The sequence below is a fragment of the Octopus bimaculoides genome, chromosome 18 (assembly GCF_046866305.1).
Source record: "Octopus bimaculoides isolate indiv1 chromosome 18, ASM4686630v1, whole genome shotgun sequence".
In the NCBI taxonomy this organism is placed as follows: domain Eukaryota; kingdom Metazoa; phylum Mollusca; class Cephalopoda; order Octopoda; family Octopodidae; genus Octopus; species Octopus bimaculoides.
In genome coordinates, this window is record NC_142945.1 from 38,566,599 (window position 1) to 38,626,598 (window position 60,000).

A 60,000-nucleotide genomic window follows, 5' to 3' on the forward strand; every position below is an offset into this window, starting at 1 on the left:
CCAGTTTCAAAACATTGATGTTCAGGTCACAAAAGCAAAGTTTGAAGGGAAACACTTAATGTCCAAAGACCAAAAAAAATTTTTTAACTTTGTTACACAGTAGTGTGACTTGAAAAGAAAACTTGTTTAAAAAGGAACAACCTTCTGTACAATTGTAATTTTCAAATGATAATTTTACTTCTTTGTTTTAAAAAAGTATATATATATATATATATATATATATGACCAGTTGGTTCATTAATTGCATGTTAAAAAATACATATATATTCAGAAAAAAAAAATCTGTTAAAATTGTGTTTGAAATTTGTTTCAGGAATTATGAATGTATGAAATTTTATTTCTCTTTTAATTTCACATATTTTATGTATATTTTAAAACTTTCAACAGTTTTCTCGCTAGAATGTTTCAAATTTAAAATGAAACAAAAAAAATGAATAAAATGAAGAACTATAAAATGTATGACCCAAACCCCTAAAAAATGTAGCAAAAAAATATGAAAAAATGTGATAATAGAAGAAAAAATACAAAGCAAACATTTTAAAATTATGACTGTGGATGGTCAATGGAAACAGCTAGACACACCATCTGCATGGAACCTGAACAGTAAAGTAAGTGCTAGCATACTCGATGTAGATATAATTAATTAATTAAAATTGTAACCATCAGGGATAAGAACAATCATTTTTGGAATGATTAAATCTGGTCAGAAAAGGAAGGGGAGACAACCCTGAAATGAATTTTTAATTAATTGTGGTTAATTAAAAGAAGTATAACACCATGGCAGGGAGCAGGTGTGATTTTTAGTCGTATGGTGAAAATTCTGGAGGATTGGTGTTAAAAATGTTTCACTGATTCAGACTCAACTGTAATTATAATTTTGGAAATGTTCTTGTGTGACAAGTGATTTGATTTGCAATCGTGTTTTGAAATTAAAACAATAGCAGCATGGAAGGCAAATGTTAGCCATTCAAAGCAGACTGTTAACTTCACTTAAACATTTACTATTTATTTTTTAACAATAATTAAGTCTTTACCTGTCACTATGCTGCAGGAACAAATATTTGTTAATCATGCATGTACCTTCATAAATTGTTCAAAGAGGAAGTATCTTTTTAAAGTCAGTGTTGCATTGTCTATATGCTGAAAAACATACAGAAACATACACACACACAACCAAAAGAAATAATTATATGTATTATATATATATAAATATAGTCTTTTTTGAAGTCTGTGTTGTGTTGTGTTGACAGACTTGCACTTAAAATTCCCTCATTTTTTATCAAAATTTGTTAGTTAAAAAGGTGACAATACTACCTATGTATCTAACTTTCACGCATACACTCTCTCTCTCTCTCTCACTGTATTTCTCTCTCAACACAACTTTTCTCCTCCCCTTCTTCCCCCTCTCCACACAGATGATGTTATGGACAGACAGATGGAGATCAGCTTCTCTTTTTTAATATAAGATTATCAATGATTTCCTTCGATTAATAGGAAGGAGGAAAAAAATGATGCAATGTTCATGTCATTTTCAGGAGCATTGGTGAGGTAAGTGATGTAAAGAGGAAAAATCTATCTTCAGCCAGATATAAATACTAAACCTGTTACATGATCTCTTCACATGGTATTCAGCTATTAATTCTTAACTATTGTTTTATTTTCTGACTAGCTACAAGAGTCCAATGAAGGCGCATGACCTGGTGGCTAGAATATCGTAGCTTTGATCCCCAGATAGGGAAGAAAATTGTTGTGTGATAAGCTCTGGCATCAAGGTAGAATTTGAACCCAGATTTGTTAGCACACTGGGTGAAATGCTTAGCAGTATTACATCTGCCGCTATATTCTGAGTTCAAATTCCACCAAGATCGACTTTGCCTTTCATTTTTTTGGGGTCGATTAAATAAGTACCAGTCATGCACTGGGGTTAATATAATTGACTAAATCCCCTTCCCCAAGCTGCACTTGTGGCAAAAATTTGAAATTATCATTAAGGCACCAATCTTACAGAATTGTTAGCATGCAGGGTAAAATGCCTTAGCGAAGGTAGAGGTATTGTTTTCAGTTGTGTTTGTTTGTCCGTGGACAAGATATCTCAAGAACTGCTGGATAGAATTTAATGAAACTTTCAGGGATGTTTGGCCTCATAACTGGCAGAAACTGATTAGATTCTGGGATCGATCAAGTACTAGACAAAGATTCTGGATTATTTTTCCGCTGTTTTACTTAATTTTTGAAAGTGGTCAGGTTCAATTCTATTATTCTCGTTTTGTGAGAGCAGTTGAGTTTATTTCAGAAATTCACATTTTAAAAATCATCTCCAGCTAATCATTGAGAAGACGTTGATGTTGACTTGGCAGAGGTTTGTGCTCCCTGAGTGCTCTTATTATTATTATTATTATTATTATTATTATTATTATTATTATTATTAAAAATTATTTAAAAAAAAAACAGAATTAATTATTATTATTATTATTAAAGCAGCAAGCTGGCAGAACTATTAGCATGCCAGGCAAAATGCTTAGTCACATTTCAACAATCTTCAAGTTCCGAGTTCAAATTTCACCAAGGATGTAATCAACTAGTCCCATCCCCCAAATTTCAGGCCTTGTGCTTTAGTAGAAAGCATTATTATTACTATTTGATGAAAACTCTCAGCTTATTTTGCTGGGTATGGTGGAAAGCATCAGCTGTCCACAGCCAGCAGACTAAGGTGACACTTGTTTACTGGTTATGCTTCAAGAACCCGGCAAAGAATTTTTGCAGTTCCAAGCAATGTTGAGTTTTGTAGGTGTTCTACTTTTACATTTGGTAGTTGAGTGCTGATACTTCCAAGTGTATCAATTATTATTGGTATCACATCTACTCGCCTCATTGACCACAACCTTCATTATTATTATTATTATTATTATTTAAGACATCACACAGTATCCAATATTGTGATGTTGATTGAAGATATTGCATACCAGGTGTTTGTACTGTCTGCCAAGTCACAGCAAGGACCTTAGACAGACAGTACTTTACACAATATGCATGCAGTTCCAAATCATGCTGATTTTTGCAATACACATAGATTGTAGGGTACTTCTAAAGTTTCCAGATGTTTTTTTCAGGTTGGGTAGTATTGAACCCACTGCTCCAATGACAATAGGGACAACTTTTATACTTGACTCTCGTAGCTGCCACATCTTAGCAATCTCAATTCTCAGGTTTCCATATCTATCAATCTTTTCTCTTTCTTTCGTGATATGTTGATCTCCTGGCACTGCCACATCAATTATTAGGCACTCGTTTGTCCCTCCCAAAGGTTACTATATTTGGTCTTTGGTGCTCTAACACGTTGTCTGTCTGAAAGTCAAACTGCCAGAGGATTTTTGCCTTCTCCTTTTCGTCCATTGCTTTCCGGTGTATGTTGGTACAAAGTACCAATTAACTCGTGTCCATACATCTGGCACAGTAGCCAGTGAAGGTTTTGGGCTACCTTGTCGTGTCTGCACTTGTACTCTTTCTGCACAAGACTTTCACAAGCACTAACAATGTGAGTCATGCCTTGGACCCTCTTCCCACACATTCTGTAGAGGTTTGTTGCACTTGTGTGGTATATATATCCCTTTTCACTGAGTTGGTATTCAATGCCTGATCCTGAGCAGCGATGATTAGGCTTTCAATATTCTTTTTTAGGTCACCCTTACTGAACCACCTCCATGATTCTTCTTGGTCTTTTAATTTGTTAGCTTCGTGGTGGAACTGACCATGTAATTCCATGCAGAGTAGGGTTTCTTCTCTCTCATTGGCTATTTATGATCAGAATTCAGGAGTACTCTCAAGTCCATTTTTGGTAAATCCTTCTGCATTAGCAGCATACTGTAGCAGGTCTTGTTTGCTGTTAACCAAATATTCTGTCCTGTTTCTTCTTTCATTGTTGATGCACTCCCTTACGCTAATCAGCCCCTCTTCATGTGGAGCCTGTGTACATTCGCTTTAAGGTGGAGGGCACCATGCATTGTCATTGTCTTTCAGGTAGTACAACTGAGTTGGTTAATCTCCACTTGTGTCCATTTCAGGATGGGTGCACTATAGCAGACTAAAGCAACAGCCAATATGTTGATGGCAGTCACAAGGTTCCTTGAGTTGAGTTTTGATTTCAAGAGAAATTTGAGACGCTTGAATTATGCAGTGATGACCTTGTCTTTCATTTCTCTGTGTGAGATATAGTCCACCTCCTGGATCCCAAGGTACTTGTACCCATCATCATCTGGGTCTTCCATTCTCACTCTGTTTGGCAATTCTATGCTCCTACCTTCTGCTCTTTTCCCCCATTTCAAAGTAAGCACAGCACACTTTGAGATACCAAATTCCATCCCTAAATCCTCACTGCATATCTGCACAGTCTCAACCAGCCTCTTCATTTCAGGCTTTGTGGCACAAACAGTTTCAAATCATGCATGAAGAGGTGGTTGAGACGAGGTCCATTCTTTCTCAGCTCATAGTGCACATTGTCTTTACACAGGACTACAGAAAGTGGGATTAAGGCTATAAGAAATAACAAATTATTATTATTATTATTATTATTAAGGTGGTGGATTAGCAGACTCATTGAAGTCTTAGACAAAATATCCATCTCACATTATTTGTTCCAGCTCTTCACATTCTGAGACCAAATTCCACTAAGTTCAGCTTTGTCTTTCATCCTCTCAGAATCAATAAGATAAAATCTTAGTATAGTACTGGGGTTGATATAATTGATTACCCCTCATCGAAAGTTTTTGGCCTTGTACCTTTCTTAAAAACAATTATCACTATGAAAATTATTATCATAATTAAACATTCTGTTAAGAGATATTGTTGTTGTTCTTCTTTAGCCTCAGGTCAGCCTTCACCAAGCAGACCTGTGTTCAAAAGCATTTCATCTTTTTTCATATATCTTTTTTTATGCAGGCATAGTACAACTAGAATTACATGTCATTCTCTTTTTTAAGATGGTAGAGTGTGCTAAGAAGGAGATTTGGCTGCTACTTCTAGGAGGTTCAACAAGATCTTATTGTCCTATTAGCTTACATTGCAAGGAGTTCATAGAAATGGTAGAATTTTATAACAAACATTCTTCATATTTTTGGCTGTATGAGAACAGTGAGCAAGCAGAATTCTTAGCACACCAGGCAGAATGCTTGCTGTCCATCCTTATGTTCTGAAGTTGACTTTACCTTTCATTCTTTTATGGGTTTGATAAAATAAGTACCAGTTGAACACTGGAGTCGATTGTATCGACCCCAGTGTGATATAATCGACTTAATGCCTTCCCCAAAATTGCTGGCCTTGTGCCAAAATTTGAAATCAGTATTTAGAAACAGACAAGGCAGTGAGCTGGCAGAATGGTAGGTACACCAAGGAAAAGGCTTAGAGGCGTTTCATCCACCTTTATGTTCTGTGTTCAACTTTGCCTTTCATCCTTTTGGGGGGTTAATAAAATAAGTACTAGTTGAGCACTGGGGTCGATGTAATCGGTTTACCCCCTTCCCTCAAAGCTGCTGGCCTTGTGCCAAAATTTGAAATCAATCATATTGGCTGTATGTACACTTTGCATCTTTTAGCTTCTATCATTGCTTCAGTTATTGGACAGTGGCCATGCTGGGGCACCACTTTGTAGGGTTTAGTTGAACAAATCAATCCCAGTACTTAATTTTTTAAGTCTAGCACTTATTTTATCAGTCTCTTTTGCCAAACTGCTAAGTTACTGGATATAAACAAACACCGGCTGTCAAGTGATAGAGGAGAGACGCACACACACATATATATACATATATGTGCACATGCAACATACTTACAACACATGCACACACATATACATACACACAAACATACATGCATACACACATACATACATACACACATACATACATATACATACATGCATATACATACACACACATATATCATCATTATCATCATCAATATTTAACATCTGCTTTCCATGCTGGCATGGGTTGGATGGTTTGACAGGAGCTGGCAAGCCAGAGAGCTGTACCAGGTCCATTGTCTACTTTAGCATGGTTCTTATGGCTAGATGGCTTCCTAATGCCAACCACTTTACAGACTGGACTGCCTGCTTTTTATGTGGCACCAACATTGGTGCTTTTTACATGGCACTAACAAGAGAGGTCACCAAGGTGGCTGAGAGGTTAATTTTGACATGCTTCTACATAGTTTCTGTTTACCAAATTCACTCACAGAGCATTGAACGATCCAGAAGCTATTGTAGAAAACACTTGCCAAGGTGCTATGTAGTGGCATTGAACCTGAAAACATGGTTGCAAAGTGGGTTTCTTAATTACATGGCCATGCCTATTTATGAAAATTAGCAAAAAAAAAAAAAAAAAAAAAACTGAAATGAAAGATATTTAAAAATATATGAAAATCCAGTTTACCTGGTTTCATTAATCACTACTGTGGGCTCACAAGGTTATATAGGCTGAAACAACAGACCCCAAAGTGTCAGCCCCATAAAAGTGTTGCTTGGAGTAAACTGCCCCTCAGTCCTACAGTTATTTTTATTGATATTTAACAGAACAACAGAGTGACTCAAGGGCCAACACATGAAACCTTGAGTCACTCTGTTACTTCTGCTAAATATTAATAAAAACATGCATGTACTCATATTTTGAGTTCTATTTTTCCTGTTTGCCTCACAAATACTTAAATCCTAGAGTTGATAACAACTTGGGTAGCAAATGTTATTTCCTATTTGCTTATCCCTAGAAAGTATGAACAATGGCAGATATTTCCTTCAAACTTTGTTTTTCTTACATTTATTCAACCCCCAAAGAGTCTCTCTCAACACATTGCTATGATGCTTCCCCACAACTCCTGCTCATGATCAGAGATGCCCATATTGCTGCTATTAAGGGACATGCTCAAGTGATTAAGGTCAAGCAACTGACAAGCAAATCTGTGTTATTGAGCAGAATATTTGCTATAACGATATTTCTGCTTCAGCAACTCAGCATTGAATTAGTCTGAAATGTAATGGGAAATAGGTCAATTTCAAAACATTGATATCCAGGTCACAAAAGCAAAGTTTGAAGGGAATAGTAGTCATTTCCTTTGATTTCTAGATAAAAGCAAATAAGAAATAACACTTACTGACCAAAGACAAAAAAAATTCTAATTTTGTCGCACAGTGTTATCTAAATACACACAATTGACACTCTTCAGTTAATTTAAATATCTTCTCTTAACTACTTTTAATTACACAAATTACATTTAACCAAAAACATACCTAACTCTCTTTTGAGATGCTGATGAAAGGATGAAAGGCAAAGTTGAGCTTGGTGGAATTTGAAGTCAGAACAAAAAGACAGACGAAATACCTTATTTACATTATTTACAATTGACGGATATTTGTCCTCATCTTGTTTGTTGCTAACACAACGTTTTGGTTGATATACACTCCAGCCTTCATCAGGTGTCTTGGGGAAATTTCAAATCTGGGTCCTCATTCCTAAGGTATTTTTCGATGTTATTATTATTATTCAGGTTACTGCCTAGAATCGAACTCGGAATCTTAGGGTTAAGAGCACGGGCTATTAACCCCAAGATGCCGAGTTTGATTCCAGGCAGTGGCCTTAAAAATAATAATAATAATAATAATAATAATAACATCGAAAAATACCTTAGGAATGAAAACCCAGGTTCAAAATTTCCCCAAGACACCTGATGAAGGCTGGAGGATATATCAGCCGAAACATTGTGTTAACAACAAGATGAGGACAAATATCCGTCAATTGTAAATAATGTACATAATTCCTCATCTCTTAAATATAGAATTGTAAGGCGAAATACCACTAAGCATTTTGCTCGGCATGCTAACAATTCTGCCAGTACCCTGCCTTAACAACAACAATAATAATGAAGTAGAATATTACATTAAAAACATATCATTTCAGTTAATTAACACAAAGATTTAATTACAAAGGAAAATATAAAGTTTATTCAGTGAAATAATTTACATCTTTACAACTTCTTCCCACAGCCTAATACTTGATGTTGGTCAGACCCTGAAATTTCTTCTTCAGCATTTGATTGTCAGCCCATTCAGAATTTAAATAAGAATCTTCATCATCTGTTGCTAATTTCTGTTGAATGAGAAACAAAGAATGGTCAGTATTAAAAAATAGTTACATCAGAATAGCTTCTTGTACAGACATGACAGTTTCCAAATTTCTGGCAGAGTGAATTGTGTCATGGTGCTGATTTTCTCACAGGCGGTGCCCAACTGACTCTACTATACTGTGTAGTTGACAAAATCAAAAACAAACAATGCGCATGCGTGAAATAAAAAATATAAAACGGCGACAATTTACCCATCGCACCCTGTATATGCACATTTACATTTGTGCGTGTGTGTGTGTGCGTGCGTGTGTGTGCGGATAAGTATGCAGTCATGTGTGTGTGTGTGTGTGTGTGTGTGCATGTATGTGCACATTTGTTTTTTGTGTGTGCATATATATAAGCGCATTTGTTTGTGCATGTGTGTGTACATATATGTGTGCATTTATATTTGTGTGTGGATATATGTGCATATTTAAGTGTGCACGTACGTGTGTGTGTGTGTGTGTGTGTTGTCAAGAGGGAGGTAACTTATAAATTGTTATGTCAAAAAAAGGAACACGAATTATGTCCCTTGGTGCTTAAGAGTGTTTCTTTGGTAAAGACTCCTTCATTAATAGAAATATAAGAATATAAAGTTTTACTAGCTCCAGCTAAAGGGCTATGGATAGGTTGCTTGTTTGCCAACCATGTGATCTCAGGTTCAATCCCACTGTGTGGCACGTTAAGCAAATATTTTGTACTACAGCACTGAGCTGACCAAAGCCTTCTAAGAGGATTTGGTAGATAAAACCTAAAAGAAGCCTATTGCGTATACATACATATATATGTGTGTGTGTGTGTGTGTGCATGCCTGTATCTCTGTGTACTCGTGTCTTAATGCCACATGATGGATGTAAATGAACATCCCTGTCATACGAGCGGTGCTGTTCATTTCCAGTCTTTTGACCATGGGAAATATTGTCTTATTTGGAGACTGCTGAGTATGGGCAGCAGGAAGAGTATACAGGCATTGGAAACATTTGTCACACAAATTCTATCTGAGCCATGCAAGCATTGAAGATTCAATGTTAAACGACAATGACAACATATATGTATGTGTGTGTGTGTGTGTGTGTGTGTGTGTGTGTGTGTGTGTGTGTGTAATATATATATATTCTTTTATTCGATTGTCATTTGACTGTGGCCATGATGGAGCACTGCCTTTAGTTGAGCAAATCGACCCCAGGACTTATTCTTTGTAAGCCTAGTACTTATTCTATCAGTTTCTTTTGCCAAACCACTGTTACGGGGATGTAAACATACCAGCATCAGTTGTCAAGTGATGTTGGGGGGGACAAACACAGACACACAAACACACACACAAACACACACACACACACACATATATATACGACAGGCTTCATTCAGTTTCCATCTACCAAATCCACTCACAGGCTGTAGTAGTGGCTGTAGTAGAAGATACTTGTCCAAGGTGCCACACAGTGGAACTGAACCCGGAACCATGTGGTTGGTAAGTAATACACTTACCACGCAGCCACTCCTGCACCTGTATATATATATATATATATATATATAAACAATCATAACAGCCCCACAGAGGATGTCCAGAGCATCTTTCACTGTTTTCTGATCAACATAATGCCCTGGAGGAGGTAGTGCTGCTGGAAGACCCTCTGTCTGGCAACTAGACTCTGCACCATGCCACACAAGCAGGAGAACCCAATCATGGCTGTCAGACAATTTCTGCAATCACATCATCCCTAACATCTGGCCACCTAACTCCCCAGACTGCGGATCCCTTCATTATTATGTGTGGGGCGCAGTTGAGCAAGAAACCAACAAAACTCTTTTTAACACCAAAGATGAACTGAAGGCAAAGATTATGGCAGTATTCACCAACTTAAACAAGGAGACTGTCCAGAAGAGTCTGGAGGCCATAGTTGAAGGCAATGGTGATTTAATTGAATAAATTTACTCTTTAGTATTTCAAGGTATTTTAATTTAATTTTGGTAAATATATCTGTTAAAATAAGACGCCAGTGTTATTTTCATTTTTGCGAAATTTAGACGACAGTTTGTTCACCACAGCACCCTCTGTCTGCCCCTCTCTCTCTCTCTCTCTCTGATGTAGTGTAAAAGAAAGAAGACTGTGCTGGTTTGGTAATGGGATGTGTATGGATGTAGACAGATGCACACAGAAGTGCTGGTCACTTAAAATGGATGGAACTTGTGGGAGAGGGAGACCCAGCAAGACATGGAATGAAGCATTGAAGGTTGATCTCAAGACACTGAGCCTTATGAAGGAAATGACTAAAAACTGAGATATTGGTACCTTGCTGAACTCAAGAATCCTGTCTGTTACAGCAGAATTGGTACCAGTGCTGGTGCCACATTAAAAGCACTGGTTGGCATTACGAAAGGGCATCTAATCATGGAAGCTATGCCAGGACAGACACTGAATGGAACCTGGTACAGCCCCTGGTCTTACCAGCTCTAGTCAAACAATCCAATGCCAGCATGAAAAATGGACATATGATGATGATGATGATGATGATATATGAAGCTTGTGTGGATGGGTGGGTTGGACACAAAAATGAAAAGAAGAAATAAAACAATAAAGAAAAGTGTTTCTGGTTTAATTTACCTTTGCGGTTTCTTGCTTTCTGTAATAATAGGCCATCATCTCCTTTTGGTCCTGCTCACTGATCACAGGTTCACGACCTGGGGCACCTTGTCCAAGCTAGTGGGTTACAAGATGAAAGAAAGAAACCAACTTACAAATATTTTCAATATGGGACCAGTCGATTTCATGGACCCCAATGCTTAACTGATATTTAATTCATCAACTTTCAAAGGATGAAAGGCAAAACAGACCTCAGAAGAATTTGAACTTGGAACATGAAGATGAATAAGATGCCATTAAGCACTTTGTCAATGTGCTAAAGATTCTGCCGGCTCACTATAATAATAATAATAATCCTTTCTATAGTACTGGGGAACAAATCTCAATATTTTGTCTATTGAATAAGATTTGATAGTTCAAAGAAACATGGGGGTGCTGAGCACAAATCTTTACAGTTTTGCTCTATTAAGTCCTGATTTTGAAGTTCCAATGGTAATACAGTTCTATATTTAAGAGATGAGGAATTATGTGCATTATTTACATTTGACGGATATTTGTCCTCATCTTGTTTGTTGTTAACACAATGTTTCGGCTGATATACCCTCCAGCCTTCTTCAGGTATCTTGGGGAAATTTCGAACCTGGGTTCTCATTCCTAAGGTATTCTTCAATGTTATTATTATTATTATTATTATTATTATTATTATTGTTGTTGTTCAGGTCACTGCTTGGAATCGAACTCGGAATCTTGGGGTTAGTAGCCCACACTCTTAACCACTACGCCATAACTAACTATTGCAATACCACAACACAATGGCCCCTATCACACTGCAGCAAGTTCGAAATTTCCCCCAAGACACCTGAAGAAGGCTGGAGAGTATATCAGCCGAAATGACAAGTATCCATTGAATGTAAATAATGTAAATAATGTTCCAATGGTTTATGATTATAATAAGCAGAAGGCTCGATTTTGTAAGGAAGGAATAAGTTGATTACATTGACCCCAGTGTACCGCTGGTACTTATTTTATCAACCCCAAAAGGGATGAAAGGCAATGTCGCCCTCAGTAGAATATGAACTCGGCAACGGACAAAATACAGTCTGAACAGAAATTCCTTTTACATCTGAGTCACACCATTCAACAACCAACAAACTATTGCAAAACCACAATACAATGGGCTCTATCACACCACAGCAAGTACCAACACACCACCGCAGCAACCATCATCACCACTACAAAACAACAAGTCACCTCATCATTACAACCACCAACAAATTAGCAAAGTGATGAAAAACAAAACATTTACCTTTTGTAATTTGGCAATAATTTTCGTCTTCTCATTATTGCCGATATAATCCTTCAGCTTTTTACCACGTAGCAACTGTTTACCTGCCCACCAGAGGTCAGCATTATCAACTGGTATGACTTCCAGAGAAGCCTGAAACAGACAGTGGGAATGATACAGTAAACTATAATAAATAGAAACAAAACATGGAAAAACTTGTGGAAGTCTGTGCCAGCAAAAGTCTTTAGTAATGTTCACAATTACACTAGCGAATACTAGGAACCACAATTACACTAGGGAATACTAGGAACCACAATTACACTAGCGAATACTAGGAACCACAATTACACTAGCGAATACTAGGAACCACAATTACACTAGATACCATAATCAGGATAATGCCCTGCATTATTAGACACATTAACAAAATTAACTAAATTTAACAGATGGAAGAATCATCATCATCATCATCATCATCATCGTTTAATGTCCACTTTCCATGCTAGCATGGGTTGGATGATTTGACTGAGGACTGGCGAACCAGATGGCTGCACCAGGCTCCAATCTGATTTGGCAGAGTTTCTACAGCTGGATGCCCTTCCTAACGCCAACCACTCAGAGAGTGTAGTAGGTGCTTTTACGTGTCACCGGCACGAGGGCCAGTCAGGTGGTACTGGCAACGGCCACGCTCAAAATGGTGCTTTTTACGTGCTGCCTGCACAGGAGGTCAGTCCAGCAGCACTGGCAAATGACCTCGCTCGAATATTTTCTCACGTGCCACCAGCACAAGTGCCAGTAAGGCAACGCTGGTAACGATCACGCTCAAATGGTGCTATTTACATGCTACCGGCACGGAAACCAGACAGCTGGTCATGATCAGAAAATCTAACAAACAGAACATGCTAGCATAAACAACAAGATGGTGACGTAAGAGGACGACGACGTGACGACAAGGCAGCAAAGTTAACAAATGTATAAATTACACAGAAATATTGGTAAACCCATGTGATCCTACCTGGGTGCCTTCAAGTTGTTCTTTATTTTCCAGTTCCATTCTGATAGGGTCATGCGGTGGTAACCCCATAGGGTAGACAATCATAACAGCCCCACGGAGGATGTCCAGGGCATCTTTCACTGTTTTCTGATCAACACAAATGTCAGCCTGTATTTTTTTCTGTTCGAAGCCAAAAGAAGAAACAAAGAGAAATTAATTGAAACCTTGAAATGTCATGTTCAAGAATGAATATTTTTTATATATATATATATATATATATATATATAGGTGCAGGAGTGGCTATATGGTAAGCACCGCCGGCGTGTCCCGACACTCCGTTGGTGGGAATTGTGCCACCAACGGAGGAGAGCAGGTCGGCGGGAATTGTGCCGCCGACAGTAGAAGCTGTGGGCTCACCCTGTGAGGAAAAGGATCGGCTAATCCTATTCCGAAAGGGAGGAGCCCTGCACAAATTTGTGAATAAAAGGAAGCATCAGAGAGAGGGAGTCCTCACCTGTACTAAGGATCCGGACTGGCCTCCGCAGGTGTCTGCAGAGGTCGTGTCGAGTAGGCACATAAGTGCGTTGGTGAATTTCTTCCCCCTCGGCAAATTCAGTATTGAAAAGTGGCCCGACCCAGACCCATCGTTTTGCTTGAGAGAAGCGAAGGCTATATTGGGCGAAAAAATCTAAGAGGACGAGTGCCTCATATTGTGTAATGAAAAATCGTAAGAGGCAAATGCCTTAATTTATGACTTTTTATGTACGAGGTTCATAGCCTCAATATGAAAATTTAATTTTATAACGAACAGTGTTATAGAGAAGCAAAGTTCGGCGGGCGGCTTTTGCCTTCTCATTATACCATCATATTTATCATCCATTTCATCTCATTAATGTTTTTGTCCAGCCCGTAGCTACTCTCTGTGTACTGCCTTTATGGCAAATTGAAATGAAATAAAGTAGCTTGCTTACCAACCACATGGTTCCGGGTTCAGTCCCACTGCGTGGCACCTTGGGCAAGTGTCTTCTACTATAGCCTTGGGCTGACCAAAGCCTTGTGAGTGGATTAGGTAGACAGAAACTGAAAGAAGCCCGTCGTATATATGTGTGTGTATATATATATATATGTATATGTATATTTGTGTGTCTGTCCACCCAACATCGCTTGACAATTGATGTTGGTGTGTTTACGTCCCTGTAACTTAGCGGTTCAGCCAAAGAGACTGATAGAATAAGTAGTAGGCTTACAGAAAAGAGTAAAAGATATATATATATATATATATATATATATATATATATATATATATATATATATATAGGGGCAGGAGTGGTTGTGTGGTAAGAAGTTTGCTTCTCAACCACGTGGTTCTGGGTTCAGATATCACAGAAAGAGCACTATGGGATCAAAATAAATCAAAAGATGTTGTAATACCAACATGCCAATCTCTATTCTATAACAGCGTGGACTGTGGAAAAATAAGTGTGTGAATCTTATGATAGTTGTAAGCAGGTGTTATTGTCGTTCAAACAGTGGTCCTTTGTTTCTAATCTTTTGTGAAAAAATGTGTGGCCATGGAGAAATATTAACCTTGCTTGGATGCAGAAGAAGGTTGGTAACAGAAACAAAAGACACTGAATGACAATGACACCTGCTTACAACTATCACAAGCTATCAAGGCAAGAAGATACAAATACACACACACATGTATACATACACAACCGCCCAACCCATGCCAGCATGGACAACGGACGTTAAATGGTGTGTGTGTGTGTGTGTGTGTGTATATATATATATAGACTCATAGGGCCACACACTCATGTGTGTGTGTGTATATATATATATATATATATATATATATATATACACACACACACACAACAGGCTCTTTTCATTCTCCATCTACCAAATCCCTAAATCCAGTCATAAGGTTTTTGACACCCTTCAATCAGCTGTTGAATGTGTCATGCAGTGGGACTGAACCAAAAACCAAGAAGTTGGAAGCAAACTCCTTAACTACACAGCTATGCCTAATCACAAGTGAAAACAAAAAGTTACCCAACTTTAGTTTATGAGATTCCAGAGTGGATGCTCAAGTAAATAAAATGCAAACAAAACAAACATGACAACACGTGGAGGTGTGTGGCTTAGAGGTTAGGGGTGTTGAACTCATGATCATAAGATTGTGGTTTCCATTCCTGGACCAGGCAATGTGTTGTGTTCTTGAGCAAAACACTTCATTTCACATTGCTCTGTTCCACTAATCTGGCAGAAATGAGAAATTCTGTGACAGGCCAGCATCCCATGAAGTTGGGAAACTGGTCCTATGAGTCTATATGACTCGGGAAGGGCTCTTTATCTTTTATAAACAGTAGTGCCCCAGCATGGCCACAGCTCTCGAGCTGAAACTAGAAAAGATAAAAAAAAATAACTGTGACACCTAATATACCAGAGATCCAGCAACAGCAGTATCATTATCAACATTATCATATTTACATCTGCTTTTTCCAGGTCAGCATGAGTTAGAAGAGTCCTGAGGCAATATTCTATGACAGAATGCTCAATTCATTCACATCAACTGCCAAACTGTTAGATATTTTGTTTATTAGGGACATAAGTAGAATGAGGTCAATGTGAAAACAATCAGATATTTTCACACTCATACACTGGCACATACCACACACACACACACGCTCATGACAGGCTTCCATACAGTTTCCTTCAACCAGCTATCACTTACATTGGTCAGCTTGAAGTTACAGTAGCAAAACACTTGCCCAAGGTGCCACATACTGTATCGGAATCTGAAACTATGGTGTTTCAAAGTGAACTGCTTCTTAACCATACAGCCATGTTTGCATCTATATATATATTGGAAGCGGAAACAGAAAAATAGTAGAGGTAGACAGTAGTTTACAAAATGTAACTCACTTTGGAAATCATATCTTTTGCTTCTTTTGAACTTTTATTTAAAACTCCAGCCATATGTTCATTGGGAGCTGGAATGAAAAGTGAAAATAGAACAACTATTAGCGACAGATATGTGGCAGGTGGAAAACAGTGATAATCTATAATGCTGTGATTGAGATGAAGAGGTAGAGTTGAATGATGGTGGTCATTGTAACAGCATTTGAGCAATGATGTAGAGGTGGAAGTGAAGACTGTAGCAATAGAGAGGTAATATTTATCACCACTTACACATGAATGTTCTGTTGGAACAAACTATACTGCAGTACTTAACATGAGAGAATCTCTCATATTGGCTTTTGGTACAAAATACACTCTTGCTTTTTTTTTTCTCTTTCCTGCTGTTTTGCATTTTGCACCAAAAACCAATATGAGAGTTTCTCTCATGGTATCTACTGAAGTATAGTTTGTTCTAACAGAACATCCATATTTAAGTGGGCATAAATATTACCCCTTGGTATTAATACTGCTCAGTTACATGAGTTTTTGTATTTGTTTCAAACTTTACTATCTTTTTCATTTCTATTATGAATCCATCCTTCTCTGCTTTAATTTTTATTTCTTCTAAAGTGACAGCTAGTTTGCATACGACATTGAAGAGTTTATCTTTTATTTCAATTTCAGCTTTTAATGCTGCTATTACTGTGTTTTCTAACAGTTCTTTGTATTTAGGGGTCAATCTTAACAGACCATCCACATGCCCTAATTTTTTTGATGGTAGAAATTCCATCTTAACATCATAATTTAAAAGGATCATCCCCCACCGCTGCAATCAGTTGGATGTATGTGTGGGGATACCCTTTTTCAATCCATAAATTGATAACAATGGGTGGTGATCCGTTTGCAGACTGAATTTCTTTCCACGTATGAATTTGTGAAATTTTTTCAACACAAAAATAATGGCCAATGCCTCCTTCTCAATTTGGCTGTAGTTTCTTTTTCAGCTGCCAACAATGAATGTGAAGCATGTGTGATGGGTTTTACGCTATTATTTTCATACTTACGTAAAATTACCACTGCTATACCACTTTTGCTAGCATCTGATGCTACTACTATTTTAAAATTTGGATCAAAGTGTGATAATGACAGTTCTGATGTTAAAACTTTTAGAATTTCTTTGAAGGCTTTTTGACACCTGTCTGACCAATACCACTTTATGCCTTTTTTCAATGGGTTGTTCAGGGGTGCTCTTAGCTCATGCATGTTTGGTATGTATGTTTGGCAATAGCTCACAAGCCCTAAGAATGCTTGTAATGAAATGTTTATCAGGGTAGGCATATTTTTTATTGCTGGCGATCTTGAAGGATCTGACCTGCGACCATTTTTATTGATAACTTGCGCAAGATACTTTATTTCTGGCATGAAAAATTCGCATTTTTCCTCGCTAAGTTTGAATCCATACTCCTTTATCTTCTCAAAAACCATTTTAACATGTTCCCCATGCTGGCCTCTAGACTCACTTTTTATGAGTATGTCATCCAAATATGCTATAGCGAAATCCATATCTGCAAGCATCATATCCCTCACCTATTGGAAAATATTAGGTGTCACCTTTATCCCAAAAGGAAGTCGACTCAATTTATATCAACCTTTATGAGTGTTTATCATTAATAATTTCAAACATTCTTCCTCGACTTGTAACTGTAAATACGTCCCCGACAAGTCCAATTTTGGGAAAAATATCTCTTCTCATTATTTACATTACTTACATTCAACGGATATTTCCCCAAGACACCTGAAGGCTGGAGGGTATATCAGCCGAAACGTGTTAACAACAAGATGAGGACAAATATCCGTCAAATGTAAATAATGTAAATAATGTAAATAAATTCTTCATCTCTTAAATATAGAACTGCATAGACTTCTATGACTGTCTTCTTAAAGCACCTGCACACAAAACACTGTACCTCACTGACAGTACACATGCACCTTTATACGGTTTAGTACAGTTGACTTGTTATTCCACAGGAGTGTCGGGATTTCACCACAACAGAACCCAAGGGTTCTGGGGAACCGCAGTTGAGAAACACTGGGGAACCGCAGTTGAGAAACACTGGCCTAGAGTATGAGAGTTAAAACTTACCAATTCCATTACGTCGTCCCATTGTATCCTTGTTGAAGACATCTCCACCACTGGGCCTGCACTTCTCAGCCCATTCATCTTTCAGTTTTAATTCTGTAATTTGCTCATCTGTAAGGCCTTGCATGTTGATAGGCAGGGTGGTTCCATGCTTGGCCAGCTCTCCCAACTCTGCCAAATAATAATAATAATAATGATGATGATGATGATGATGATGATGATGATGATGATGATGGTTTCAAATTTTTCCACAAGGGCAGCAATTTCTGGGGGAGGGGTAAGTCAATTACAATGACCCCAGTATTCAATTGGTACTTATGTTATTGACTCTGAAAGGATGATAGGCAAAGTGGACCTCAGTGGAATTTGATCTCAGAACATAAAGACCACCATGCTAACGATTCTGCTAGCTCACCACCTTTGATAATGATAATAATAATAATAATCCTGAAATTTTTGGGGAGGGGACTAGTTGATTACATTGTTTCACAAAGTCGACCTTGGGGGAATTTGAACTGATAACGTAAAGACGGATGAAATGCCGCTAAGCATTTTGCCCGGCGTGCTGACGATTCTCTATCTTCAATAAATTAATGAATAACATTTTGGCAAAACCAGAAACAAAAAGGAAAAAGAAAACAACAGCAAACAAATATCATTTTTTTTATTGTGGTGTAATGATAAGAATCGTATAAAAGGCTTTCCTGAAGCCATTATAATAAGGACAAATATAAACATACAATCGTTTCGTAGAAAGGACCAGCTTAAATTAACGGTGGCCACTGAAAGTAAATGAATTACAAAATAGTGTGTTCAGAGTTATTTCCCTTGCTTAAAAAGCACCAGAGTAATACTTTATTCATACACACACACACACATGCATGTGAATGAGTGTGATTGGTGTATGGTGTGTATGTGAGAGAGAGAGAGAGAGATAGAGAGGGGAGAAGAGAGGGAGAGAGAGAGAGTTGGTAGACAACAATTTGGTCCAGTGTCTCATTAAGGATGGTTTCTATAACCGGACACTCTTCCTCACGCCAATCACTTCCAAAGTGTAGTTGGTGCTTTTTTGACAGGAAGGGCATTATCTACATCATCTGGGTTCCTTCTAACCAGAAAATCAAAGCAGAAGTACTTTGTGGAGGTTTTGAGAAAGTTATTTTGACAAAATTCTTTATCATTTCAAAAATCAATTGAAACAAAAGCGGCAGAAATATGGTAACACAAATTAAAACCTATCAAAATTTCGAGTTGATTGATGTTCCGGACACCAGCCTAATAACATCCAAATTATTTTACCAAATTCTGTATTATTTTCAAAATCAATTGCAACAAAGACACAAAGACAGTGTAACATTTCAACAGAAATATGGTCACAAAATGGTTAAGAGACATTAAGAGACATTTAGCTGTTGATTACAATAGACTGAGTGGAGGCGTAATGGCCCAGTGGTTAGAGCAACAGACTCGCGGTCATAGGATCGCAGTTTCGATTCCCAGACCGGGCGTTGTGAATGTTTATTGAGCGAAAACACCTAAAGCTCCACGTGGCTCCAGCAGGGGATGGTGGCAAACCCTGCTGTACTCTTTCACCACAACTTTCTCTCACTCTTACTTCCTGTTTCTGTTGTGCCTGTAATTCAAAGGGTCAGCCTTGTCACACTGTGTCATGCTGAATATCCCCGAGAACTACGTTAAGGGTACACGTGTCTGTGGAGTGCTCAGCCACTTGCACGTTAATTTCACGAGCAGGCTGTTCCGTTGATTGGATCAACTGGAACCCTCGACGTCGTAAGCGACGAAGTGCCAACAAAGATAATAGACTGAATGGCTGTGTAAAGACTAGTGGAATACACCCATCAAAGCTGGTTGAGTTAGCTCCAAGTAGCTTTAAGTTTATCTGGAGCAGAGGTCCTCAACCAGGTCCCATATTAAGTTTTGTTAAAATTTATCTGCGATAAATTGGTTATACTTCCATAATGCATAAAATATTTTAACAATTTTTTTATACAATTCCTAATAATATTCAATTATAAAAATATAATAGGGTTTTTTAATCATTGAAAAGCTGAGAGGATCTGTCTGAGTAAAATGGGAACCAAAGGGGTCTACAGGCAAAAAATGGTTGGGAACCACTGATCTAGGGACACAAAAGGGGTTGCCTGTCAAAGGATGTATTTAATCAGTATTCCTAGCTGTGCTCATTTTTAGCAGCAGTGTTTATGTCTTTTCTATCTGTAGCCATTATTATTGTGGGAATATTATCCAAAGATTTAAGGCAGCAATCTGGCAGAACCATTAGCATGCTAAGCAGCATTTCATCTGTCTTTATGTTCTGAGTTCAAATTCTGCCAAGGTCAACTTTGGGGGTTGATAAAATAAGCACCAGTTGGGCAATGGGGTTGATGTAATCGATTTACCCCCTCCTTCAAAACTTGCTGGCCTTGTGCCAAAATTTGAAACCAATATTATCCAAAGATTTAGGATGTAAAATATGTGGTTGATGCTTTTTAACTATTTAAACAGGCCATATCCTGCCCAAAATATTCTACTTGTTTTTGTGTTCAAACTAGCTAGATCTGGCCTTTCACACTTACCTTGCAATGTCATTCTAAAAACAAACAATCACATCATCAAAATCTCAAAGCTACGAGATAATCCATTATTAATTCAAAACAATGTGAATAAATAAGCATTACATTTGACAGAGTAATCTGGATGCTAAGGGGTTAAAAACAGTAAAGTTGCTTGCTGCTGCCTCATGCTGTTGCTTGATGGTGCTGGGGTCATCCCAGGCCAGTGGTCCCAGAGACGTCATCATGCCAACTAGGTAAACCAGTGCTCTCCAACACTGATGATCTCATGCCCCTCTCCGTCCTCTGTCTCTTGCTAGATCATCCTACAAGGGTTTTACTCTCATTTGATGCAGCAGCTGTGGGCTGGAAGAGGTCTTGTGGCAGGCCCCGTACCAGATGGCTAGACGTGATTGGGGAAGACCTCCAGAGGCTTGACATCACCTTGGTAAGGAAATTACTGAGGGAGATTTATTTGCTGTACTTAATAAATGTAAAGAATACACAGCAGAACACTCAAATGTTTTGGATTATTTTGTAATACAAACCTAAACATATCCGCTCAATTTTCAACCTGCCATTATAGATATTGGTTATATTTGTAATGAGGACATCAATTGAAGTGTCACCAGTGGTTTCATGTAGAAACTGTGGTTCGTCATTCCTTTTTACAGTAATTTTCACCATTTTCAGCTGCAAAAAACATTTAAAAGATATTCTTAAACATGACTTATCAGTTGTTTTCACATCATTCAATGTTACATACAAAACAACCACAATGAATGTAACCATCATCATCGTTATCATTTAGCAATTGTTTTCCATGCTGGCATGGGTTGGACGGTTTGACCAGAGCTAGCAAGCCAGAGAGCTACACCAGGTTCCAGTCTGATTTGGCTTGGTTTCAATGGCTGGATACCTTTCCAATGCCAACCACTTGGCATTGGAGTATGCTGGGGGCTTTTATGTGGCACCAACATAGGTTCTTTTACGCGACGCCAGCATGGGTACAACAATGTGACGCCAGCATAAGAGCTTTTTAAGTAGTGTCAACACAGGTGCTTTTTACATGGCACTGGTACAGGTGCCATTACATGGCGCCAGAATGGGAGCTTTATAAATGCTGCCAGCACAGGAGTTCTGTACATGATACCAGCACAGGTGCTATTACGCGGCGCCAGCACAGGAGCTTTTTAAGTGATGCCAACACAGGACTCTGTAGGCCAATCCTCTTCCGCAAGGGGAACAGCATTTACAATTCTGTTGTGGTTAATGCCACTCCCCCAGCTGAAGAGGCTTGGCCTGCAACCATAATGAATGTAATTAATATATTAATCATTGAACTTCAAGGAAATTATAATGGTGGTCAACATCAAGAGAGGAATTGGTGAAAGCAAAAACCAGTGTATGTTAGAGTACCATGAGACTGTTTGCTTTATAATTCATTAACAGACATCCAGACCAACATGGATATCTCTATTAAGTTACTGAACATACTAGAAATAGCAGCCAAACCCACATCAAATCTCATCCTGACCCTTTTAGCATTTAAACCAGCCATATCCAGCTCAAATATTCTAGTTGGTTTATGTTCAAACCAACCAGATCCAGCCTCTCACACCTACCATACAACATCATTCTAAAAATAAACAATCACATCCCTATTCTGTCAAGGGGTCTCTAGTCCTGGTGCCACAAAACAAAGCACTGAGTACACTCTATAAAGTTGTTGGAGTTGGGAAGGGTATCTAGCCATAGAAACCTCTCCAAAGACAGTGGGGATCAACAGCCCTCAGGATAATCAGATCCTGCTGAACCATCCAACCCATGCCATCATGGAATACAAGCATTAAACGATGACAACGATGAAGATGATGACAATTGAAATGAAGATTACAGCAACCTTACACCACTTCATAGGACTTAGTTTATTTAACATCAAATAACCAGTCTTTTATATAATTCAAATTCTAACATAACATCAGAAATCCCCCACAACATTGATTCACAACTGGGGTCCATATGGCCCTTGGAGGGATGGGAGCCATATAAGATTTTTTGTTAAAATTTATGAGCAATAAATTGCTTATACGTCTACAAAACACCATGTACTTTAGCAATTTTTTTAATACAATTCCTAATAATATTTAATACTAAAAATATAACAGGATTTTTTAAACACTGAACAGGGAGTCTGCTACCTGGCCGGCTCCCATCAACCGTCCTACCTATGCATGCATGGAAGACAGATGTTAAACAATGATCAGGATGTGCTTCAGTTCAGTGTGGAGGCGCAATGGCTCAGTGGTTAGGGCAGCAGACTCGCGGTCATAGGATCACAGTTTCAATTCCCAGACTTGGTGTTGTGAGTGTTTATTGATCGAAAACACCTAAAGCTCCACAAGGCTCCGGCAGGGGATGGTGGCGAACTCTGCTGTACTCTTCCACCACAACTTTCTCTCACTCTTACTTTCTGTTTCTGTTGTGCCTGTATTTCAAAGGGCCAGCCTTGTCACACTGTGTCACGCTGAATATCCCTGAGAACTACGTTAAGGGCACACGTGCCTGTGGAGTGCTCAGCCACTTGCACATTAATTTCACGAGCAGGCTGTTCCGTTGATCAGATCAACTGGAACCCTCGACGTCGTAAGCGACGGAGTGCCAGAAGAAGAAGAAGAGCTTCAGTTCAGTTCACCTATCTGTAAAACACTAGGAATCAGATCTTCTGGAAATACGACCTATCAATCACTAACACTTCTACACAGAAGGGTTCTTCATTTCTCACTCCCTCTCCTTGGTGCGTTGTTGTACTCAAGAAGACCCATTCAACACAACAGAATTGAGACTCTAAAACCAAGGTGCCACATAAAAAGCATTGGTGCGGGTGCTCGTGCCATGTAAAAGGCACTGGTGCTGGTGCCACATAAAAAGCTACTCAGTAAAGTGATTGGAACTGGAAAGGCATCCAGCTGTAGAAACCAAGTCAAAACAGACTATGGAAACTGGTGCAGCCCCTGGCCTTGCCAGTTCTTATCAAGCCAGCCAACCCATGCCAGCATGAAAAACGGGCGTCAAATGATGATGATGCACAGCTGAATTGGGAAAGAAATACCATCTTTATGGTAAGGATCTTGTGCCTGACGAAACAACATTATTCACCTCATGAAATATCAGTAAAACAACACCCTTAAGTCGTTCGCTACAAGTTTCTACATTCAAAGAATAGAATTTAAATTGGAAACGTGAAGGAAATGCTTGTACACGACGAATAAGCTGTCAACAGAAAGGGGGAAAGACAGATATATATATATATATATATATATATATATATATATATATATATAGCTACTTGATAAATTCTTGTAAAAGAATTCATTCTATTATTGAATTTAAATATATATATATATATATATATATATATATATAGTTGTTTGTTTTTATTTCCTTATTTCTTGTACATTTCTTTAAATCACGATTTTGAAGTGTCTTCTGCTGTTTTTGGTATCTAAGAGTATGACAGTCATGTCACGATGTTTCGTTCTCTTTCCCCCCCCCCTCACACATACGCACGCACGCGCGCACACAATTTCTACATTGTTGTCGTTAAAGTACCTTGGGTAACTTTGTAAACAATCGTCGTGTGAGCACTGCTGAAGTCAACACCTAACACTACAACACGATTTCGTGTACTCAAACCAACATACAGCCAAATTGCAATTACGAAAGGGTAGAATCCATATTCTTCAACTGTGATAGTAAAATTTATATGGCAACCTTCTCAGAGCCTCTTATCGAACAAGTGAGTACAAGCCTGATACGCTATATTAACTTACAGCATCAGCTTAACTCTTGTTGCTCAACAGGGTTCAGTTTATTTAAAGATATTCATTTAACAAATTCCAGAATGCTCCTACGTTGGAATAATTTACAAAAGTTCTCCCCCGCTCCCACCCCACGGAAATAATTGTCATTCGCATCATCAAAATATCCGAAACTTCTCTTACCTCCTGGGGGGGAAAATCGCAACAAATTCCAGTGTACTTTTTAATCTATACTATCTGAGATATATTTGTAAAGGGCTATCTTTCATTACACTTTAATCAAGGAAGTTTTTGTTTTAAGTTTTAATTTCATTATCTATTTATTTATCGAAAGACCGCGAGCTGCCAGAATCGTTAGCACGTTGGACAAAATGCTTAGCGGCATTTCGTCCGTCTTTATGTAGAGTTCAAAATCCGCCGAGGTCGACTTTACTTTTCTGCCTTACGGAGACGACAAAACAAGTGCCACTTGTACACTGGGTCGATGTAATCAACTTAACCAACCCCCCGAAATTGTTGGCCTTGTGCCAAAATTTGAAACCATTATTTATTCTGGACCCCATTTCTCCTCTACCATTGGAAATAATTGGAAATAGAGGGAAAGAAGTGGATCTTGTTTAAATTTCTTCCAACCACTTCAAGTTTATTTTCAAAACATGTAGTTTTTGTGTAGTTTTATATGCTGATGACGAAAATCGCGTTAATTTTTTCTAGAAATTAATAATAAAAAAAAAGAGTTACAAGTCATGACTGTTTATCCCCATGGAAACAACGCGCACCCGAAATCATTACGTGGTCTCTAGACCTACAAGAAATAGCGGCCAAATCTTTCTTTAACTAGGAGATTCTTAACCATTTTTTAATCTGTAGACCCCTTTGATTACTATTTTATTCTGGCAGACCCCCATAGCCTTTTGATGTTTAAAAACTAGTTTTATAGAAACTTCTTTCAAAATTCCTATTTTGATTTTCACACATCAACTTGTGTAGATTGAATTATGTAAAATGCTAGAGAAAGAAACCCAGCTATTTCTTGCAATACATACATCTAAAGCAAAATGTTTTTAAGGGCCCTTAAAATACTATTGTGGATCCCCAATTTACTATTCTGTGGAGTGGAGCCCCCAAAATCTTATATGGACTCTCAGGGGCCATATGGACCCCGGTTGAGAACCACTGCTTTAACTACTACACCATAACGTCAAAAAAAAGAAAAGGATGGCACATTGTGCCGCAGAACCGTTTATTTCCTCGCTTGAGACAAGCCTACTTGCTGAGTGTTTTTAATAACATTTAAATTACAGTCAGTCTCCACGGATGTACACTATTTATCGATCAGACGACCTTTCAAAACACGGTATTAAATATACTTTCTCTTTTCTAATGGTAAAAAAAAGTGTAAACAAAGCTTAAAAGGAAAAAAAGCGATGGTAGTGGTAGTGGTGGCGGCGGCAGTGGTGGTGGAGAAAGAATTGGTCACTTGGTTACCAATGTTATTGCATGAAGTGTAGCGTTGATGACGATGATGATGGTGGCATTGATGGCATTCTTTAATTTCACGAGTAGGCTGTTCCGTTAATCGGATCAACTGGAACCCTCGCCGTCGTAACCGACGGAGTGCCAGTTAGAAAGAGAGAAAACAGTTGTAAATGATTCGGGAGCGCCAGCTCAGACTGTTTGGCCACGTTGCTCGATTTCCCGAGTTAGACCCTGCTTGCCTTGTTCTCTTCACTGAGGATCTGGCTGGGTTGACAACTTGTGTTGGTCGATCCACAAGCAACATGGTCACGGCAGATAAGGAGGTACCTCACAGAGATGGGGAATGACTGGGGCTCAACTCGGTGGGTTGCCTTGAAGGACCCGGAAATATACCGATAAATGGTACAGGCAGCAAAGCGCAGCAACGGCGCATGCTCCAACACCTGGCCTGGCCTATGACATCCAGTAAGTGTTGGAAGAGTCGTGAGTACGATGTAAGTTTATATCCATAGAGATTGACTTTAAGAAAGGTCTGCTCTGATTGAGCAGGCCTTTGATTGAAAGCATTCCTTCTAAGACCACTGAGTAATTTCTCTCTAGACACGGTGCACCAAGAATCACTATACTAAATGTATTCTCTTCTGTTTGTGATTCAACTGATGTTGGACTACTATTTCTAGCATATCGACCGACTATACACAGCTTCCACGTTGGCAGACAGACATGAATGGACCACAACAAAGGATGACACGATGAGGTTTCAGCTAGGAGGGTCACGTGACATGTTTACATAGCAACGTAAAACGAATTCCGTTACGCACAAAACGGCAATTTTTCAAACCAACAAAGCAATGTCTGCGTAGTCGCTAGATTTGTTTAAAAATAGTAACTGAATATACCTCAGATCATCCTATCATCATTAAAAAAGACGAACAAAATGAAAAAAAAAAAAGACGAGACGCAGTAGTGGCTGTGTGGTAAGTAGCTTGCTTACCAACCACATGGTTCCGGGTTCAGTCCCACTGCGTGGCACCTTGGGCAAGTGTCTTCTACTATAGCCTCGGGCCGACCAAAGCCTTGTGAGTGGATTTGGTAGACGGAAACTGAAAGAAGCCCGTCGTATATATGTATATATATATGTTTGTTTGTCTGTGTTTGTCCCCCCACCATCGCTTGACAACCGATGCTGGTGTGTTTACGTCCCCGACACTTAGCGGTTCGGCAAAAAGAGACCGATAGAATAAGTACTAGGCTTATAAAGAATAAGTCCTGGGGTCGATTTGATTCGACTAAAGGCGGTGCTCCAGCATGGCCGCAGTCAAATGACTGAAACAAGTAAAAGAGTAGATGATCAGAGCTGAAACACTTTTTACCATACGTCTTATAGATTAGGGACGACCCAGAGTTGAACAACAACGGCGATGGAATTGCTTAAACCCCAATGATGCTAAAACATCGAAAGGCGGTGGCTGCCAGCCGAAAATTCTTTAAACGACATTCAGCCATAACTCTTACTAAGGACTGCCACAAATTAGTAATGTCGTAAATTGTTCTGGATAATTATCGATGTTAATTTAAAAACTATTTATAATTCTTACAGCCAACAACCATTCGAAATAATAATCTTAAATAACTTTTCATAAATAGATATTGTGTTTTATTTTCTTTTGAAAGATCACCTGAATCTTTCAAGGTGTCTCTACGTGGTCAATGGATTTACTGAAAATAGCAGCTACATATAACTTTAAAATCACACGCTACTGTTTAAAAACAAGGGAATAAATGACACATTGGATAATGTAATTTTAGATACACAGGCTGAAAAGGAAAACGGGGTGGTCATGCTTGGACTGCCTTTGATTATAGGCGTATTATCAGTGCTAAACAACAATAACATATTAGATCGACATCGGACACTTCAAAATAGTTAGTCGTGTTAACAACATTAATGGTAAAGCTATATAAAGCCTCGAGTTACTATCGTAACCCCGAACACGGCAAACATCGGACAAAACAAGAAATAATGGTTTTTCATGCACAAAACAAGGAATAATAAAAGCAAGTGTTTCATTGCTTGGTTTTAGAGCGTACCTACACAAGTGGGCCTACCCCCGACTTTGTTTCCTCACAACTTTCAGTAAAATTGATATTTTTTAATGAAATTTTCTATAAATACCTTTCAGATGGCATAGATTATTATTATATCGGAATATCTCTATATTTTTCTACGTATTTCGCAAAAATAAATTGGTGAAAATTGAAGAATTTGGAAGGTTGTGGGGGAGGAATTAAAATTTCAAAACGCTGGGGTCTTGTTTGTTTTTTTATTTTTATATTTGCAGAAGCAGAATCTCCGTACTCGAAAATGGGGGATTCTGTAAAAATATTAAAAAAAAAAAAAAAACGAAAGGGGGTGGGTCCATATTCTTTACGTCCGCCCATATATATATATATACTTAGAATTTTGAATAAAATTGAAATGTGTGCCAGTATGTTTGTGTTCGCGCCCACCAATTCTTTATTCTTCTTTCACATTAAATTTCGGAATAATCGTAATCTACACTATCTAAAAGGTATTTGTAGAAAATTTCATTTAAAAATATTCATTTCTCTGAAAGTTATGAGGAAACAAATCGGGAAGAGTCGCTCTTGTGAAAGTATACTGAGTTTCATAGAGATTTAAAGCAGTGAATTTAGTAGAGTTAGTTCCACTAAAGACGTGGTCGTTGTCTTTCATGATTTGGGGAGTCCGTAAACACAGGTGAATTTCAAGAGAAGCAGTTTAGTCAACCGACCAGCTGAATGCTCGACAATGAGTTCAATCACAAGTCGATTCATTTTGCTTTTTGTACTATCGATCATTCAGCGGGAAATAAATAGGAGATTGATATAATCGATTAATATGTCCTAGTATGTTGTTCTATAAAAGGAGCTAATTCATAGAATGAGAAAAGCTGGAAACGGATCTAAGCATGAATTGATTAAAAATTAACAACAATCAATTAACAACAATCGTATGTTGACTTTGTCGATATTCGACTATAATTTGTTTATACTGACTAAACATTCATATTCTTTATTGCCCACAAGGGGCTAAACATAGAGGGGACAAACAAGAACAGACAAACGGATTAAGTCGATTACATCGACCCCAGTGCGTAACTGGTGCTTTATTTATCGACCCCGAAAGGATGAAAGGCTAAGTCGACCTCGGCGGAATTTGAACTCAGAACTTAGCAGCAGACAAAATACCGCTAAGCATTTCGCCCTCAAACATAATTAATTCCAGTGGCAAAAATTGATTCTAAAGTAATTTAAATGATGATATTTTATTAGCTTTATAGATCCCAGAGTATAATTTCAACAGCATTCATATATCGAATTCTCTTCAACGGACGCCTCAGCACAAAGTTTGTGTGTGTGTGTGCAGATGAAGAAACTAACGTGTAGATAAAATAATCACACACATATACAATTGAGTGAAAATTAATAGATACATTGGCTAATATAGTTCAAGATACATCATTGTTTGAATGTATATTTCATAAGAAACCGAAGAAATGTTTTTGAAAACAATGAGGGTAGGTTATCTATTCGACATGTCCACCTCGAGACCACTGGAAAAAATATATTACCACTTCCATATTCTTATTCTTATAAGCCAAAAGAATTGCGTGTGTATATATATATATATATATATATATATATATATATATATATATATATACAGGGTGTTCACAAAGTCTGGGTATATGGGGATTAGCACATACTTTAAGAAATTATTATATATTTAATTGTTTATGTATTATGATTTTATTTACTCCACATACCCAGAGTTTGTGGACACCCTGTATATTTATATATACACATACACATTTTTTTTTTTTTTATTTATGATCAGAATATGGAAGTGGTAATGTATATATATATATGTGTGTGTGTGTGTGTGTGTGATGGCTTCTCCCGTCTATTTCGACGTATGAGGAACCTACAGCCTACGGTTTCACTGGCAATCATAATGCTTATTTAGGGTGAGTTAGCAGACTAGTCACCAATTTTTACTGAGGAAATCCAATTGTTCTAGGTGATAACTCCACTAAAATAAACATCAGAACGGGCTTCTTTTGCAAATCGTTGGCGGGACTCTAATACCACATTAGATGTTACAAGTATGAGGGTTACGGGTCAGTGCAGGCGGTATGTTTGCAGCTGCTTTTCTCCGTTGCCCTGCCCTGCACTCCTGAATAGGTTTATATATATATATATACTTAAAGCGTCTTGCTCAAGATCGCTCACTGTGGCATAGTGGTGTATCCTCTGATGTGACCAGAAATGCTAACGAATGATGGGGTGGGCTGCACGGAAAGCAAGTCCTATCGGGTCCTGGCTCTGCTATTACGTGGCCCCACTATAATTGCGGATTTCATGCTGAAATAGATCTAATGATCCACTTCAGGACCGACAAAGTGTAAAGTTGATAACCTGGTCATCACAGAGACGACATGAAGGAGGGACCCTTCAGACGGACAGGTAGATATACATGGCTGTGAAGTCTGACCACGAATGTAAGTGATGGAAGTATTACGAGTTGAGAATGTCGGGTTGATGATGTTTATTAGCATACGTAAAGCGGGGGAGATGGATAGGTAAATTATTTGTTTGTTGTTTGAACGAAGGCACAAAACGAGAAAAAACTTATTGGAACACCAGAGAATTATGAGAGACGAACGAAATAAAAGATATACTGTACATCGAAGTATGCAATTGTATGTATGTATTAATGTATGTGTGTAACTTTTGGCAGGATTTGAGATAACGAAAGTAGAAGGTTCTAGATCGACACATTTTTTTATTAAAGCTATACGTAATTACGAAAATATTAAATATTAAAACAATTTTCTTGTTCTTTTCATTTTCAAAGTGATATTGCAGTTTTTCGTAACTATAAAAACAATTTTATCTAATTTTGTATTCAAATTTTTCGTTTATGATTTAAATAAACGTTACTTACTTGACCAAAGAGAAATCCTGGTATATTTCCTTGTGGCTACAAAACCTGTCAGGACACGACAGTTGCCATAAAACGTCGCAGCGCTGTATGTTGTCATAGCAACTAGAATAGGCCCGCACTGAATATAATAACATTTCACACGTTGTTTTTGTTTGTTTTAGGCAGAGAAAATAGGATAGAAAAACGACGAAGTCTTTCTTTATTTCTTTTACTTGTTTCCATCATTAGACTGCAGCCATGCTGGAGCACCGCCTTGAAGAGTTTTAGTCGGACGAATCAACCCCAGTTCATATTTTTTTTAAAGTCTGGTGCTTATTCTATCGGTTTCTATTGCTGAACCGCTAGGTTAGGAGACATAAATAAACCAGCACCAGTTGTCAAGATGTAGTGGATCACACATACACACACACACACACACACATATATATTATTCAAAAGAATTCCAACTCTGTTTTTTATGTTTTATTTATATTCTTATAAAATTAATGTGGGATATAGAATATGAAATTTGTTGTTGTTGTTGGCACTCCGTCGCTGACCAAACACCATTCAATCAATTTTTTTTCTCCGTGTTTTTCTCCTTGTTTTCTCCGTATTCTTTCTGTTGAAGAGCATAGCTCGAAACGTTAAAGACTTTCTGTATTCCCAAGCGTCAAACTAATACATCTTTTTGTTGTTTACACCACCTGTCCTCGTCTGTTGTTGTTGTTTTTTCGTACATTCTCCCATATATATATATATATATATATATATATATATATATATATATATATATATATATATATATATATATATATATATATATATACGACGTACGGGCTTCTTTCAGTTTTATTTGTACTAAATCCACTCACAAGGCTTTGGTCGGCCTACAGCAACAGTAGAAGGTGCAATCTGGTTAGGAATCAAACTTTTTACTACACAGCCACACCTGCGCTTATGTCTAGGCCTTTCGATAAGTGACCTTGATGCGGCTTAACAGAACATGTATAGGTCAATGTGCGAAAGAACCACGATAGAGAGCCTATGTTTTATACATAGGTTTGTTACGATAAAGAAATCAGAAGGGGTGGCGGAGTTGTATCTATAACTTTGCATTTTTTAAAGTTGCCGGCTTCAGGGAAATTGTATAAGAAGAGAATTCTAGAGGAGAGACGTTCTGGGAAGAGAAGGCAGGGCATAGTAGTTTGTGCGAATCCATAGGAAATGGAGACATGTATAGGTGATGAAAGAAAAGATGAGTGATAGCGATTTTCAAGGATTTAATTCCGTGCCGTTGATATTTAAAGTATGGTGTGACCAGGGCCGGTGCTAGGAAGTGCGGGACCCATTAAGAGCATTGTCAGTGGGGGGCCTCTACTCTACAAAAGCTGAAGATTGATGTTTTATGCTTCGTGTACTACACTAGTCCTAACCAAAAAGCGTTGCTTTTGGTTTGGGCTTGGGACACCATCAGTCACAATGATATACTAAAAATTCATCATAGCGTCCTCTTCTCGGGCTAGTGCGCAGAGCCCCCTTTTGACGCGAGGTCCAATTTGAACAAATCTGCCTAATAAGATATCAATTAAGGACTGAAAGACTGTGGCCGGTTTAATCCTACTCCTACCAAATTTCTGACCTGCTGCCTATGTTCTGTAATCTTTTACTTGTTTCGAACGTGAGACTGATGCCATGCTAGGGCACCGCCTTCAAGAATTTTTTAGATGAACGAACTAACCCCCGTACTTCTTTTTTTTTTTTTTTTTACCTGGTACTTATTCTGTCGATTACTTTTGCCGAACTGCTATCTTACGGAGGCGAAAACACACAAACACCGGTTGTTAAGCAGTGATGGGGGATAGACACAAACATAGACACACAAGTATATATATATATATATATATATATATATATATATATATATATATATATATATATATATCACGTGAGTCGCTTTTTCTCGTGTATGTGTGTGTGTGTACGGGCTTCTTTCAGTTTCCATCTATCAAATCCACTCACAAGGCTTTGGTCGGCCCAAGAGTATTGTAGAAGACACTTGCCTAAGGTGCCACGCAGTGGGACTGAAGTCGGAACCATGTAGTTGGGGAAACAAACTTACTACACCTATTAAAAATATTTTTTAAGAAATTTGAATCATGCAGCGATTATATTAGTCTGTGAGTTTATAATTTCGAAAAAGTTTCTTACGTAGTTTAACATAGATTTAAAACGGTTTTGTAGACAAGAATCGAAATTGAGTGAAAGACAATATAAAGGGAGATAAATATAGCAATGGAATTACCTCCCTTGGTATATAATTTTTCCAACATCTCAAGTCGCAACGTCGAGTCGGGTCAAAGTTACAAGTTTTTATTAACAGTTTCACAGTTATTAAAATAAAAAAATTCTCCGATAATTTTATTTTTCTATCTTGTTTATTTATTCTTTGGTGATTGATTGGCAGCAAATGCTTTTAATCACTTTGTCACCGTTATATAAGGGAGCGGATATGGGTACGTAGTTTAAGCACGTTATTCAAAGTGCTTCTTGGCTCGATTACGTTTCACTCTACTGAACCTGAACTAGAGTCATTTATTATAGTCTCGTATTTATCAACCCCTTGTAAATGGAATTCTGTTAAGAGAAACTATTTTACAGCTCATCATAAATATAATTAATAACTGTTACTGGGCTTTGTGGGGTTTTTTTATAGTAGAATTCTGGTTTAAGCACTTCATATAAACCCTCAACTTTTTTTAATTTTTGGAATTTTCAGGAATTTTTTTGCGAGTTTGTGTTTTCTCATACAGGAATTCCTACGATATATAAAAATTTGTTTTAATTTTATTATTTTTAACACTCCTCCTCTTCCCAACTCCTTAAAGTTCCACTCTGCTCTTTTTCAATTTTGTTTTTTGTTTTTTTACATAAGAGTTTAAAATGTGGACTGTCCGAAATTTTTGCTTAAACCCCAACAATGGACCGCCCTTGGGGGCATCATCATTCCATTAAATGTGTTATTCTAGACCTTGCTTCCATACCTGGAACTTCTTCTCTAGTCCTGGTAGTGATTCAGCTATAACAAAGTCATCAGCTCAGAAGTGCTCCATAGAGCAGCCTGTCTTAAATTCCTCTGTTATTGCCTGGAGGACTATGATAAACAAGAGGAAGCCGAGGACTGATCCTTGGTGAACCCCTACTTGTACCCTGAATTCTTCACTGTACTTGTTGCCAACTCTCACCTTACTGGTAGCATCCTGTACATGGCTTGTACAACTCTTACCAACCACTCATTTATCATTACTTTCCACATCTGGCTAGCACAGTCACCTGACAGGTAGGTTATCAGATGGCTGGCTAGCTTCCTGAAGTTAGTGTTGCAAATCAATAGGCTATTTTCATCACAGAACTCCAGTAGACTTGTTCCCTCTTCCTTTCAGGAACCAATTCCATGGTCCCCATATACACCATGGAAGATACCAGGCTGCTGTCCGACATGCCCATTGAATTCCCCAGATGCGAAAATGAGATCATTGTCGCTCGTCTTCAAGGTAGCCTGCAGAAGTATATCATAAAAGTGGTCCTGCTTTTCATTTGGTAGGCCCACATGTGGGGCATAGGCAGAGATAATTGTTACTATGCTATTCTGCAAGACTAGCCTGAGCTTAAGTACGCTATCACAAACTCTGACTACCTTTATGACCTTATCCACCCATTGCTCTGCAAGAAGTATGCCCACATCACCTACTCCATCATGGTTACATTCCCAGAAGATTTTATATTTATGTGTCTTGCCTATGAGGAACATGGCTGAAGCTCCTCTCCACCTTACCTCTTGGATGCAACATACATCAACATACCTCCATTCAAGCATCACAACAATCTCGCTAGACCTACTTTTCAGTGTGACTACATTGACAGTGCCTGCTCTAAAAACTAGGAAAGTGACATGGGAAGGATAAATGGTATTCAGCAATGGAACATAAAAGATGTTATGGTTAAGATTTATGCACAATAAATTGGTTATCCTTCTACAATACACAAAATATTTCAATCTTTTATACTTCGTGGTTCAACAAAAAGACCGATAGAATAAGTACCAGGCATTAAAAAAATTAAAATGAGCACTCAAAGAGCGCAACCCTCCCATAAGGCAACACCAATGTCCTTTCAACGATTAGCCAGAGATGATTTTTAAAATGAGAATATCTGAAATAAAATCAACTGCTCTCACAAACAAGAATACTAAAAATGAACCTGACTGCTCTCAAAATTTAAGTAAAAAACAGGAAAAATAATCCAGAATCCTTGTCCGTACCGGATCAATCCCAAAATCTAATTAATTCATGCCAGTCACAAGGCCAAATATCCCTGAAAGTTTCATCTGAATCCATCCAGCAGTTCTTGGGATGTCTTGTCCATGGACAGACAAACAAACAAACACAACTGAAAACAATACCTCCGCCTTCGCTAAGGCAGAGGTAATAAGTACTGGGATCAATTCATTAGACTAAAGACTTCGAGGTGGTGCCCCAGCTTGGCTGCAGTCTGATGACTGGAACAAGTGAAAAGTAAAGGTAACAGGTAAGAATGCCCTAACGATATTTTCATTCTACAGTATTGCTGTTTTCTGGAATCTCTTTATAGGAATCTGTCTGTTTCTTTACAGATCTGGCCATTTGTCACTCCTGCATCCATCATCATCCAATGTGTTTTAGCCATCAAGGGGCCAGTGACATCTGGCATTTGTAAGATTTGGGGCTGAGCCCCATGAGTCAGAGTGTCTGTAGCACTGCATCTCCCTAGAAATCCGGACAAAACGCTTTGCAGCATTTTGTCAATCTTTATGTTCTGAGTTCAGATTTCATTGAGGCTGACTTTGCCTTTCAATCTTTTAAGGTCAATAAAATAAGCACCAGTTGAGGAAACGGGGCCGATGTAACTGACTTAACCCGTCTCCCAAAACTGCTGACCTTGTGCCAGAATTTGACACCAATCTTTATATTTCTGAAGATGGCAAGCTGGCAGAAGCGGTAGCATGCCGGACAAAATGCTTTGCGGTATTTCGTCTGCCGTTACGTCCTGAGTTCAAATTTCGCCAAGGTCAACTTTACCTTTCATCCTTTCAAGGTAAATAAATTAAGTACCAGTTACGCACTGGGGTCAATGTAATTAACTTAATCCCTTACGTCTGTCCTTGTTTGTCCCCTCTATGTTTAGCCCCTTGTGGGCAATAAAGAAATAAGAATCATTATCATGCTGGGCGAAATGCTTAACAGTATTTCGTCTGCCGTTACATTCTGAGTTCAAATTCCGCTGAGGCCAACTTTGTCTTTCATCCTTTCAAGGTCGATAAATTAAGTACCAGTTACGCACTGGGGTCAATGTAATTAACTTAATCCCTTACGTCTGTCCTTGTTTGTCCCCTCTATGTTTAGCCCCTTGTGGGCAATAAAGAAATAAGAATCATTATCATGCTGGGCGAAATGCTTAACAGTATTTCGTCTGCCGTTACATTCTGAGTTCAAATTCCGCTGAGGCCAACTTTGTCTTTCATCCTTTCAAGGTCGATAAATTAAGTACCAGTGACGCACTGGGGTCGATGTAATCAACTTAATCCCTTTGTCTGTCCTTGTTTGTCCCCTCTATGTTTAGCCCCTTGTGAGCAATAAAGAAATAAGATGTATATTTTGGCATACTAAATGCATAGTGGCATTTCATCTGTCTTTACATTTTGATTTCAAATTTCATTGAGGTCGACTTTGTCTTTCATCCTTTCAGGTTCAATAAAGTAAGCACCAGCTGATCACTGGGGTTGATGTAATCAACTTACCCCCGCCTCCCACCTAACATTGCTGGCCTTGTGTCAAAATTTGAAATCAATATTAGATGATTGACTTACTCTGTCACCACCACCACTACCATCATTGCCACCAGGTCATTGGGTACGGGTGGCAAAGTCTACCCCTTTGTAAATATTCAGACCATATCTGAAAATAAACTTGATATTCAAAATCCCTTGATTTCACCCCCACACGCACCTGAGAGGGGGATATGTTCAATAAAATCATAATTAACTGATCCTCCTGTATTTTCTTTTACCCAAAGCCAGGAAATTTTCAGCACCTTCTTGTGTGTGTGTGTGTGTGCGCACACCTTTTTTGTATTTGTCCCCCACCACTGCTTGATGTGTTTACATCCCTGTAACTTAGCAGTTTGGCAAAAAGAGACTGATAGAATAAATACTAGGGTTTAAAAAATAAACCCTGGGGTTAATTTGTTTGACTGAAACCCTTCAGGGCAGTGCTCCAGCATGACCACAGTCTAATGACTAAAACAGTTAAAAGATAAAAGATATGCAAATGTAGACAATGTAGTTTAACTTCCAAGTAGCTAGACTAATTTGCATATATTGATCGCAGCATATAAGACAATATCCAATAGTCATAAAGGTAAAAAAAAAAAAGAAGAAAAACTATATGCAAATTAGCTTATGCACATGTAGAATTAAATCAACACTACTTACATAGTTAAAAGTATGGCTGTGTCATTGAGGAGTTCATCTCAGAAAAATGTGGGTCTGGATTGGATTATATTGCTTTAACCCTTTGGCAGTTAATCTAACCAGACTTGTTCAGTCCCACTGCGTGGCACCTTGGGTAAGTGTCTCCTGCTATAGCCTCGGGCCGACCAAAGCCTTGTGAGTGGATTTGGTAGACGGAAACTGGAAGAAACCCGTCGTATGTGTGTGTGTGTGTGTGTGTGTATGTGTGCATATGTCTGTGCGTCTGTGTTTGTCCCCCCAACATCTCTTGACAACCAATGGTGGTGTGTTTACGTCCCCATAACTTAGCAGTTCAGCTAAAGAGACCAATGGAATAAGTACTAGGCTTACAAAGAATAAGTCCTGGGGTCGATTTGCTCGACTAAAGGTGGTGCTCCAGCATGGCTGCAGTCAAATGACTGAAATGAGTAAAAGAGTAAAAGAGTAAAAAAAGAGATAATCCACATGGAAAAGTAGTAAATTTTATTCAATGCAAGAATGGAAAAAGACATAAAGATGTTGATTATAATGATGCTGATCATTATCATGATCAAGATGACATAAAATTTATTCAAAGGTGAAAGTTTGTCACAAAGTTTCACCTTATGTGAGTGACATAATATAATGCAGATGATTTCTAAAACGAATGAAATAGTGCTGTACATGATTACCACTGACCAGAAATTTTAAGAACTTGTATTTGGGTAGTTCATCTGTTGTAAGTGATTGAGCTTTTTCATCCTGATGGGATACAAGGAGTGCTGGTGCTTGAGATGGCTGTTCAGGTCAAAGATGATATACAAGAGCCAAGGGGCTTTTATCAGAGGGAAAGGTTGGCAGAGGATGAGAAGGTGCAAGTTGCCCTTTGCATGTTTGATGTCCGATCTCTGCGTCTTGACGTCTGTTATTGTCCATCTTGACCATTCCTTTGATAATGATATGCCAATACTTCGAGTGGTCTTCTTGATTGTTTCACAGGTATTAGGGTCAATAGAGCAGTGGAGGAGAGTGGCCTTCAGCTTATCTCGGAAATGGAATTTGGGGTCTTTGTGTAGTCTGATGCCTGAAGCCAGTTCTACAAAGAGGAGCTGATAAGGAAGACACATTTGAGACACATGTATGATGAACAAGCATCAAAGAAATACATATGTGTATTCTATGCCTCTTTTTCCTTATAATTCCTTAATTTCACAATCAAACACTTAATCGCACCAAATACTATTAATTGCTGTACAAAACCGAGTTGTCACAATGTATGGAGCAAGGGAAGGAACTCTATTGTGTCTAATTTTTAAACATGTGTAATATCTGTAAAATAACCTGTTATCTTGTAATTCTTTTTCAGTAAAAACGATTTTCTGTGACTGTAAAAAGATGAGTTTAGAATTATTATTTTATGATGTGCCCATGGATGGAACAAAATTCCTAGTTTTCAGTGCTCCTAAGCCTTTCTGTCTTGACAAATCCTTTCTGACTCGTTCTAGTTCTCCCCATCATGCTTTTCTTGAAAGCAGCTGAGATAATTGTTACCCCTGTTGGTTCCCATATAATTAGTGTCATTTGTGCATCATTAGACATCATAAATGCTTCTTTCACACTCTCTTTCTCCGAACCCTCTCTCTCTCTCTCTCTCCTTCTCTCTCTCACTCTCTTCTCTCTTCATCTCACTCCCTCTCCATCTCTCTCTTTCACTCTCTCTATCACTCTTCCTTTCTCTCCTCCATCTCTCTCTCTCACTCTTCCTCTCTCTCTCACTCTTCCTCTCTCTCTCCATCTCTCTCTCTACCTATCTCTGTTTCTCCCTCTCTCTCTCTCATCTTTCTCTCCATCTATCTCTCCTCTCTCTCCCTCTCCTCTCTCTCCCTCTCCTCTCTCTCCCTCTCCTCTCTCTCCCTCTCCTCTCTCTCCCTCTCCTCCTCTCTCTCCCCTCATCTCCCCTCGTCTAATCTGCCCCTCTCTCCCTCTCTCCATCTCCCCTCACCTCCCCCTTCTCCCCTTTCTCTCCCTCTCCCCTCCCTCCCTCTTTCTGTAATAAGCATTATTATTATTATGTTTTTAAAGGCAAAGTGCATCCCAGCCTCCCTAAAAGGAACTTAATCAGAGGTTGTTTGAGCAGCATGTTTAGCTCTTCCCCTAGCACTCTGTCAGTCCCAGTGATGAGGGTTCCATTTCAGCTGATCGACAGAGCAGCCTGCTCATGAAATTAACGTACAAGTGACTGAATACTCCACAGACACACATACCCTTAAAGTAGTTGTCAGGGAGATTCAATGTGACACACTGATTGTGACAAGGCCAGCCCTTTGAAATACATCATCATCGTTTAACATCCGCTTTCCATGCTGGCATGGGTTGGATGGTTTGACTGAGGACTGGCAAGCCAGGGGGTTGCACTAAACTCCAATCTGATCTGGCAAGGTTTCTACAGCCAGATGCCCTTCCTAATGCCAACCACTCCGAGTGTATAGTGGGTGCTTTTTACAGGTGGCACTGGCATCGACCATGCTCGAATGGTGCTTTTTACATGCCACCGGCACATATACAACTCATTTCTACCAGCTAACCGGACTGGAGCAACATGAAATAAAGTGTCTTGCTGAAGGATACAATGCACCACCAACAATCAGTCTTAAATGTTATGGCTGTGAGTCAGATATCCTAACCACTGAGCCATACACCTTCACAAGCTCTTGGTCTAACAGACTATGTACATCCAGGTTTGTGTTTGTTTTACTTTTAAGCGATATTTTGATGTTTTTCTAAAAAGCCTTTGTTTTTATAATGTAGAAGAAAGTACTGGAGTCACTTTAATTGACTGATGCTGGTAACTTCCAAGGTTTTTTGCAACAAGAGACAACAGTTGTATCTTGTTTTTCTTGAAAGCCAGATGAAAGTGTATACTTTTAGTGAGGGTGGTCACTAATTTAAAGTATGAAAGTGTTCATGACAAAGTCCATTAAATGCGCTTTTGAGGAGCATGTGTAAATGAATATCAGCAGGCAGTTTTTAAACAAAACATTGTAATTTTATTGAATTAGGAATGAGAGCTGGCATGTTGCTAAAGGTGTAGCTGATTGGCTGGCGTATGCCATAGCACAACTGTACTATGCCGCGACAGCACAAATAGCTTTACTAACTCACGACAAAGTCTATTACAGTGAGGAGCAGCAAACCCAGGGAATTTTGTCTTTGAAATGAGTGTGTGTATGTGTGTGTGTGTGTGTGTGCGCATGTGCGCGTGTATGAGTGTGTGTGTGTGTGTGTGTGTGTGTGTGTGTGTGTGCATACACATACACACACACAGACATACTTATAATATATATATATATAATACACACGTGTGTGTGTGTGTGTGTGTATGGATATATACTCACACACACAACAGTGAATCCACAATGGTGGATTAATTTTCTTTATTTGTGGATAAACAACGCAACCAATGGTCTCATGTGAAGAGATCTTTACAATTGTTCGAGCTCGTCACTTTGAAATATTACTACTGGTCTCCTTGGGCCTATAATAGAAAGGATTATTATTATTATCATTATTATTATTATTGCTCTTTATCACAGGTTTTGTTGGAGCTCCTGGAGTCATGCATGCATAGCGGGTTTGCTACCTGCAGCCTACAATACCATGCTATCTGTTCTTTCCAACTATCAAATACTCTGCTGATTATTCTGGCAGTGCTAAGGAGGCAAACCCTTTGTAATAGTTTTACTGGGCACTCTATTCCAATTTCCTTCCTACTCCCTTTGATGCCTTCTGATATTGTTCCCAAGGACCCAACAATAATTGGCACTATCTTCACCTTCTTCATTTTCCATAGCCAGGCTATTTCGTACTTAAGAGGGTTGTATTTATCTATCTTTTCGCCTTCCTTCTTGACTACTCATGGGTCAAAGGGGCATACAACATCAACTATATAGCATATGTGGTGCACCTTGTCCACACCACTAGGTCCAGTCTGTCATGTTCTAGCACCTGATCTGTTTGGATTGGGAAATCCCAGAGAATTTTGCTAGTCTCCAACTCCACCACTCTCTGCAGTTGGTGCTCATACCACGTCTTGCCTCTCTCTAGCCTCCACTTTTTACATAGTTTCCAATGTAGCACTTTTGCTACTTGATCATGTCGCCACAACTTGTAGTGGTTTGGGGCAAGTTTAGGGCATTCGTTTGTGATAAGGGCAATTGTTTCATCCACTCTATTGCAGATGTGGCACAGCGGAGACACTTGCTCATTCCTAAGGTTGACCCTACATTTCGTGGCCAAAGTTTGGTCTTGCGTTGCCAGTATAGTGCTCTCAGTCTCTTTTCTTGTAGTGTTCCTTTCATCAGCTAATCCCACCTATTTTTACCAACAACTTCTGTTGTGGTTCCATGGAATTGATTGTGTAGTCCCTTCTTGCGTAATACTTCATGTCTTTTTTTGTACTACTTCCTTTGTTTTTCCTTATCATTATTATCATTATTACTAAGGCGATGAGCTGGCTGAATCATTAGCACACTGGATGAAATACTTAATGGTATTTCACTCATCGCTACATTCTGAGTTCAAATTCCACTGAGGTCAACTTTGCCTTTCATCCTTTCAGAGTTGATAAATTAAGTACCAGTGAAATACTGGGGTCGATGTAATCGATTATTCCCCTATAACCAAATTTCAGGCCTTGTGCCTTTAGTAAAAGGACAATTATTATTATTTGATGAAAGCTCTCAGCTTCTTTTGCCGGGTAGGATGGAAAGTGTCAGCTGTCCACAGCCAGCAGACTACGGTGACACTTGATTATTAGTCATGCTTCAAGAACCATGTGAAGAATTCTTGCAGTTCCAAGCAATGCTCATTTTTGTAGGTGTTCTACCTTCAGGCTTGCACCAATCTTTTTGAGCCTTACATTTGTACCAATCTTTATCATTATTATTATCATTAGCTAGATATTCAGGCTTTACATTGAAACTATTAGTTACGCCATAACATGGCTCTTCAGGCAATGTAAGATAAGGTATATTTTTTCCACCTTTATATGTTTATTCCTCAAAGAAGTGAATGGAAGCAAGACTGGTGTGTTTGGAAATGGTTTGCTTGATTTATGAGATGTCTATTTTCATTCAGTGTTTACAGATTTCTGTGTCTATATTTGTTTAAACAATTCGATATATGTATGTGTACATGTATGTATGTATGTATGTATGTATGTATGTATGTTTATATGTATGTATGTGTTTATGTATGTATGTAGGTAGGTAGGTAGGTAGGTAGGTAGGTAGGTATGTGCATGTGTATGTATGCATGCATATATGTATGTATGTATGTACATATGCATGTACATATGCATTTGTGTATAGGTATGTATGTGTGTATATATGTATATGTATGTATATATGTATGTATGTATGTACATATGTATGTTTGTATGTATGTATGTATGTATGTATGTATGTATGCATGTATGTTTGTAATGTAAGTACATATGTATGTACATATGTATGTGTGTGCAGGTCTGTATATGTATGTATGTATGTGTGTACATATGTTGGTGTCTGTGTCTGGTGCAATATATATGCATGTGTGTCAGTGTGTCTGTGTGTCTGTTGAGACAGCATTATTCATTTCCATATTATTTCGTTTGTGAGACGTGTGTTTTCATTTGGCTTTCTGTGTCTGTGTGTTCATTTAAATAGTTTGATGTATGTGTAAGTATTTATCCCCCCACACACACACACGTACATATACATATACATACATATATTTATACATATGTGTGTGTCTAGCTATCTATCTATCTTTCTATCTATCTATTTATCTATCTGTGTGCATATATATATATATATATATATATATATATATACACACATATGTATATATGTATGTATACCTACATACATACATCCATATATACATATATACATATATGTGTGTATATATATATATATATATATATATATATATATATCTATATATATATATACATATATATATATACACATATATAAATTTTGTAAATAAAATAATAACTGTTCACCATATACTTAGTATAGCAAATAGTCTAATATTAGGGCATATAAGCTCCCTTAATGGAAAAACAAGGGCATTTGTACAGGGGCTTATACACCTTAATTTTAGACTATTTTCTATAGTCAATATACAGTAAATGCTTATAATTCTATTTACAAAACTTCAATCACTGCTGTTTCCTAATTCTTGCTAAATTCACACATTTCATATTTTTTTCTTATTTGTTTCAGTCATCAGCCATGCTGGAGCACCACCTCAAAGAATTTTAGTCAAACTTATCAACCCAGTAATTATTATATTTTTGTAAAGCCTGGTATTTTTTTCAGTCTCTTTTGCCAAACTGCCAACACCAGTAATCAAGCAGTGGTGGGGAACAAACACAGACACTAAGACTTCCGTACACAGATGTATGTGTGTATGTGTGTGTGTTTGTATTTGTATATATAGTTCAAATTTACAGAAAATAAAAGACAAAGACAGGTGAAGGAACAGCAAGCAGGTGTATTAGTTTGATGTTTGGAGAGAATATAAAAGTCTTTGATATTTCAAGCCTATGCTCTTTGACAGAAAAGATTGAGAGAAAAAAATGTGTAGGGATTAACAGTTCAACACGGTGAAATGACCCTATATATATGTATATATATATATATATATATATATATATATATATATATATATATATATATATATATATATACATGAGTAAGCACATAAATGCAAAACAAGGTGGTAAAAATAGTACTCGAATACTGAAGATAGAGTAATATGATATTTATACACCCGCAACCAGTCCAACCATTTGTGAATACAACATCATCATCATCATCATCATCGTTTAACGTCCGCTTTCCATGCTAGCATGGGTTGGACGATTTGACTGAGGACTGGTGAAACCGGATGGCAACACCAGGCTCCAGTCTGATTTGGCAGAGTTTCTACAGCTGGATGCCCTTCCTAACGCCAACCACTCAGAGAGTGTAGTGGGTGCTTTTACGTGTCACCCGCACGAAAACGGCCACGCTCGAAATGGTGTCTTTTATGTGCCACCCGCACAAGCCAGTCCAGGGGCACTGGCAACGATCTCGCTCGAAAATCCTACAGGAGCCAGTCAGGCGGTACTGGCAACGGCCACGCTCAAAATGGTGCATCTCATGTGCCACCCGCACAAGAACCAGTCCAGGGGCACTGGCAACGATCTTACTTGGCTTGCCGGGTCTTCTCACGCACAGCCCATTTCCAAAGGTCTCGGTCCGTAGTCATCGCCTCGGTGAGGCCCAATGTACGAAGGTCTTGCCTCACCACCTCAGCCCAGGTCTTCCTGGGCCTACCTCTTCCACGGGTTCCCTCAACTGTTAGGGTGTGGCACTTTTTCACGCAGCTATCCTCCTCCATTCTCACCACATGTCCATACCAGCGCAATCGTCTCTCTTGCACGCCACAACTGATGCTTCTAATGTTCAGCTTTTCTCTCAAGATACTTACACTCTGACGGGTATTCACATTGACATTACACATCCAACGGAGCATACTGGCTTCATTCCTTGCGAGCTTACGTATGTCCTCAGCAGTTACAGCCCATGTTTCACTGCCATGTAGCATGGTTGTTCGTACGCATGCGTCATACAGTCTGCCTTTTACTCTGAGTGAGAGTCCCTTTGTCGCCAGCAGGGGTAAGAGCTCTCTAAACTTTGCCCAGGCTATTCTTATTCTAGCAGCTACACTTTCAGCGCACCCACCCCCACTACTAACTTGGTCGCCCAGATAGCGGAAGCTATCGACTACCTCTAGTTTTTCACCCTGGAAATGTTTATATTTTCAAAATAAGTTACCCAATCAAATTCAAATGCTTATCTGTCAAATTGGATTATATCAAATCATATTGCTATGGTATATTACATGTACCATAGCAATTTTATTCAAGTCTTGATCACAACTGTTCAACAAACAGGAATGTGAAACTCTGAGTAACAGTTTTTGTGATGTTTTTGCAGCTTTAATAAAAAAGTATATATATGTGCGTGTGTGCATGAGTGATGGGCTTCTTTCAGTTTCCATTTACTAAATCCACTCACAAGTCTTTGGTCAGCCCAAGGTTGCAGTAGAAGACACTTGCCCAAGGTACCACATAGTGGGATTGAACCTGGACTCATGTGGCTGGGAAGCAAACTTCTTACCATACAGCCACTCCTGCACATATTATTTGAATGTATATTTATGTGTGTAGCCTGTGTTTATTTACCAATGTTATTTCATCTTAGCTACCAATATACATTTCAATATCTGAAATCTCTTTACTGAGCCCTCTGCTAAAACACTTCCACTTTACTCACAAAGAAAATCAATAAAACAGTACTTTTCTCTCAGTTAATTTTAAATACAATTTTTACAATTAATTTTGAAATTTTCGCATTGTTATTGAGTATATTGCAGAAAGAAATAACGTAAATGATACATTGATATTTCACCTGTATTTATATCTCTCTGATTTTTCTTTTCACCTTTAGGGGTCAGTGTACCTGTCTTATGATTTTCTCTGTCTCTCTGGGCAGAACTATGATTGAGAGTAGTTCAACTGCAACCATTATTCCATCTAAAATTTATATATACCAAATGCTACCATTTATTCCTAAGATGGTGTGAAGTGAGTTAATTTGGTTGCTTTTTGTAGCAGGCCAAGTGACTGTGTAGAGATTCCCACATTGATTCGGTTCATACTGTGTGGTGAGAAAGGTAATTGTATGGTTCTAAAGATGGTTAGCATATATAGGAGCAGCGTTGTAGAAAGGGCAAGGCTCTTATCAATCACTCCGCTACTCACTGACATCAACAGCCAAAACAGTAACGGCAACAACAGCAACAACAACAACACCATCAACAGCAAGACTGTCAACATCAGTAGAGTGAAAATAATAAGAAAAACACAGAATTGGAACACTGAACTAAATAGTATCAATCACTTCTTAGTTTATCTATCTATCTATAGACATATATATATATATATATATATATATATATATATATATATATATATATATATATATATACACATACACACACAGACACACACACACACACACACACACACACACACACACACACATACATATATATATATATATATATATATATATATATATATATAGATATCTGTTAAAATATGTGACACTTATTTGGTAGCCATGATAAAACTCCGAGTTTCAGATGCCGAATAAGTGTCACATATTTTTACAGATAAATTCCTCTATTTACATAATATCGAGGTCTCTTTCTTTCTTTTGTTGTCCTTCCTATCAATATATATATATATATATATATATATATATATATATATATATATATATATATATATAGTTGAAATTTACAGAAAAACAAAAGATGACGACAGGTGTATTATATGTATATATATAAAACAGAGTTATCAGAGAGGGATTATCAATCCAAGCAAAATACTTTATAAATTCTCTGTTAGTACACCAGGCTAATAGTATTTTTGAGATTAGTAAAGAACTCCGCTTATTCTTGTGGCAGGGTCCAAGTTTATAGTTCATCACCATTCTATATTGTAAATCCATGGCAGTGCTCCAGTTATACTGGTTTTTACACAGAGTGATATACAACACCAGGCGTAAATAATAGTCATTACATTTTTTTCTGTATTGCAGTAAATTTGACTAACGGTTGCTTTTAGTAGTTATTATAGGTTTGTGATTGATAGGTTTACTCAATCAACCTATTGATTGGTCGGGAAAAATTGAACGACCTAAAAAGGTAATGCTACTTTCAGAGATGACTCTGATGAAAGCATTAACATTTTAGGTCATTAAATTAAATTCATTTTGGCAGAGTCTCTCTGACCAGATGCCCATCCTGTTGCTAACCCTTACCTGTTTCGGAGTAAGGTAATGTTTTCCCTGAAACAAATCTCATTGCTAGTTCTTTAGATATTCTATGGTCACATCATTCTCTAATTTTGAATTACTTTGTTTCATATTTTCTCCTACAATGATGTTTTGCATAGATCTTTTCATAGCTTTCTGTGTCATAACCAGTATCTGTCCTTCTTCAAAATAGCCCATGTCTCATTTGTGTATAAAGAGTACAGGTAGGATTGTGCTAATAAACCCTTAGTATTTTGATTATTTTGTTGAATATAATGTTTATTTATTCAATTGTTTTATATTAATCATTCCTTGCCTCACAGCTTTGGGATTTCAATGATGTGATTGTTTATTTTTAGAATGATATTGTAGGGTTGGGAAATTCTAACCAGTTTTGACATAAACTAAGCAGAATATTTTGGTCGGATATGGACAGTTTAAATGCTAAAATGTTGAAGATATTGGCACAGAAGGTCTTGTCTTGCCCAGTTGTACTTTGAACACATCTTTAATTGAGGCAAACGCCTTCGACCCAGCTGTTACTCTGCACAAAATTTCAACATTCATGTCTCAGCATATATTTACTGTTTGCCACAAGTAGATGTACTCCTTTGCCTCCTCAGTTTATATTTCAGTATATTGATCTTTATTGAACCTCATATGGATGATGACAGCAGAGATTTATCAGTGGTACATCTCAAGTTCACTTCTCTGAAAGGTTTGATATTTTGAGATTCAATTCTTTATGTCTCCAGAGAATTCAGCACTGCATTCATCTTGACATTATCAAAGGCATTTTTGTAAATCACAAAAGCAACACAAACCAGCAGCTTACACTCAGAATCTTCTCTTATTTCCACTATAGATTCTGCTATGAGACCTAAATCATCAGCTTATAGGTGTTTCTTTGGATAGCCCAGTCATAAACTTATCTGTGATGGCCAATAGGTCTATGATGAGTAGAACTCTTGATAAACTCTTGATAGACTCTAATAACAACTGAAGTTCTTATTGACTCTAAATTTACTTCATCACCAATGTCATTGTTGGCTCTCACTTTACTTACTGCATTTTCGTACTTCATATATACAGCCCTCACAAGCTATTCATCTTCACCTAGTTTCCTTAGTGACCATTAAATTACCAACCGTGGTACCCTGTCAAAGGGCTTCTCCAAAATCAATGAATGACAAGGTAAGAAGTTTGCTTCCCAACCACATAGTTCCAGATTCAGTCCCACTGCATGGCACCTAGGAAGAGTGTCTTCTATGATAGCCTTAGGCTGACCAAAGCCTTGTGAGTGGATCTGATAGACAGATGCTGAAAGAAGCCCATCGTGTGTGTGTGTGTGTGTGTGTGTGTGTGTGTGTGTGTGTGTGTGTGTGTGTGTGTGTGTGTATTTGTGTGTGTGTGTGTGTATTTGTGTGTGTATGTGTGCATTTGTGTGTGTGTCTTTGTGTCTGAGTTTGTCCTCCCATCATTGCTTGACAACTGATTATGGTGTGTTTATGAACCCATAACCTAGTGGTTCAGCAAAAGAGTCTGATAAAATAAGTACTAGGCTTATAAAGAATAAGTTCTGATGTCGATTTCTTTGACTAAAAATCCCTTTGAGGTGGTACTCCAGCATGGCCACAGTCAAATGACTGAAACAAGTAAAAGAATAAAATGAAAAAAAAAAGAATATATCTCTCACCAGGAAGTATGGGAAACAAGAGTGAATCCCTTTGTAACCAGTTTTAGAAGGTTATCACTTGTGAGGGCTTAAATATAAAACTCCCTGGAATGAATTAACATACTGACAGTTATTATATCCATCTGGTTAAACATACATAATACATAGATGTCTCTCTCTCTCTCTCTCTCTCTCTCTCTCTATATATATATATATATATATATATATATATATATATATATATATATATATATATATATATATACATATATAAACGCAGGGGTGGCTGTGTGGTAAGTAGCCTGCTTACCAACCACAAGGTTCCGGGTTCAGTCTCACTGCATGGTACCTTGGGCAAGTGTCTTCTACTATAGCCTCGGGCTGACCAAAGCCTTGTGAGTGGATTTGGTTGATGGAAACTGAAAGAAGCCCATCGTATATGTATATATATATATATATATATATATATATATATATATATAAACAAATAGTAAATGAGTATATGTATATATACGTACAGGTATGTGCATACCGACATCCACCTGTATGTATAGGTGCATATCTGGGTACAGGACATTGCAAACAAAACGTAGACGAGAAAACACACAAGCCACATAGAGAACATTCTACTTCATCAGCTACCCCCATTTTAACACCGGCGTTTCGAAGAGCTGGGCAGGACGCATCGTTAAAACGGCTCTTGCCATGGACCGCAAATTAAATTTGTATACACAAATTAAATCTTGCCATGGAGGAATGTAGTGGCGGACAAAAAACAAGACAGGAAAACAAACAGAAAAGGCTTTACGGCCAGACGAGAAAAATTATGTGTGTATGAACGCTGTGAGGCATGAACTTGAAAGTAGGGACGAAGTAGTTCGCGTGTTTGCTCGGTGATAGCCAAGGAAGAAAAGGATTATTGACCGGAAGCATGTGACCATGCCGGTGTAAGGGGAAGAGAGAGTGTGGTAGAGGGAGAAACAAAGGGAGGAAGTAGAAGAATAGGTGAGCAACGAGAGGAAAAGAGAAAGAGAGGAAGTACGAGGGGGAAAAAAGAGATACGTAGTAGTAACAGAGGAAGAACGAGAGGGGTAAAGCGAGATACGTAGTAGTAAAGAAGAAGAACGGGAGGGGGAAAAATGATAGAGGAAGAGAAAGAGAAAGATATAGAGTAGCGTCGGAAAATATAAAGTTACGAAAACTACTTACAAATTGGAGATGCTGCGTTCAATCATGTAAAAACAAATTGTAAATGAGTATATGCATATATATACGTACAGGTATGTGCATACCGACATCCACCTGTATGTATAGGTGCATATCTGGGTACAGGACATTGCAAATAAAATGTAGACGAGAAAACACACAAGCCACATAGAGAACATTCTACTTCATATATATGTATGTATGTATGTGTGTGTATATGTTTGTGTGTCTGTGTTTGTTCCCCCCCAACATCGCTTGTCAACCAATGGTGGTGTGTTTATGTCCTCGTCAACTAGCGGTTCGGCAAAAGAGAGACTGATAGAATAAGTACTAGGCTTACAAAGAATAAATCCTGGGGTTGATTTGGTCGACTAAAGGTGGTGCTCCAGCACGGCCACAGTCAAATGACTGAAACAAGTAAAAGAGTAAAGAGTATATATATATATATATATATATATATATATATATATATATATATATATATATATATATATATATATATATGAGAGTGAGAGGACATGCCATTAAGGAAAATTGTCATCAAAATGCATGTCATTAAACAAAGAGAGAGGCAAGAAACAAAAGTGAAGCTTACAAATAGTGAAGAATTACTGAACAAGACAAAGTACAATGTGCACAAATGAAAGAAAAGATTAGGGAGAAGCATTATAGATACATTATATTAATTACATAGAACAATGCTAAACTATCTGTGGCTGTCACTCCCAGTTGAGTATAAGTTGGAAGTATGTAAAATATTTTCACTAATTGTTTTTGGAGATCATGTTGTCACAAACAGACACCAACATCTTGTTGGTCCTTCCATTTTTGATTTAGGGGAACATGTTAACTGTGACAACTGGAGGGAAAGAGGATTATAACTGGGCTGTTATTTAAAACTGCATTTTCTGGAGTACGAGTTGAATTTTGACCAAAATTTGCAGCCAAAGAAGGTAGGTTGGCTTATACATCAAAACAGCTAGGTTGGCTTATACATCAAGACAGCTTTGGAGAAACAAACATCTCATGTGAAATGCATCAGGATTTTGGAAAGATAGCAAAGATGTTTGAATGTTTACACTGTATACCATGTCCACTTGTATGCTGGGAAATATGGTGTGCTGAACTTGAAAGAGTGAAAGGCAAAATTAACCTTTGTAGGACTTGAACTCAGTATCCAAAGAGCTGGAACAGATATTGATTTCAAATTTCGGCACAACGCCAGCAATTTCAGAGGCAGGAATTAGTTGATTATATCAACTCTAGTGTTCAACTGGTACTTACTTTATTGACCCCAAAAGGAGGAAAGGCAAAATCGACCTCAGCAAAATTTGAACTCTGAACATAAGCAGAGACAAAATACTGCTAAGCATTTTGTCTGGCATGATTCTGCTAGCTTGCCACTTTACAGCTGGAATAAATATTGAGTTCAAATTTTGGTACAAGGCCAGTAGCTTTGGGGAGGGGACTAAGTCAATTAAATCAACCCCAGTGTTCAACTGGTACTTATTTTATTGAACCTGAAAAGATGAAAGCAAAGTCGACGTTCACAGAATTTGAACTCAGAATGTAAGGATAGATGAAATGCCGCTAAGCATTTTGCCCGATGTGCCAACAGTTCTGCCAGCTCACCACTTTATAACAGGAACAAATATTGCTATAGGTTCTATCCTACACTTTAGCAACTCTGTCAACTGACCATCTTCAAACAGAGCTGAATGATAAAAAAGGAAATGGCAGTAGGTATAAATGCTCTGGTGATTGCTGTTGTATGTTGTAGTTATAATACTCACCATTGGAAGTTAAATGAATTTGTAAGACTAGACAGGAAACCAGGAAAATAATGATAGCATTATTGATGAATATAGCAAGAGGAAAACTTCTATAATATATTTACTGCAGGACTGTAAAAATATTTAGTAAAATATAAAAAGGAAAGTGAAACGATTAGTTACAAAACATGAGCAAAAATAAAAAAATAAATAAATTTTAAAAAACCTGTTTTCTGTCTCGAGGGAAACCGACAAATATAAATCAGAGGTTCAGGTAAAAACAGCAGCTGTGAGGAAGATGGAGAAATAACAACAGAAATGATTGAAAAATGCTAAAAACTGACTAGGAAATAAAACTGTAAAATATTATTGGCAACCAAAAAAAAAGATTAAAAAAACAGAAAGAATAAAGAAAGGAAGTTTTTACATGACAAATACCTGACAACTTGGAAAAGAAATGGATAAAGAAAATCCTAACATGGCACAGTAATCAAAATTGAGACAGAAAGATTCTGATTGTAGTATAAGACTTCCCATCAGACAGAACTAAAAATATATAATAGAATGCTGTGTAAAAATATGAACAGCAAAACATGTGGTGTCTATGAAAAAATAATCAATTGTATAGTTCCTGGATGTTTATGTGTTCTTTTGCTAAAAACAGAATATATAAAGAGATATAAGAGAGGAAAGGGTTTTAATAAACTGGAAATAAACTACAAAATATATCAGCATTATGGAATACTGAAATGAAAGTGCTGCTATAAACAAACATTCAATGGAAAATATCTCAGTAAATAACAAAGTGACCATATACTGAGGAGAGATATGGTGGTTTAGAAAGATAAAAAGATTAATGAAAATTATTCAGATATTAGTGTCACAGTCTTGATGTATCAATGCCAATAAACAGCATTTCTGAAAGAAATGAGAGATGTGGAATGTATCTTGATATAAATATTTGGAACTAGAAATAACCAGAGTGTCAGGGAGCAAAAAACTAATACAATCCCTAGAGTGTCTTGCAAACAATAAAAAGATATGCAGAGAAATGCATCTCTAAAACATCAGGAATTAGACATATTCGTTGGTGTAGCAGAAGCATTGTAAACTGCTACGAAGGCAAAGGAGATGCCTTGGAGAAAGGAAATTATAGATGAGTCAAAATACAATATCAGATTATGAAGGTCATGAAGTGTCACAGCACAATTTATTCATGACAGAGTCGACCTAGATGAGATGTGGTTTGGCTTTGTGCCTAGCAGTGGTATCACAGATGCAATTTTCCTGGTAAGGCAACTGTAAGAGAAATATTTGGCTAACATTAAACCACTATTCCTGGTATCTATTGACTTGGGGAAGGGCTTTGACAGGGTACCTAAGTAACTTAGTGGTTACTAAGGAAATTGGGTGTAGATGAATGGTCTGTGAGAGCTGTACAGGTGAGATATAAAGATGCAGACAGTAAATTGAGAGTCAACAATGATTTTAGTGACATATTTAGTGTGAAGGTAGGAGTTCATCAAACTTTAGTCCTCAACCCTCTCCTATTTATTCTAGTCCGATGAGTCATCAGGGAGTAATTTAAGACTGGCTTTCCGTGGGAACTCCTCTATTCTTTTACTTTTTCTTTTTATTTGTTTCAGTCACTTGACTGTGGCCATGCTGGAGCACTGCCTTAAAGAGTCTTAGTCAAATGAATCAGGATTTATTCTTTTGTAAGTCTAGTACTTATTCTATTGGTCTCTTTTATCAAACTGCTAAGTTACAAGAACATAAACACATCAGCATTGGTTGTCAAGCAAGAGATGGGGGACAAACACACACACACACACATAAATACACACACCTGCATCTCCTTCTACACTGAAATAACCTACCAATTACATGTCTTCTGTATGTCTCTGTCTCTCTGTTTCTATCTCTCTATCTCTCCTTCTTTCATCCTCTCTCATTCTCATTGTCATCATCATCATCATCATCATCATCATCATCATCATCATCATCATCACCATCATCATTTCATGTCCATTTTCCATGCTGGCATGGCTTAGACAGTTTGACTGGAATTTGTAAGCTGAAGAGCTACACTAAGCTCCAGTCTGTTTTGGCTTGGTTTCTACAGCTGGATGCCCTTCCTAATACCAATCACTCTACTGAGTATACTAAGTACATTCCATATATCACTGGCACAGATGACTTTTATATGTCACTAACATGGGTGCCTTTTACATGTCACTGGCACAGGTGCCTCTCACAAGTCACTGACACAAGTGCCTTTTATGTGTCACCAACACAGATGGCTTTTACATGTCACTGACACTGGCCATGACCACAATTTCACTTTCCCACTTCTGATCTACCATTCACTGATCCCACCTTTCAAACCCATCAAATTTCTACAGTTGTCACCTACTCTTCCCTATCCACCCACACTCCCTGTTCTCTTGTCCCCACTCACTTCTTTTCACTCCATACCTATGGGATCCACCCTGACACTTCATCACCACAATTTCGACCTCTTTCTAGTTCCACCCTGGTCATTCCAGCCCTCTCTCTTATAATATGAGGAACCATGTAGATCCTATACAGTAAAAGCCCTGTTCTTTTCTCACTTCTTCCATCAGACATTAACTCCTCATCTCCAAGCAGCAGGCTGCCTCCCTTTCTAAAGTCAAATGGGATCCTAATCTTGCAAACTGCATGACGGCCTCACTGGTGATGGTGTCACGAAAAAGGAGAAAAAGCACTCAATACATGTTGCAAAGTGGTTGGTATTAGGAAGGACATTCATTTGTAGAAACTAAACCATGGCAAAGCAAATACAGGAGTGTAGTGGAGTTTCTTGGACCCATCAGATCCTTGTCAAACCATCCAACTCATGTCCTGCATGGAGCATGGACATTAAATGATGATGATGATGATGACGACGACAATGGTGATGATGACGATGGTGATGATAATGGTGGTGGTGATAATGACGAGTATGAGGATGATGGTGGCGGTGGTGGTGGCAGTAGCAGTGACAGCAGCAGTAGTGGTGGTGATGGTGGTGGTGGTGGTGATGATGATGATGATGTTGTTGATGATGATGATGATGTTGATGATGATGATGATGATGATGATGATGATGATGGTGATGATGATGATGGTGATGATGATGATGATGATGATGATGATGTTGATGATGATGATGATGATGATGATGATGATGATGATGATGATGATGATGATGATGATGATGATGATGATGTTGATGGTGGTGATGATGATGATGATGGTGATGATAATGATGATGATAATGATAGCGCTGCTGCTGCTGATGATGATGACGGTAACAGAAAATAGTACTACAAGGCACTGCACACATGTTGTATAGAATTACTCTCAATACAGTAAAATTAAAATTCTAATCATCAAAAAAGGAAAATAGAAAAAGAAAGAAAAAAAAGAAGAAAGACAGCACTACACATACACAAGGCACACAAATCTGTGCTTGGCTATGCCAGTGAAAGCTCAGAATAACAATAAGACTACGGGAACAACAACAAGCACAAAGAAACAGCAAAATAAACATATTTAATCTTTAATTATCCCAATCATCATTACCATTATCATCATAACTATCATCACCAATCATATGATTTCTTAAATTTCTATCTTTTCTTTAAAGTAAAAGAAAAAAAAAAAAGCAGTAGAAACAAACAGTGAAAAACAATCTTCTTTCTTGCATAATTCTAAAATCAATACTTGGGGAAAATGTGATTTTGAAGAATTGAACAATTATTTCATCGTTATTGGAATAATTAATATTGATCTTTCCAAAATACCAGAGGTCATTTTCAGGGCTGATCATCTTATAACTTATCTAATAACCATTTCTGCTGTGTTGGGTATTCAAAAATCAAAATTAACAGTTTCTCTCCAATTTCAAATTGATAATTCTTCCAACAATTTCAAGTTTTTTTTTTTCCTAAGAAAATTGATAACATGAAACTTTTAAAGCATTTCATTTCAATTATCAAATAGGGTTTCATATATTAGTGGCAGGTGGTAGGGTGTAGGTGGTGTGAATTATTGTGGTGGTGGTTTTGATGGTGATGGTGGTGAAAGAGATGATGATGGTTGTGGTAGTGGTGGTGGTGGTGGTGGTATAGATTATGGTGGTGGTGGTGGTAGTTGTAATGGGGGTATTGGTGGTATAGATTATGGTAGTGGTGGTGGTTGTAATGGTGTTGGTGGTAGTAGTGGTGCTGTAGATTATGGTGGTAGTGGTGGCTGTAATGGTGGTGGTGGTGGTGTTGCTGGTGGTATGAAAGTTTGTAATGATGGTGACAGTGGTGGTGGTGGTGGCGGCGGCAGCGGCGGCGGCGGTGGTGGTGGTGATGGTGGTGGTGGTGGTGGTGGTGGTGGTGGTGATGGTGGCAGTGGTGGTGGTGATGGTGGTGGTGGTGGTGGCGGCGGCGGCGGTGGCAGCGGTGGTGGTGGTGGTGGTGGTGTTGGTGATGGTGGTGGTGGTGGTGGTGGTGGTATTGGTGATGGTGGCAGTGGTGGTGGTGGTGGTGTGGTGGTGAAGGTGGTGGTGGTGGTGATGGTAGCATCAGCATCAGTAGCTGCAGCACTTGCAGAGGACAAAGATAACAGCTGACTGGTTGTGTAAATATAATTGCTGGATCGGGGGTGGGGGTGAACTGGTTGTGGGTAGGTTAGGTGGTGGGTAGATGCATGACTGAAGGAGTGGGTAGATTAAGTCGTCGTCGTCGTCATCATCATCATCATCATCACCATCATCATTTAACATCCGTTTTCCATGCTGGCATGGGTTGGACGGTTTGACAAGAGCCTGGCAAGCCAGAGGATTGTATCAAGCTCTATTGTCTGCTTTTGCTTGGTTTCTATGGCTGGATGCCCTTCCTAACGCCAACCACTTCACAGAATGTACTGAATGCTTTTTTACATAGTACTGGAATTAGTGCCATTTTATGTGACACCAGCACTGGTGCTTTTTATGTGGCACTGGAACCAGTGCTGATGCTTTTCATGTGGCATCAATAGCCGCTGGGTCACCAAGCAACTTGCAAGACAAGGACCTCTCAGCTTGGAGGGGAAGTACTGAATGGTTGGGTAAATTAGGCCGGTGCATAGACAGGCTGGGTGCATAGATTGGATGGAAAGCTGGGTAGATTAGACGGAGGGTTAGACTAGGTGGATGGGTAGATTAGGTCTGTGGGTAGACTGGGTAGTGGATTGATAGGACAGTTACCATTAGGTGGGTGAGTAGATTAACTTGTTGTGTAGATACATAGCTGGATGAGGGGGCAGGTTGGGTACTTGGACTGATTAACTGGACAGGTAGACAGGGTTGGCAGGTAAGTTGGGTTGTTATTATTATGTGCATGGGTAGATTGAATGGATGGGTAGATCGTGTGGTGCCAGTAGGTTGGGTAGTTGGACTGATTAACTGGACAGGTAGACAGGGCCTGAGGGTAGACTGGGCAGTTATTATTATGAGTATTGGTAGATTGAATGGATGGGTAGATTGGGTGGTTAGATTGGGTGGTTAGATTGATGCGGGTGGTGTGATTTGAAGCCGCTTCAGATTTGCCAAAATGTGAAAACTCAAGCAACGAGTTTGTGAAAGGGCCAAAGAAAAGGAGGGGACCCTAAACTTTTCTAAATACCATCGACAGTAAAAATGAACGCAAAAGTTAGTTCCCTGAGATATGGTGAGCAAGACCCAAAAAAAAAAACCTCAAAAAAACAAGAACAAATAATAACAAAAAGTAACAGAAAGTATGACATTAAAAAAAACAACAACTAAAATCTAGCAACAAACAAAAATCAAAAACAAAATACAAGCATAACAAATAAAAGTAAAGTGATGTGAAATATCAATTAGTTTTAAAATGTAATTCGATGCAATTAACAAACAGGCACTCTAACTCCCCCCACTGCTCCTGCTCCACCTACTACTACTAATACTACTACTACTACTGCTACTGCTGCTACTACTACTACTCTTACTGCTACTCTCAATGATTTAAATGTTCTTTACTTGTTATTATCGGTTTCTTTTCGAGACAGCTCTTAATTAAGAGTCGTTGAGGTCATGGTGGTGGTGGTGGTGGTGGTGACGGCAGCAGTGGTAGCAGCAGCAGCAGTGACAGCAGTAGAAGTGGTAGTGGTGGTGACGGTGGCAATGGTGGCGGCGGCGGTGGTGGTGGTAGTGGTGGCTGTCGTCGTCATGGCCATGGTCACAACAGCTGTGCTGTTATTGATGTTGATGTTGATGCTGATGCTGGTGGCTGGTTGTGGTAGTGGTGGGGATAATATTTATGAAGATGACGATGATGATGATGATGACGATGATGATCATGATAATGATGAGAACGATGATGATGATGACGATGATGATGATGACCATCAACGAGGGTGAAAGTGCACGAAAGAATGTATTTGGTAACCTTTATCTAAGTGCACACAACTGCACTGCTGCCATAAATAATGTGTACATCAAAGTATTGCGCAGGTAATTTCATTAAGTATACTTTTTTTCTTTTTTTTTTTTTGATATAAATGTATGTATGTATGCATACATTTGTATATAAATGTGTGTGTGTGCATGTGTATATCTATATACACACAACTTTACTTTTATATATATATAGATAGATAGATAGATAGATAGATAGATAGATAGATAGATAGATAGATAGATAGATGGATAGATAGATAGACAGATAGATAGATAGATAGATAGATAGATAGATAGATAGACAGATAGATAGATAGATAGATAGATAGATCGATAGATAGATAGATGGATAGATAGATAGATAGATACATATATATATATATACATACACACACACACACACATATATATATATATCAAAGAAAAAAGAATAATGTGTGTGTGTGTGTGTGTGTGTGTGTGTGTGTGTGTGTGTGTGTGTGTGTGAGTGTGTGTGTGTGTGTGTGTGTGTGTGTGTTTGTGTGTGTGTGTTTCAAAATTTAAACAGAAGCCAGACAAAGGCAAGAATGGAAAATTCACACGCAGGACAAAGACATGTTCTTTTCCTCATCAGTTATTGTCCAAAAACTCATAACAATTTCATGCCTTTAACAATAATGTTGTTCAGTTTTAGTGGCATCAACAGCAAAAAGCTGTTGGGAATAACACCTGAGCAGCGAGAACAGTGACAGAAACAAAGACAACACACAAATGTGAATATTAAAACAAAATAAAGGCCATGTAGCTTGAGACTTATATAAAAGATAGGTGCTGGTATGGTTTATAGTATGGTTAAGGAGTTCTTCCCAACTATCTGGTCTTAAGTTCAGTCCCCCTGTGTGGCACCTTGGGCAAGAGTATTCTGCAATAACCCTGAACAAACAAAAGCCTTGTGAGTGTATTTGGTTGACAAGTGATACGTGTGTTTGTGTGTTCCCTTGTCTTGATACTAAATGAAGGTTGTTCATTTCCATACAAGGCCATGGGGGACAGGAAATATTACCAAACAGGTGAAGGTTAGCAATAGGAAAGCATCCTTCCTGCAGAAAATCTGCCTCCAAAATGCCATCTGACCCATTTGAGTGTAGAGAAGCAGACATTAAAATGCAGCAACTAAAATTATGATAGAGGAAGAAAAAAAACATAAACAACAGAAGCCTTGACAACTTAAATGACGCCAATATATTTCCATTGTGAATAATAACAACAACAATACATTCACAGTAACGGCTGCAAAAGGAACAGAGCTATACATGATGGATATCTTGCAGAAGGTTATATGTCAGGCCAAAAAAACATAGAAAACATACCCACAACAGTCACAGACACATCTACAGCATCACCAACCCTCCAGTCATGTAATCGACTCCCCCTCCCCTCAAAACAGCTGACCCTGTGCCAAAATTTGAAACAATGATTATTATTATTATTGAGTGAGAGAGCAGTGTGTACCATCAAAGTGACACTGGGGTAAA

General features: G+C 38.2%; 1 protein-coding gene across 2 annotated transcripts; it reads right to left on the reverse strand.

The window, feature by feature from the left end:
* Positions 1-7,956: 7,956 nt before the first annotated feature.
* LOC106876085 (cilia- and flagella-associated protein 298) lies at positions 7,957-31,052 on the reverse strand. Of its 2 annotated transcripts, none has more exons than XM_089366002.1 (8): positions 30,937-31,052; positions 21,174-21,318; positions 18,056-18,223; positions 15,937-16,004; positions 13,030-13,188; positions 12,036-12,167; positions 10,751-10,846; positions 7,957-8,129 (listed from the first exon to the last, which is right to left on the reverse strand). In XM_089366002.1, exons 2-8 carry the CDS (start codon positions 21,310-21,312, stop codon positions 8,028-8,030), a joined length of 864 nt encoding a protein of 287 aa, XP_089222128.1. In that variant the 5' UTR covers positions 21,313-21,318; positions 30,937-31,052; the 3' UTR covers positions 7,957-8,027. The 2 variants fall into 2 exon arrangements, with proteins under 2 accessions (XP_089222128.1, XP_089222127.1); XM_089366001.1 differs by lacking the exon at positions 30,937-31,052 and adding an exon at positions 27,299-27,317.
* Between the last annotated feature and the right edge of the window lie 28,948 nt (positions 31,053-60,000).

Coding starts and splice junctions, on each gene's coding strand:
- LOC106876085 (XM_089366001.1), bottom strand. Junction 12,168..13,029: donor AACAACTTGAAGGCACCCAG/GTAGGATCACAT, acceptor TGTCTGTTTCAG/GCTTCTCTGGAAGTCATACC. Junction 8,130..10,750: donor GAAAGCAAGAAACCGCAAAG/GTAAATTAAACC, acceptor CTCATTCAACAG/AAATTAGCAACAGATGATGA.